Source organism: Populus nigra, chromosome 7, assembly GCF_951802175.1.
Source record: "Populus nigra chromosome 7, ddPopNigr1.1, whole genome shotgun sequence".
NCBI classification, from domain to species: domain Eukaryota; kingdom Viridiplantae; phylum Streptophyta; class Magnoliopsida; order Malpighiales; family Salicaceae; genus Populus; species Populus nigra.
Window position 1 is genome coordinate 18,745,304 of NC_084858.1, and position 55,329 is coordinate 18,800,632.

The 55,329-nt window shown below is 32.4% G+C and overlaps 4 protein-coding genes and 1 pseudogene across 4 annotated transcripts; 2 read left to right on the forward strand and 3 right to left on the reverse strand.

The window, feature by feature from the left end:
• The first annotated feature begins 7,415 nt into the window (after positions 1-7,415).
• Positions 7,416-9,086, forward strand: LOC133700141 (NAC domain-containing protein JA2L-like). The gene is made up of 3 exons (XM_062123692.1): positions 7,416-7,590; positions 7,808-8,094; positions 8,523-9,086. The coding sequence occupies exons 1-3, from the start codon at positions 7,416-7,418 to the stop codon at positions 9,084-9,086; spliced, it is 1,026 nt and encodes a 341-aa protein (XP_061979676.1).
• Positions 9,087-12,634: 3,548 nt separating this feature from the next.
• Positions 12,635-21,752, forward strand: LOC133699553 (uncharacterized; annotated as a pseudogene).
• Positions 21,753-23,560: 1,808 nt separating this feature from the next.
• Positions 23,561-26,382, reverse strand: LOC133698787 (NAC domain-containing protein 73). Its single transcript, XM_062121852.1, has 4 exons — positions 26,267-26,382; positions 25,768-25,999; positions 25,452-25,644; positions 23,561-24,605 (listed from the first exon to the last, which is right to left on the reverse strand). Exons 2-4 carry the CDS (start codon positions 25,918-25,920, stop codon positions 24,013-24,015), a joined length of 939 nt encoding a protein of 312 aa, XP_061977836.1. The 5' UTR covers positions 25,921-25,999; positions 26,267-26,382; the 3' UTR covers positions 23,561-24,012.
• Positions 26,383-36,896: 10,514 nt separating this feature from the next.
• On the reverse strand, positions 36,897-38,174 carry LOC133698378 (serine/threonine-protein kinase-like protein ACR4). The gene has a single exon (XM_062121278.1). It carries the CDS (start codon positions 37,972-37,974, stop codon positions 36,964-36,966), a length of 1,011 nt encoding a protein of 336 aa, XP_061977262.1. The 5' UTR covers positions 37,975-38,174; the 3' UTR covers positions 36,897-36,963.
• Positions 38,175-41,793: 3,619 nt separating this feature from the next.
• LOC133698803 (receptor-like protein kinase HSL1) lies at positions 41,794-45,720 on the reverse strand. The gene is made up of 2 exons (XM_062121877.1): positions 42,829-45,720; positions 41,794-42,459 (listed from the first exon to the last, which is right to left on the reverse strand). Exons 1-2 carry the CDS (start codon positions 45,413-45,415, stop codon positions 42,068-42,070), a joined length of 2,979 nt encoding a protein of 992 aa, XP_061977861.1. The 5' UTR covers positions 45,416-45,720; the 3' UTR covers positions 41,794-42,067.
• Between the last annotated feature and the right edge of the window lie 9,609 nt (positions 45,721-55,329).

Sequence of the window (55,329 nt, forward strand, 5' to 3'; positions counted from 1 at the left end):
TTAACTAGCGAGATTTAAGGATCGTCAATTGTCTTAAGAGCAGAGCAAGGGAGAAAAATTATAAAATGAAAATTTTTATAATATTTAAGAAATATTTTATTATTATTTTTTATGTATATCTAATAAGTGGGGTCTTGAGTAATTTTCATTTTATATTTAGGGTTTTTTTTGTTAAGTAAAAACAATTTTTATTTTATAAAGCATAATTAACAAATATACTTTGCTTATTTTTAGATTTTTTTTTTAATTAAGTAGAGATATTGAGTCATTTTACATTTGCTAATATGATCTGGCTGACTCTGCTTAAGAGAGGTATGCTATTCAAGTTTAATTTCAAGGCAGGGTTTTTGCGCTATTTTGGAGGTAGTGGCTGTAGCTTATTCAAGCAACCCAGATTTCTAATGGTCCCTAGCAAAGAAAGAAAAAAGTTAATTATGAACATAAATATATCTTCGGATGATGACAAATGAATGAAAGAATCATGCAAATCAATGCTTATATTGGATGGAGGTAATCAATGAAATCAATTATTGCAATATCATAATTAGAAATTAATCAAGGTTTAGAACTAGCTATTAATTGGGGATTATGAATTAGTTGCATGAAAATTGCTCGTCATATACATATTCTACAGGAACCCAAGAATAAGTTGAGTCATTTTATTGATAGAAATTTCAATTTCACATTGGTATTAGAGCAGACAATTCTCTTGTATTGATCGAGTTTTTCTAATATAGCTTTTGTTTTACTGATTGATGACACAATTAATTATCCGTCGCTCTAACCCTTTATTTCCTTTCTCCCTTTGTACGTGTAAAACAATTTCTGTCCATACCTGAACTTAAAATGAAATTATACTTATTTTAATTAGTTTTCACCCTCTCTAGTTTTCTCCAATATCCATGATCTTGTCCTACTGAAAGCCTGGTGTCCTGAATTTTCCTTGCATGTACCATCAGAATAACAGTATGTGTATATATATATATGGACCTATGGTCGCTTATTACGTGAAGAATTAGCTCTTTAAATAGACTCACATTACGTTAACTTGCATGGATAATTAATGACATTATCACATTCACATGTATGAAACTGACTAATAAGGAGGTGAGAAGAGGAAAAAGATAACAGATACGGAGAGGACTAATTAATTTAAGAGCTAAGTATGGACAATTAATGGGTTGCTTTCAAAATTTAAAAATCAACAGATCGTGTGTTAGCTTGAATTTTCTTCTACCTTGATTGCACTTTCGGACAGTACTACTTACTGGCACGATGTCATTGCATTGGTTATGGCGATATTTTCTACTTGATAATTTGTTTCTCGGCGTAAACTACAGAAAAAACAGGATGTAATTACGGTGGAATTGTGACTTTGATGTGTGAACACGTTGGTGGTTATGAGTTCAACCTTCAAATATAACTTCGAGCCCGGAAGCTAAAAATTGTAAACAAACATAGAATATAAAAGTTTAATGACGAAAATTATTATAGATGTGAATTTTAAAATTCACAACTTTTTTCCCTCTCAAAATAATACTCAAGAAGTTTTTTTTTCTTTTTAAGGTTTACAAAACCTTAATTAGATCGGAAACTCAACCTTAACTATAAAATAAAATAAAAATACAAAAATACAAAGGAAATAATAATGCATAAAACAAGAAAAATAATAAAATTAATCCAAACTGGAGGGCCTAGATTGAAATTTTTGATATCTCAAGATTTGAAGGTTTGCGTGATGTCAAATATTGAAAAGAAAATGACATCTGAAAATTTCTATAAAAATTTGAGCTTGATTCAATATATAGTCAGATCAAAAGTTGTGGTCTTTTTAGGCAATTATTCTGGCTTAGAGTGAACGTACTTTCTCTTGGATCTAGACCTATCCCACTAGTCTATAAATATATTTATTAATTCATCCATATAATCTATTTATAACAAACCCCCCCATCTAGTTATGGTAAATCTATACTTAACTACTTAAAATCACTTATATATTATCTCAAAGCCCTGCTACATCAAGGCTACAATAATTGAGGAGGATTGTTGTTTTCTCTTCTTAGTTTACCGAGTTCTCTCTCTTACCACTTAAGAATATTTATTTTTGTCGAAAAAATACAAGCTCTAAGTCTAAGTAATATGTGTATATATAGGTTGAGCAAGAGTTTTTAATTTAAGTGGTTTTAGATTCAAATTTTATCACCGAAGTTCTCTTTTCTAATTGAATAATTTCAAAACCAATTTAGTATTTCAAAACCAATTTTTTCACCTGAACTTTAGATACCCATTAAATGCTATATCTTATTTAAATTATATTGTTTCCGATTTGAAATTTTAAAATCGAAACGCAATTTTTTTTAAGAAAATATATTGATGAGTATTAATGTTTTATGATAAGATACTTAAAAACTTTATCAATGAGATATCTAGAGTGTTCTTTTGAAACATACCCAATTAATTGTCCACAATAATATTATTCTCAGTGCAGCAGTGTGCATGCTTCGGTAAAGTAGTGCAGAATATATCCAATATTTGTTTTTTCAATTAATGGTTAATAAACATTAAAATATAGCTATATTTGGAGGTTTGTTGTCCTTAACCTTGGTAATATAAACTGTCATTGCAATCAAATATACAAATGACTCCAAATTAGTTTCCAGTAAATTTTAGTTTGGTAATTGCATATGAATGTTGATCTGATAATAAATTGAGAAACTGATGTTCTCAATGTTTTGTTAGATAACAAGGTAACATTCTTGATAACATGCAGATTGAAATGCCTGAAGATCCCACATAATAATTTTTGTATTCTTCTCTTTTCAGCCTTTCTATGAATGCCGATAAGAGTGTTGACGATTTCATTACATGATGATAGATATCGATTGCTTCCCTACACACACACACACACACACACACACACACACACACACACACACACACACACACACACATGAGCGATAAATGATTATAAATGAGAATATTGCTTATCTATCATTCAAGATTGTAAACTTCTTAATCTCAACAATAGTATTAGTGTAAGAGAAAATCAGTTTAGTTTTCCCGTTCTAACATATAATAGGTGAGCATATGAACTCGGTAAAGCCTATGATTCCAAATTTCCAAAGATATTAATTAGCCAACTCCGAGGTAATATGTATCTAGTGCTAGCATGCATATCAAACCCAAGATATTTGGATTAAACAGTCTGTTAAGTTAAAGATAACGTGAGTCTGGCAAACACACCAGACCTATATCACTTGGATTAGACAATCTGTTAAATCTAAGATAAAATGGATTTGAAAAACATGTCAGATTTAAGGTATTTGAACTTGACAGTTAGTCAAGTCTAAGGTAATGACTATTCTTCGATGACTCTATCTTTTGCTACACTCACTAGCTCGATGCCCTAATTCTCCACAACTGCAACAACGAATCTTGAAAACTAAACCAGAACTCTAACTAATTATCTATTGATTTTGCTGAGCATGTATATGTTAGGGAGAGATTGGTCTCAAATTATCATTGGACCTTTCCCTATTATACTAATCTATCCAAAAAAAATTGTTTACAACCCTAGCAACTTGTTGTTTCTCCATTATCAAGGCCCTCTAATATGCCTTTGAAACTATACACAAAGATTATAGGCACAACACATCCTAGATGGACGATAACCCACACAAATATCTTACCACTAGCTACTCTTTCATTTTTGTCAAGTCATTTTCGACCACTAATTGATAAAATTCATCAATATAATTATTGACATATTTACCTCTATGTTTCAACAGGTGGAGCCTTTGGTACAAGGTCTCAATATAGCCAAATAGAAGGAAATGATTCGTCAAATTCTTCTTCATCTTTTTTTTCAATCATCGAATATCAGCTTCCCTTTCCTCTTTTGTGTCCTCTTCAGTTGTCCCCAATAGGTATAAGCTATACCCTTTAATCTAATTGCAATCAACTTTACTCGTATATGTTAGGGAATCTTTTTGTATCAAAAAATTCATTCCATTTCATTCATTTAATTTATGAACTCTTCTACTTATAAAGTTCATGTGAATTCATGTATTTTAATGCAAAATCCAAAATCTTTAGATCTAATATTTTTCTTATCAAGAGGTTGCCTCCTATAATTATGCATTTGGTTTTAAATATCGGTTAGGCATCCATGATCACTCTTCTAGTTTTGTTCCCTTTTCTTTTCTTTTCTTTTCTAACCTACAAATCAATTATATGATTTGCTGCCTCTACATATCCTTCATGAAGAGCTCCTAGACATTTCTCGCATGAAAATGAGCCTCCTCATCCCCCTTTGGTCACGCCCTACTTTGCAACCTCTTTCTACCATGGTTGTTAGTAACACACATCAAGCAAACAATTATCCATAAAACTGCAACACACATATATCAATATAAACCTGAAATCATTGGACTCTAATATCAATCGATGTAGGTGGAAGCACAACAAGACAACAACAAACATAGAAAGACCAAACGTATATGAAATAAGAGTGAAAACACAAAGAACCCTAAGACTTTATTTTATTAATGAAATATCAATCTAACCAAGTCTACCTCTTAAAGAGGTTAGCAATGCCTTTTATAGGCTAGAAAAGTTGACATAGATTAGGAAACAAAATCAGAATCATAACATATAAAATGAATTAACACCAAATTTGAAAATAAACAATAATGTCAAAAATATTTCTAGGAAAAATAACAAAATTGGGCCAAATAATAGTATCTGAGCCTGGTTCCTAATTCCATGAGGTCTATAGGTTTGATAAAGGACATATTTGCTTTCGATGGGAAAATTGTCTATAGAAACACTTGAATAAATTTGAATCTAATCCAACGGTTGGATCTCTTGTTTTCACCATTTAAAGTCACTATCCTAATCTGGCACGACTAGGCCTTCTCTTAGACCTAAACCTGTCTCACTAGTCCATGAAAATATCTACTAGGCCATCCACATAATCTGTTTGTGATAAATCCCTATATAATTAACTACTTAGAACCTTAAATCTCTACAAACCCAACTAAAGTTTCTATTCATCATAAAACTAGTTCGCAATTTTTTTTTTCTATTTTTACTTGTTTTTACATATAGTTCGCCTTGGTGTCCCACACGGCAAAATCAATAAAATTAAAAAATTAATAAAAAATATAAAATCTTAAAAATTAGAAACTTGCAAACTTTTTCAATGAAACAGTCATGGTTTATCTCTTCCAAGTACTTTTCATAACATCATTTAGAAATTTGTTTGCATCAACCTTGTTAATATAAACTATCATTGCGATTAACTATATTTATATGACTCCAAATTTTGCAGTAAATTGAATTGCAGGTAACATTGACCTGCTAATAAGTTAAGTAATTGATGTTCTCAATGCTGTGCTGTGTAACAATGAAACATGTTTGACAACAGAGTAACATGCTGTTTAACAAAGCGACATGCAGGAAACAATGCATAGAGTGGGGATGGGGCGTAGAGATCAGTAGAATGAAGGCTTAGCCCACATAAAAAGTTCTGTTTTTTTCCTTCTAGCCTTTATATCACTGCCGGTGAGAATCTTGACAGTTTCAATCCATATACTGCCGGTGATTATATCTTCTCAATTCTCAATTCTCAATCACTACTGCAAGTAGAAAGTTACTTTTCCCCTTGGAACATAATGTGAATAGCTATATTCCGTGCCGCCTATGGTTCCATTTTTCCAAAGACCTTGGCAAAATTATAGCATAATTCTCTGATTTGTCTCATATATATTTATGTGATGTGTTTCATTTTCTGTCTCTTCTGCTACTGTTTTCCTCACTAACTCCTATTCCAACATTATACACTCGCCGGTATGAGGAAGATGTACTATAAGACTACTACACCCAAAAATTTTCAGATTTAACAAAATTAGTCCTCATAAATATTCGATCCATCAACTAAAACTTGCTAGAAACCGTTGAAAGTATTAATTAATTTGAGAATTTTCGACAAGCTTTTTCGCAAAATTTAATGTAGTAGTAATGATTAGCCGAGCTTCATAGAAGGTCAAGGTAATTTACCATTTAGAGCTTACAGGATAACAAGGGAAAGGAGAAAACGAAAAGAACAATTGAGGCATGCCAGAGCAAAAAGAAATTGAAGCATATCAGTTCCTGCCGAAATCATTTTCAGCATAATTCCAGTTGCTGGTAGTTTGTGGTTCAAAATCATGATTTTTTTGTTCTCATCTCGAAGTTTCTGGGAAAGATGCCAACATAATCTGTTCTGAGAGACAATTTTATGAGTTCTATAATGCCCAGAAATGTTGAAAATGTCCACAAAGAAAGATAAAATCTGTAGAAGGTAACCATAACCGTTGCTGTACAAAAACAAAATCCAAAACAGCTTAAGTTTACTTGTAATCCATTAGACTTGCCGACCATCCAATCAAAACTAGTCTAGCCATTGTACACAAGCGAGAGCCTTTGATTGGACATAGCTCAGCCTGAGAGTTCTATGAATCTATATAATATTTTATCATTGACACATGTCACTCAATACTTCCACTCTCAATTTTCCATTCCTTGCCATTACCATGGCTGCTTGTATTTGCAATCACCCCTGAGGCTTCATGGGGTGCCATGAAAAGCATTGCTTTTGGAGTCCTAAGAGTTTTATATATATATATTACTTAAGCGTCCAAAAAACAGTCAATTCGATTAACGAAAACCAAAACGTATGCATAAAGTGCTTAAAGGAAATGTTGATGCTTAATTAGCTTATAATAGACTCTGATGTGATCATCATTTTGGGTCACTGCAACACTCAGGAGAGTAGGATTTATGAGAAAAAATAATAAATGAAAACAATGGAAGCAACAAAACCACTATATAATCTTCTGAATTTATATATCGCAAAATGGAGGTACCTGATCTCCATGCAGCCAATGAGCACGACTATACTAGGTTGTGATTACAAAATTTATCCAGAGGTTCTGTTTGGCAAATAATTAATTGTATATCGATGAAAACAAAGCTTGCCTTAACCTAACAGAAGAAGGAATAACTCATGCAAGAAAGGCACGTTATCGTGAAAGAAACTATTTGCATAGATACTTGCACAGTATTGAGATGATCAATTTCTCAAAAGGAATAGACAAAGAATGTTGACATGATGTACCTGTAGGAGAGGGGAGTAAGGAAATCTTGAATAGAAAAAGAAAATATTATTAAATTCTGTGATGCATCATAGAATTAATTACTAGTCGCAAAAATAGTTACAAAGTACATTACCAAACAGAAAATAACATATCCGACGACTTCAGAAACCAACAATCATATAACAACAATTGTTGTTGAGATGATGTCTCCAAGATAATCCATTACCATTATAAAAAAAGAGAGGAGAGCTTCGAAGTATCCTCTGCTATCTGGCAATGGAGAGAATGAACATGTCCAGTCCTGAGCTCCCTCCAGGATTCAGGTTTCATCCAACAGACCAGGAGCTTATCATCCATTATCTGAAGGAGAAGGTCTCATCTTCTTCATATCCGGAAGTTTCTATAATAGCAGACGTGGATATCTACAAGTTCAATCCATGGGACCTTCCAGGTGCTTAATTCATTCTTCTCAACTAATTTCTTACACAACAAAATATGCTTTTCTGTCACTCAAGCAGCACATATACGCTCTTAACTCGTCATAAAAGAGAGGGATTTTCTTGTTTTTTTATTTTTCAAAACAAAAAAAGGAAATGTTTCTTGCTTTTGTTTGAGATATCTTGAAGCATTATTCTCTTCACTCATTGTTGTTCTGTTTACCTGTGCAGGAAAAGCCTTGTTTGGGGAGAATGAGTGGTTTTTCTTTAGCCCTAGAGATAGGAAATATCCCAATGGTGTCCGTCCAAACAGAGCAGCAGGATCAGGTTACTGGAAAGCAACAGGAACCGATAAACCAATCCTCACCTCCAACGGATCACAGTGTCTTGGCGTGAAGAAAGCTCTAGTATTTTACAAGGGCCGGCCTCCAAAAGGCACGAAAACAAGTTGGTTGATGCTTGAGTACCGGCTTCTTGATGATACCCATCATCTGCATAGGCTCAGGGGGTCGATGCGAGTAAGTCTTGTAAGCTGTTCTTTAAGATAATACCTGTGAAAACAAAAAATTACGGGTATTGTTGGTTGTGAGAGTATGGAGTAGAAACAGTATCATACATAGGTACATGGAACTGTATAATATAACCGCTTCTACGTATGATGAAACTTCTTGTTTCATGAAGGAAACTTCTAAATTAAAGACAATAATAAATAGATATCAAAGAAGTGGAAATTGTTTTTCCTACGCTAACATTATGGCAACAAGATGACTTCTTATAATCAATACGTAGAAGCCTATGTACTAATCATTTTTACCTTCTGTAGTTCAGTTCATTGAAAAATGAATAGAATGATATATAACAGCTTCTATTTTCATCTTTTATTTTAAAATTATTCGTTTTTACCACAAAACTTTCACAGACTGACTCTTAGTGTCTTCTTCTCTAGTTGGATGATTGGGTTTTATGCCGAGTTCGCCAGAAAAGTAACACGCAACAAAATGGAGAGAGTCTTTGCAGCAGTTTTGGCAGCTTCTCTCCATTTATTAGCTTCGGGTGCTTACAAGGTCAAGAAATGTTCAAGAAGAGCGATACCCTTAAAGACTATTATTATGATCTTCAGCCCTGTCTTATGGCTCCTCCAGAAAGTAAAGAGGCAGATGAGCAAGAACTAGTTGAGTTCCAAGAAGTATCTCTAGGATACCCGATCTCAGGCGTGGATTCAAATTCTCAACCAACAATGGTCTCCACCGTCAAAGAGAGACTTGAATATATCAAGAAGATACTCTCCATCGGAGCTTTTGAAGAACTAGTGCCAGAAACTCCAAAGAAGAGGCTGCATGTATCCTCTTCGAATAAAGCAGAAAATGATTGCCTTTTCGAAGAGACACCTTCACCACCGAAAAAGAGGCTGCATATATCCTCTTCAAATAATGCAAAAAGTGAAAGCATTTTTGAAGTTTCTTCTCCTACTGTTTCAGCCTCATCTCAGCAGAGCTTTCAGAGCTCTTGAAATATATTTATCATCTAAAGCTCGTGGTCATGGTGATCAATATCTATAGATTATCTATCTATCTAGATCTATATATGAAAGGTGGAACCACTTGGATAATAAAAACTAGTATTGTTTGGAATTAGAATGCTACGTAGACAATTTACTAGCATGGTCTAATGCATGCAAAGAGGATCGTCTGTGTGCTTTCTTCCTTTCTTTTTCATTGTCAAGGATATTTTGACATGACAATTTTACTTACTGAAATTATGAAGAAAAGTCTCGAGACATTTTTCTCATTCAACATATAATACTCAGATCATAATTATATTTAAATTCTGATATATACGCTAACCCAGCTAAATTAAAGATTTCAAGGTTTTACACAGACACACTACACTGTCATTACGAGGGAATTGAGGTTGTGATAATTAATGGTAGGAAACTACTTATGAACTGTGCTAAACAAGATACCAGTGTGGACTTTATGCCATCCATTAACAAAAACCTTAGCGGAATCAAGGTTTTACACACAGACACACCACCCCATTGTGATTGAAATAGTGTAATTAAGTGTGGACTTTACGCCGGCTTTCTCTAACTTAACTTTGATCATTGATAATTGAAATTTAATTTTTTATTTAATATTTTTATGTAAATTATTTTGATTTTATAATTAGATTGTAAATTTAACATATAACTCAGGTTTAATTTCACGGCTGGACACTTAACTGCCACGTATAGCCAGTTAAGTATATCCACGAAGTAATTGTATATGATTGGTGAGCTTGATAATTAATTCAAGTTATTGTGTTGTCAAAACAGCATCAACGTCGAAAGACTCTACTATTTAAGGGGTAAATATGATTTTGGAAACTCAAAACTATTAAATAATTATAATCTTAATGCCCATGCATGTTAAGGATTTAGAGGAGTTAAGATCAATATTACACAAGTATTATTAGTTTAAAATTAAAAATTTTCTTTCTTTGATGAAAGTTTTTTTTATAATTTAATAATTAATCTCATAATTAATTTGGCCCATCCCCTTGCATATTGCAAACAAGAGAAAGGTTTGAACTTTATCATTCCTTTCTTTACTTTAATAACCTTACACTTCTTCTTTCGTATCCTTCCAAGCTTAATACCAATCAATCTGACCTAAACCTTTATTGCTGTCAAATTTGATTCAACCTATAATTATCAAAGTGTAAGGGAATAAGAGGTTGAATGAGAGACTTTGATGTGAATAAATTGTGTTCTTCCTCCATCAATGAGTTTGATGAGGAGTTCAAGGCAAATATACTTTCAGGATTCACTATAGTTTTACCAGAAAATACTCAATAACAATTTTAAGAACAAGGAATGTATTATTTTCTGGGTATGTAAACACTCTTGTTTGTAGTAGATTAATGACAAAATAAGTCCCTTAATTAACTGGAAATGGTTAATTACCCTACTGTCATCTAAGAGGTGAAAATATAAATATAAAGCGAAGGCATAAATTTTAACAAACTAAAATTTGACAACAGTAAAAGGTTTGAAATTTTTGCTATCAAGATATTCACTAAGAATAATTTATCATTTATTTTTAATTAATTTTTAAAATATATTAATATTTCATGTTAAAATACTTATATTGAATCACAAAATGCAATGTAGTTTTAACTTAAAATGTGAGTAAACCTCACATATAATTTAACTTTAATAGGATCATTATATATTTTATAAACCAATTCCAACAATATTAGCATTATATCTTAAAATTAATACATGTTTTTTCCTCCTCTATTAATATTTAACTAGTTTTAACTTAAAATGTGAGTAACCTCACATATAATTTGGTCTTCAAAGGACCATTACATATTTTATAAACTAATTCTAACTATATTAGCATCATATCTTAAAATATCTGTTTTTTTTCCTCTATTGATAATCAACTCAATTTTTTTAATATATATATATATGTATATATATAAAGAAGTAATTGCTAGAACATTTTTTTTCAATTGTTACATAATTTATTAGCAGCTTATATTAGATTGAAAAATATTTGTAAAAGCAGGACTGCATTTATCATCAACAAATTTTGAAGAAAAAAAAAATCCTACTGTCATATCACAAATCCACATAAAATACAAATATAAATACAAAAACTTGCAAAGAGTAAAGAAAAACCAAATAATTAAAAGAAAATCCAACAGGTATAGTTGATTTATTGTTCCTGCACTATCTATTAAGACACAATTTAACACTGCTTCTATTTTTTTGATTCTTTTAAAGTATTTTTATTTTGATCACTAAATAATTTTTTTTAATTTAATCCTTTTATATAGTGTTCATCAGAAATTAAGCTTAGTAATTTATTTTAATTTTATTTTTATAAGCTTACAAAGACAAAAAAAAAAAAAAAACCAACAACTATTTTGATACTAAGCTTGTTGTTTTATTTTGCAAAATAAAATTCAATTTAACTGGATTAAAAATATTAAGATTAAAAGTATCAAATTTAACAGTGAGCAACAAAGCATTGCTTTTTTTTTTACTGACACCATTTATTCCACGCTTTTTGTTAGTTTTAGCTTGTAAAATTTTATAATTTTTATTTTAGATCCTTATCGTTTCTAACTTTTATATTTTGATCCAAAACTTTATTTTTATTTCATTTCAATCACTTAATTTTATAGAAGAGAGTAACTTGTGAAGAAACTGTCATTATTCATGAAAAGAGTTTTATTAAAAAGTTTTTTTTATTGCTAAAAAAAAATAGATTAGGATTAAGAAAGATTTTTTTTTCGATTTGATTTTATATTTTTTAATTACTTTAGACGTGTTTTGAGTTGATAGATTAATTTGTTGAGACTATGAAAGTGTTTATTAAGTGTTTTTTTTAATTAAAATAGGGTGAAGATTATATTTTTAGATTAGAAAAATCCTGGTTTGATTTTTTGATTAGAAAATTAATGAAGCATTTAAATTGTTTTGTATTTTATAATATTTCAAAGAAATTATTATAATTTATTTATTTTATATTTAATATAAATTTATACTTTTTTAGTACTTTTTAATTGTTTTAATATATTAATATTAAAACTAAAAATATTTAAAAAATTATTTTAATATATTTTCAAATAAAAAATACAAAAAACAATTAACATTCCAACACCAACACCAAACACAATTTAATAGACGTTAAATGGGGAGAAACCCAAGGGGAATTGCCAATACAATTGAATTAATCTTTCTTTATATTTTGAATACAATTTTTTATCCAAGTTATATCATGATAATGAATAATTAACAGGAATGTAAATGACAAATGATCCAAATTCAATTCTCAAATTAAAAGAAAACTTAAATTCAAATTTAAACAATAATTATAAAAATAAAAATAAAAATCCTAACAATGTAAAAAATTCTATTAATAAACATTTCCATATGTTCCTAAAGATTCAATCTTATAAACAATGAGAAAAATAAAATAAAAAAAGGATTAAACAATAGCCAGGCCAAGCTGTTAGCTTTATTTCCACGCTGTCGTGCTGACCCTCGAAAGAACCGTGGAGGTGTTTGTCTCTCCACTCATCCACTCCTTTAAAAACCTCAAAGCCGCTTCTTTATGTCCCTTTCCCTCCCCCAATTTTGAACCACAAAGCAAGCAAGAAAGCAAGAAAATCAAAAGCAAAAAACCCATCGCTAACTAACTCACAGCAAAAGCGCACGAGATGTTCAAAATCTTTAGAGGAAGAGATACCACCGCCGACTCCTCACCGCAGTCATCCTACTCGCCTTCGTCTTCGTCCTCCTTGTCGCCGTCCCCGTCGTCTCCTCCTGTCACCGGACCGGCGAGGCCGATCCGACTTGTTTACTATGATGAGAAAGGGAAGTTCCGTATGGATTCAGAAGCGGTGGCTGCTCTCCAGCTTGTTAAGGAACCAATCGGTGTTGTTTCGGTTTGCGGTCGCTCTCGACAGGGAAAAAGCTTTATTTTGAATCAGGTTAGTGAACTATTTATGGTTTTTTGGTTGGTGAAAGTTTGGGGTTTTTAGGGTTTGTGACATTTTAGGGATTTAATTGGAATGGCGTTAGGATTTTGGTAGTGGAAAAGTTGAGAATTACGAAATGCAGTGTTTCTTCCGAGTTGAAGTGATTAAGTGCATGAATTGTTTCATTGAAAGGGTAGCTTGAAGATAAATAATGGAATGGAAGTGAAGAGGTAGTGATTTTTCACCTCCTTGAGTAAGTAAGTGCATGGAATGGAAATTTATATAGTATGGGTTCTAGTCTTTTATTATTCTTTTTGTGTTCCTTATAATTTGGGCTTTTTTCGAAAGCAAGATTTGTTGAAAGAGCTAAGTTACGCCTGCCTTGTTTTCTTTGTTCAGTTTTAGAGGCTTCAATTACATTTATGAGTTACACATTTTGTATCAGATGCCATGTATCATTCTTTTAACTAAAATGTAAATTAGCAGATTTATCACTCAATGTCTGCTTGAATTTTGTGTTGTAGCTTATTTTAGAGTTACAAGTTATGACATTCCATTTCTGCATCAGATCTCATGTATTGGTTATTTTAACTAAGAGGTGTACTTGGACTTTGTGTATTGTAGCTTCTTGGCAGGAGTAGTGGATTTCAAGTAGCTTCCACTCATCGGCCATGTACTAAAGGACTTTGGTTATGGAGTGCGCCTTTAAAGAGAACTGCTCTAGATGGAACTGAGTACAATCTTTTACTGTTAGATAGTGAAGGCATAGATGCCTTTGATCAAACGGTAAGCCCATTTACTTTATAAGGATCAACTGATAAAATTATCTTGTTGGTTGTGTTTGAGCAGTTCCAGAACTGATGGACTGGATTTTAATGAATTTCATTACTCATAGAATGTTGTAGTCTGTGATTCCTTCTTATTTATAATTAACACCATATCCTTTTTATTCTTCATTTCCACTCATCTGCTCTTTTGAATTACACAGTAATCGTTCAATTATTCCTGTTCTTGTATTTTGTCACCATGTGAACTCAATCTATAATTCCTCTTTGACAGGGGACATACAGCACTCAGATATTCTCCTTAGCTGTCCTACTATCCAGTATGTTCATTTACAATCAGGTAAGGGAAAGATCTTAGCCTTCCTGACTAAAATTTCTTGTTTGTGTTTAGTTGATTTCTGTTAAAGGTACCTTTTTTATCATGTTATAATGCATTTGGGGGATTCACAATTAATCTTTGCTGTTAATATTGTCTCATCTCTCTTTGCACTGGATTTTTTATTTGTTGGCCTGTTTATGTTCTATTTAGATGGGTGGTATAGATGAAGCAGCACTTGATCGACTCTCTCTTGTCACTCAAATGACCAAACATATTCGTGTCAGAGCTTCTGGAGGAAGGAGTTCAGCTTCTGAACTTGGACAGTTCTCCCCAATCTTTGTTTGGCTTCTAAGGGTATTATTTACTCATATTTAATTTCATATGGCATATTGATTCCTGTTTTGTTTTGAAATATTAACTTTTAATTTTACATAAAACCCTTAAAATGGTTTGCCTGATTCCTGTGCAGGATTTTTATCTAGATTTAGTAGAGGATAACAAGAGAATAACACCCCGTGACTATCTAGAGCTTGCTCTAAGACCAGTTCAGGGAAGTGGAAAAGATATAGCTGCTAAGAACGAGGTAAGTTCTAGTTCTTTCTAACTGCATTTTTTTTTCTTAGTAGCATGGACTCCTTTGCAAAGGATCCTCTACTTTGTCAGATATTTGGACAGGATTTTTTAGATATCCTTTTTCTAGGCTTATCTTACCTGAGTTGTGCTGGTCTATGGAGCACTGGAGTTTCTTTTGTTATTTTTTCATGTTCGAGGTTAACTAATTATGCATTGATAATGGTCATAGATTCGGGACTCTATTAGAGCTCTATTTCCAGACAGAGAATGCTTCCCCCTTGTGCGGCCTTTGAACAATGAAAATGATCTCCAGCGTATGGATCAAATATCGGTTAGTACCTTATGCTATGTGTGCTTCTCCTTCTCTCTTTCATACACATGCACATTCTTATCTTCTCTTACTGGTGCACCATGTGTATTGAAGCCCTTTTTTCATATGCAGTTAGATAAACTAAGGCCTGAATTTAGAGCCGGGCTGGATGCATTGACCAAATTTGTTTTTGAGAGAACAAGGCCCAAGCAAGTTGGCGCTACTGTAATGACAGGCCCAATCCTTGTTGGTATTACAGAATCTTACCTGGAGGCTCTCAATAATGGTGCTGTCCCAACAATATCTTCTTCATGGCAGGTATGCATCCTGATTTGAATATTTTTTTTCAAATCATGAAAAGTTAATATAGCAGATGCCGTAGTCCACATGTAACCCTCAAATATTCATTAAATTTCTTTAATCCATACACTACATTGTTGGGTATCTGTATCAAGGTGGATGAATTGTTTTCCCCTGGAAAATGAAATTAGATTGTATTTCCTGCTCTACATGCCTGAAACTCAAATCGGATGAATCTGTTTACTCATGAATGGACCTATATTATTTGAAAACAAAAGTGTATAACTTATTTTGTTAGCTCAATCAATACATATGATCTTGGATTATTAGTTATTATCTGAAAGCCTAAATTATTATTATGCTTCCTTGTGTTTTCTGACTAAATCTAAGGCTGTCAAGTTTCCTGTACTGAACATTGTCGCAAGGTTATAAATGAGTTTAAGCAAATGTTTATAGGTAAATTAAATCCTGTGTCCTAAAAATGAATATTTAACTGATGAAAACAGTTATCCAAACCAGCTTATAGTCTCTCTTGAAGCTTGGCTAGTTGACATGGAGTGGACAAAACATGACAGAACATTGGCATAAACCAAATGGTTTATGTGATAGCATATGTGAAGATGTTTTAAATTATTCCATCATTAAGCTGGTGTGAAGAAATTGTTAATCTGCAGTTGAATTTGGAGCAATATATAAGCATTTGACCTAAAGCCAACTGATTTTGCAAAGAATCCAAAATCCCATCTCTTTCTGTGCTCCTTGCTGTTTATAATCAGCTATTATTTTCTTTTAATATCTCATGTCATGGAAAGCAGATGCAAAAGTGACAGCTAAGTTTTGGCAATGTGTGTAAGTATCAACATGTAATTTTCTTAAGAGTAGGAGTCACATGGTTATTATTATTTACCGATACAGCAACAATATCTTTATGGGTAAATCGGTCTAAGAACTTAAAAATTCAATAATACAAGCCTGTATATGCTTAAGTCTCCTGCTTCTTCTTTGTTGTCATCTTCAGGCAGGAGGTGTAAATTGGAAAAGGAGAAGGAAAAGGTCATAGGTTTTTCATCAAACATGATCAGAATATGACAAGTCATAGATTCAATATATGTTTTGAATTTGTGAAAGTACAATGTTAATCAAACAATTGGAAAGAAAGTGATATTAATTTCTATTTTATTGATCACCAAATTGTATGAGCAAATAGATGCTGGATCCACACTCAGAATCCTTATCACACTTTGAATGTGGAGATTCACCCCCTTTGGTTGATTCTGTGATCTTGTTTTTTCTACTTCTCTGTTTTAATCATGTGGTACATAAATATGCATGATTCAAAGTGCTTTTACAAACTAATATAGAATTTACAAACGGGATAAAAACTTCTAATGTCAAAAAGTTCTTGAAAGAAGTTTCAATAAAGCAGCAGATCCTATTATAATTTTCTTTTTCATTTTTCTTCATCTCTAATATGTTGTTTTTCAGAGTGTTGAAGAAGCTGAGTGTAGGCGAGCATATGACACTGCTACAGAAATTTATATGTCGAGTTTTGACCGTTCGAAGCCACCTGAGGAAGTAAGTGATGCTCACCTCGTACTTATTTGAAGGTATCCATCATTTTCTAAGTTTTGCAACTGTAGGTTTTTTTGAGAGAATCACATGATGAAGCGGTTCAAAAATCACTGGCTGCATTTAATGCTGCCGCTGTGGGGATTGGTTCAGCAAGGAAGAAGTACGAAGGGCTTCTCCAGAAATTCTTCAGAAGAGCATTAGAGGTAACAAATATTTAGGGTACTATGCCTTGCATGATGGGTTATTGTATTTGGCCCTTAGGTTTTAAAGTTACTCTAGTGCTTGTAAGCTATAAAGTGTAGAGAAGACAAACAAAAAAAAATACTTAAAAAGTTTTGCAAAATGACATGGAAAGGACATAGAAACCAATTGATTTGCATGGGCATCAACTTGGGCTGCATGTTGGATTACTCAAAGGCATGAGCTGTGGCCTGGAGATGTGAGTTTTGAATCAGTCCAATAATTTTTTCCAGTTTCTGAGATTTAACTGGTCAAACCTAATCTAGTTGGAAGATTTACATCATATGAGGCAACATGTGCTACTAGAAATATTTACCGATTGCATGATAACTTTTAATTAGGTTTTGTTGTTTTTGTCTGTTCTAATCATCTATAATGTATGTCATTGCAAAAAGTATTTTACATAATCTATTAGTGTGTCCTGATTGATTATTCATTTATGTTATATGGATGCTTATGTGTTACCATCCATCGAACATCCATGTTATAGTTTATACGTCAACTATCAGTGTTCTTATATCTTGCCACCAGGTAGGTATAACCTTCACTGTAGTGTTGATATTTATGTGTCTGGGTGGTTGGTGGTTTCTTTTACCACCACACAAACATTGAGGTGGCTTATAAGGTGTTTGTATGTGCATAGCAAATTTTGTTACCTTGTTTAGGTCTTTGGAGGCAATACACACGCACATCTGTTCTGTCAAAAACATGAAGCAAACCAACAAATATTAGGTGTCTGTACAGATGCCTACCTGGCCACACGCAAAAACAGGGCCATGCTGTAAGGGGAACCAGCTTTAGCATTCCTATGAGACACTAAGCTTCTCTTTGTGTGCTGATTTTGCTAGCAAGTGCACTTCCTGTACAATGCTCTATCTAAATTAGTGACATAGAAGTGTGATAGCTTTGCATAGAGAATTCTGAATCATAATGATGAGTGAGAGACCTAACAAGCTCCAGGGTCCAGCATTGCTTCAGGGTCCCACACAACAAAGAGACCTAACAAGCCAAAACATTCATCATAGCAATCAAAACTTTTTCTCCTTTGCATATTAGCTAGGGTTAGAACAGTTCCTGGGTTTATCTAATTGATGGCTGGAAAAATTGTTAAAATTATGCAGACCATGGAGTGTGGTTGCCAAGTTACTAGAAGTTGTGATATAACTTTTGTTTCTGTTAAAGCAGCAGGTGGTTTCTTTTCCATAAAAAGGGAGGTAGATTTTGTATAGGATTACTAGTTTGGTACATATATATATTGATTGAAAATGGCTTCTGATGCAGGATTACAAGAGGAATGCTTTTATGGAGGCAGACTTGAGATGTTCAAATGCTATACAAAACATGGAAAAGAGACTGAGGGCAGCCTGTCACGCTTCTGATGCCAACGTAGATAACATTGTGAAAGTAAGCATTTTCTTAGTTGTCTTATTGATTCTGCATGAAGTGAGGGGCCTCAAAGTTTAGTTACTTGGAATTCTATGCCTCTCTGTCTCTCATTGTAGGCTACTGGTAATATGTTTGAGTTTGTTAGATGCCTCAAGGTTTTTTTTTTTTGAGATAATTTGTAAAATTAGACAGTAAAACTGCGTTCAATAGGTTTTGATGGGTCAATGCAAGGTCTGGGTTAGCACATGAAGCCTCTTCATTTGTTCTTTCCTCCTTCAACTTCCCCAGACATGCTATCCAGATGTCATTAAGATCTTAGGCCTGCAGACGTGATTATTTGTCTATGTCATGAACTGGTTTCATTGAATTATACTTTCTGATTTATTAAGATGTTGCTGAAAGAGCTGTTGATTTGGAGTAGCTGGAGGAAAAATTAAGGAATTCTGGCATATGCTCTTACATATTACTGTGATATTAAATGATAAATCTGCTGATGAAGCCAAACTAGATGAGCTGTGATCAACTCGTGCTTGAGCTGTCAAATGCACATGTAAATGTCTGTCATTGATGAAAAGCTATTTAGTTATATTAGTGTCCCAGTTATGTATGGATAACATGAATATTGCATCAGAGATGAGGCAAGCTGTATCTCCCTTGCCTGGGGGGCTTAGTTAGTAATGCACTTAAAATGACGTTCCAGACTTGTTATGTGGTTTATGGCAGTGTATTGAACTGGTTTGTGAGTGTCATGCAGGTCCTTGATGGTCTTCTATCTGAATATGAGACATCTTGTCATGGCCCAGGGAAATGGCAGAAATTAGCAATGTTCCTACAACAAAGGTCTGGATCTCACTCTCCCTTGCGGTTGTTTTAAGGTTTTCATTTTCTATTTTTTCCATCTTTTTATAACAAAAACTATTTCAATCCCCAGTTTGGAAGGTTCAATACTTGACCTTGCAAAGCGGCTTAATGATAAAATTGGATCCGAGAAGAGTTCTCTTATGCTGAGATGTCACTCAATGGAGGATAAAATGGCATTACTTCACAAGCAGCTAGAAGCTAGTGAGAAAGATAAGTCTGAATATATGAAGCGCTATGATGAAGCTATTAATGAAAAGAAGAAGCTTGCTGATGACTATATGAGGCGCATAAATGATTTACAAAGTAATCGCGGCTCATTGGATGAGAGGTGTTCTAGCTTAGTGAAAGCATTGGAATCTGCCAAGCAAGAAACATCGAATTGGAAAAGAAAACATGATCAAGTGTTATCAAAGCAGAAAGCTGATGAAGAGCAGGCAGCTTCAGAGATTGCAATACTCAAGTCACGGAGCAGTGCTTCTGAAGCAAGGTTGGCTGCAGCTCATGAACAAACAAGGTCAGCTGAAGAAGATGCAGCAGAGTGGAAACGGAAGTATGACATTGCTGTAAGAGAGACAAAAGCTGCTCTAGAGAAGGCGGCAAATGTGCAAGAAAGAACTAATAAAGAAACACAACTGAGGGAAGATGCACTGCGGGAAGAATTTTCTAGCTGTTTGGCTGTTAAGGTAATTGTTTCTGACACAGGCACTTGTGCTTGTGTACGGAGCAGAAATTTATAATTGTTGTTTCTTTATACAACCAGAAATTTATGATTTCTATATCAATGGATATGCAGGAAGATGAAATAAAGGAAAAGAACAGGAGAATTGAGTATGCGGAGCAGTGTTTGACTGCTTTAAATTTGGAGCTAAAGGTATGCTTCTTGGAGCCCGTGACTGGGCACTAACCATTATATCCCCCCCTCCCCCACCACCACCAAATATGCATGCACCTTGGGTGAAAAACCTTATGGTGGTCACAATTTGTCCATTGGCGCTTGCGGCAATTTAACTGTAACAAGTCCTTTGCAGGCTGCTGAGTCAAAAATGAAGAGTTATGGCACTGAAATATCATCCCTGAAGCTTGAAATTAAAGAGTTGGTTGAGAAGCTAGAGACTGCAAATACGAAGGCCCAATCTTATGACAAAGAAGCTAGGATTCTGGAACAGGAGAAGATCCATCTGGAGCAAAGGTATCAATCTGAGTTTGAGAGGTTTGCAGAAGTCCAGGAAAGGTGTAATCATGCTGAAAAAGAATGTAAGAGGGCTACGGAATTAGCTGATAAAGCAAGAGCTGATGCAGTATCTGCTCAAAAGGAAAAAAATGAGTTTCAGAAATTGGCAATGGAAAGATTAGCCCAAATTGAGAGGGCTCAGAGGCATATTGAAAGTTTGGACAGACAGAAAAATAATTTGGCTGGTGAACTTGAAAGAGTTCGTGTGTCGGAGTTGGATGCTGTCTCGAAAGTTTCATTACTGAAGCTAGAGTAGAAGAAAGGGAGAAAGAAATAGAGTCACTTTTGAAATCAAACAATGAGGAGAGGGCTAGCACAGTTAAAGCACTTCAAGATCTTCTGGAAGATGAACGTAAAGCCCACAGTGTTGCAAATAAGAGAGCCGAAGACTTCTCTCTTCAGTTGGAAGTGGCACGGGCTAAACTCGATGCCCTTCAACAGGAGTTTACTTCAGTTCGTCTGAATGAATCAGCATTGGATAATAAGCTTAAGGCTGCTTCCCATGGCAAACGATTTAGAAATGATAATGTTGAAATGGGTGGAGGATCTGTTCAAGACGCTGTCACAAATGACAGGAGAGTAAATAAGAGGTCTAGGAGTACAACCAGCCCTGTAATGTTTACACAGCCAGAAGATGGTGGTTCAGTGTTTAAGGGGGATGATGATGATAATCAGAGTCAGCAAACTGACCAGGAAGATTATAAAAAGTTTACTGCTCAGAAGCTAAGGCAGGAACTCACAAAACACAATTTTGGTGCCGAGCTCCTTCAGTTGCGAAACAACAACAAGAAAGACGTCCTTGCTTTATATGAGAAATGTGTTCTTCGGAAGTCATGAGAGTTTCATTATCGACATGTACAGGGGTGGTTTGTGTAGTTTAATAGGAGTGTTAGCGAATAGAATAGAGGTGTTTTATGCTCTAAATCGGTTGATTATCTGTAGATTCTCCTAGTTTTGGTACTAAATACCAAGTTAGAAAAAATATTTTCCTGGAACGAACAGGGCTTGTTCTTGCCGCATTGAGGGTGAGGGTTATGGTTTTTTTTTTTGTTTTTTTTTTCTTGGTCTTTTGAATCTAAAACCCCGTAAGATATATTTATTTGAGTTTGCTTACGGTGGGCCAACCTGATCCGTAGTTGGGGTTCCTGGAGTCTGGACAGCTTGCATGTAACCGCTGTCGCCCTGTCAGCTCTAGGATAGAAGATGGTTTCAGTCTTATTTTGATGTTCTTAAGTTTACATGTGTGCATAATTCTCTGTTCCAAAGCGAGGTGTGTGTCAATAGTCTTGTTGCAAATGAGTTTACATTCTCTCTTTCCTTTTCTTTTTCGAGAGAATGAATATTGGAATGGGTTTTAAGGAGATACGCTTGTTTCTTGAAAAAAATCCAAAAGGCTAATCTGATCACTGCTGTTGGTTGACACAAGCCTCTAAAATAAAGCTGACTCGTAAAAATCTCCTTGTAATTAACTTGTGTTTGGTCTTTTAGGAATCGCTGATCATGTGTCCGTCTTCGAAGCGTGTTCCTGTCCACACTGAACTGATGAGGACTTTCCATAGAATAGAAACTCTATTGCTCTTCGAGGTGAAGGAAAGACGGTGTTGTGTTGCTGAGAATCCACTGGGGTTCGCCCCCAATGGATGCCTGGTTAAAATTAGCAGCGATTTATTAGCATTCTTAGCTAACAGTTTAGAATTCTTGGTGTTCATTGTTATAGTGCCAGCTCGATAGAGTGGTCTTGAATATTTGATGGTCGGGAAAACAGGCCATGAGTGCCGATCGCAAGGAGAGAATGGGGAAGGTGAAAAGAGAAGCAGTCGCTAGTTGCAACTTCAAAGAAACTCTTGTATAGTTTCCCATAAGACGTGTCGGTGTCTTTTCCGTGGAATGTCTCCTTTTTCCTCTCTTTTTTAATTATTATATTGTCTTCCCTATACAAATTTCCTTTTGGCTTCTTGAAATCTCAAACTCCAAAGCTGAGAACGATGTAAATGACGATGCACTACGGTTCTTCGAGGAAGAGAAAAAAGGGGGGAAATTTGACATGCCAACTTTCACAATTGACTTTCCTATGAACCCTCCCTCCGATTGGCTGCATGAATCTCATCATTGACTTTTTTTATCTACCTGGTCTGCTTGGTGGTTAGGATAGTTCTCCAGAACATTCTAATATGGACGGAGGCTCCTGCCTCGTCAAATGGCATTTGGACACAGCGCTCGCCTTGGACTTTGTATTGATAAATTCGTATTTTAGAAAGAGAGAAGAGCCCTCCCTCAATCACGACAGTTTCTGCTAGCCAGGTTGGTATTATTTTCAAATCACCATTGATTATTCCTTGACATCTTTTGCCGCTCTTCTTTTTTGTGTTAAAATCTATCCTTTTGTTGGTACATGCATGAGATTAATAAGAGTGTAATATTACGTGAGCGCAAGTCTTTCAGCTTGGGGATTTTCCACCTAGGCAAAGCCAGATTCTACATTTCTTTGGCCAAATATTGTTTGTGGCTACATTTGGCAATACCCAATAGAACGTTAATGTCCAAATGGACCAGCTGTCATCGAATCAATTTTATATGCCGACACTATTTCTATACAACAATATATACCGACAAATAATTACGCGACCCATGAAATAAGATTTACCCAAACTCCATGCATGCAATTGAACCATTAACAAGCTCATTGAAGAATCTATACAACTTACATGACTGGTGGGCAATAGTTACTAACAGTAAATGAACCAAAAATGGCATATATACCAAGAAGGGGAGAAAACATAGGCGACAGCACTACTAAGATACCGAGTCAGATGTTAACACAAATGACCAACAGAAGAAAGGTGGCCGGAATAAATCCTTCTCAAACCTCTCCACTTTTCTTCCCTTTTTTCATCTTTGGTGAAAAAAATGAGATTCTGAGATTTTGACAGTATACAAAAAGATTTTAGTAAATTTATATTTAATAAACATTAAGCATAAGCTTCTGAAAGAAGAAAGTATATTTGTAAACAATAATCGATGAAGCTCAAGCTAAACCCTAAATATCAAACTACCTATATAAGCTAATAGAGTTCTCTTTCTTTGCACTTTCTACAAACAATAACCTCAGTACCCTTACATGGGTATAAAAATATCACCTTCAGTACCTTCCTACTCCAAACCTACGTAAAAGAGCATCACGGCAAAGCTTCCAAAGAACTTGGCTTCATTATCTTTTTTACTAAAGAAGCCATTCACCTTTCTTCTTTTTCTCACTAAAATCTCCGTCTAATAATAATAATAATAATAATTTATATGAGGGTTACACCACAAAAGAAGCAACAACCATGCACTCGGGATGAGTCTTTGTCATTTCTGCTCTACCAAATGCTCTTTCTGATCACATCACTGCTTTCTCTGAAGCTTTCCTTTGCTTGTCTCTGCAGCTAACCTAATATAGGAAGACCCGTCACCCTGAACAACCAAATTGGGGAGAAATTGAGGTGGGATTTCACTGCTATGACTCCCATTATCATAAGAAATATAAGCTCGATTATACAACTGATCAAGGAGGCCTGTACTGTTCTTGGCTAGGGGGTGAATATTATCAATATCACCACTTTGATTTGTCGATTTATTGTCAATTGAATCCTTAATGCTTGAACTACATTGTCTAGGCTGAGTTTGATAGAAAACTTTTGAAACCACTAACTCTCCATCTTTCTCTTCTTCGTTGTTTCCAAGATGGTATTGGTGCATTACCCAGTTTGTCTTTTCAGGTTTCCTTTGCCTACCATAATTGGTGTAAAGCACCAGAATTTTTTTGAATCCCTTCACTGTCCCGCCAGCAAAAACTGGCCTGGTCTTGCCTGTTTTGTGCCATCTGGTTTCACTTCCATCTTCATCAGTGTGCACCTTTCTGCGTTTTCTAGTTCCGGTTGTGTATGCCTTTGATGGTCGATGAAAGAAGTGGCGGATTTGGCCATCATTGCTTACTCCTGCATTGATAAGAACGACCAGAAGACAGGAAATCATAAAATAATATTACATGGGTGAAGCAGTTTTCTTGCTCATATAAAAATGATAAATTGGTACTAGAATAACCAAATCATTGGCATTAATTTTTATTTGACATGATATGGAAGATCACACGTACAAACTGTAAGAAATACGTCACATTTTGTGTTCTGAGTAGAAAAAATGCTTCCATAGAATCCTTAAATAGCCTCAATGATACGTTGATGCTAATTATTAATGGCTTGATTAGAAGTGAAGGATTCAAATAATGGAATGATAAGAAATGACCAGTTATATAGAGAGGAAATTACCAACATAAAATTAATTTTTATAGCCTACTTAACTGTAAAATACTCAGTTGAATTGGTCGAGTAAGAAAAGTAATTAATTAAGAAAAACCATGCATATGCTGCTTTTACATGTTTCTTTCTTTCTTTCTTTCTTTCTTTCTTTCGATATGCATAACATGGAAGCATTGTTTAAAACCCAAAACCCATCAAATAAAGATATATATAAAAAAATCAGCCTTTATAGCCCCTCAAACAAAAAAGTGTCGACCTTTTGAGTAAGAAAGAGCTACCAGCAAGAGAAAAAACACCTTAATTTTGGAGTTGCTTCCATACCCACCAATTTTCTTATTAAATGAAACTGAGAAAGCAAGCTAATCAACCATCATGTAAACAAGCCCTAGGCATCGTAATCTTTATTCAAAGGTTTGTTTCTGCTAAACCCTTCTAATAGCGGCTTAGCAAGTGTCCCATGTTAAGAAAACCCCAAATCAAAAGCTAGGAAAAGACTGGAAAAGGAGAAAAACAAGTACCGTTTACCTGGTAGCTTCTCAGGATGAGAGTAGCAAATTCCATTCTCCCCCTCTATTGTTGGGATAAATTCATCAATTAGAGGATGAAGTTTACGCTTATCTGATAACACCTTTGCTTCTAAATGTTCAATTATTTCTTGGTCCGTCGGATCAAACTTCACTCCCGCTGGTAGTCCCGGCAAATCATGAATTATACCACCCTAGACACACACACACACACACACACACACACATATAAATTAAAAACGAAAACAAAAGATAAAATAAAATCACAACAAGAAGGAAACAGTACTAAGTTCCACACAGCACAGCGTATAGTATACCTGATCTTGAATTTCAAAATTATGGCCACATGAAGGGCAAGTTATCCTTCGAATTTCTTCTGTTTTTGCAGCGGCAAAAGTATCTTCTTTCGGGTTACTTGTGACTAATTGAATGACTCTTTCATCTTCTGAGTTATTATTGCACCATGTCATCTCTATATTTTTTATCTTATTCCCATCCCACAAAGGAATTTTCCCTCTCGTCTCCTCCACTTCCAAGCTTGCTTATCCCCTCCAAAACAAGAAAAGGAAAAGGAAAAAGAAATAAGAAAAAAGCTAACAAGAAAAGAAGAGGAAGTATATATGATCTACATAGAGTATACAGTTAGCGAAAGCAAAGAAAATTTGTCTTCTACTAAAGCACGTTTTTTGAGCATGTTACTCGAATATTGCCCACTTATTGAATCTTGATCTATATACGTTAGGCAAAGGAATTTAATTCTTCTACACCTTTTCTTGCTTCTTTGATTATTTTTTTGTGCACTGAATAAACATATACCTGTAACTAGCTAGCGATTCTTGCACGGAGAGAGATAGAGAATTTGATAAAGGCCACCTATAAAAGAAAGCCAAAAGAGAGAGAGACCGCAGAGAGAGACTGGAATTTGTTGAAATACAAAAGGTTACTTGGACGTCAAGTTTGCTGTGCTCTTGTATATGCGTCTGTATCAAAGAATAAATGCAGTCTTCTTTGCTTTTAGGGCATGTCTACGAACTAGGTTTAATTAATTTAATATTAATGTATTAACAATTAATATTTTTAGGAAAGTTAATTAGTAACAAACCTAATCTAAATTAGAGGGGTCTTAATTTTGAGTGGGAATAGGGCAACCCGAATATTCCATTTTAATTATTCTAGGACATTTCACCTCTTTGAGAGATATAATAATAATAATAATAATAATAATAAATGATATTTTAGCTCCAATGTCAACCTAGAGTCTGCTTAAAGCTATGTAAGAATTAATTTGTGAAGCTGTATTTTTCCCAACAAATATGAAAATAACAGCGAGCTAGCTGTTTGTGTGGGTGTGTGTGTTACACCTACTTTGTGTACGTATATGTGTGTATATATACTAATTCTTTTCTTTACGTACACTTCACATATGTGAATTGATGTTTTAATTCATATCTTTTAGGTAATTAATTAATTGTATTTTGATATCTTGTATTTCAAGTTTCAGATATTATTTTATTTTTTAATTTCTTATCCCTGCATATAGCAGCCTACGGATGACTAATTGATCCATTCTTAAGTGTTAATCTGTATTTAACAAAAAAAAAATTAATTAAAAAGTGAATTCATCATTCCATTTGGGTTTATGTGTTGCATCTAAATTTACTTTAGATATTAATTTGGTTTGATTAAAAAAATAATAATTTAACTTGAGTTAATTAATTTTTTAAAAAATATATTTATATTCAAACGTGTAAATTGATTAGTCATTTTATCAAATCATCATTAACATCTTTTTTATTTAAATTGAAATTTAATCCTCATCTAAATTATAAATTTTTTTATAAATCAAATTGAATTTAATAATTATAGAATTATAATAGGCGTGATGGTAAAATCCAGAAACCGATCAAGTAAGGGTGTATTTGAAAGTGTAGTGATGATTATTTTTCAAAGTATTTTTCATTTTAAAACACATTAAAATAATATTTTTTTATTTTAAAAAATTATTTTTAACATTAGTACATCAAAAAAATCTAAAAATTTAAAAAAAAAATTTAAAAAAAAAATTTAAAAAAACATATGCCAAATACACGGTCGATTTATTTTCTTGGTGCTGGTCGTTTCAACCGTACATGTGGAAGCTAAACATAATAAGGATGTGATTGGTGACAGGCTGGCGAGCGTATTGAAATTAAAAAAGCATAGGATTATTATTTTGCAGGAAGTGATAGCCGACATCATGTCATGGATAATACTAAAATGTTAGAAGAGCTTCTCAAAGAAGCTACGCAACAGAAGCTTATGCGTTAAGTTTTTGAAGCATTAACTTTAACGTATGGGTTATACAATTATTATTTTTATGAGAATTTAAACACGTGTTAAATATTGTTTTTTAAAATATTTTTATTTAAAAATATATTAAAAAAATTATTTTTTATATTAATATATTAAAACTATTTAAAAACATGAAAAATAATAATTTAAAACTAAAACAAATCCAAAAACACACGGCTGGTTTCCTCTATTAAGTATTAACATATGACGTACAGAGGGGTTCTTCCCTAACCGTCCTCTCCTTGTGCTTTGGCTTCTTCATCACTCTTCTCGGGTGTGCCCATACATATTTACACACGTGTAAAGTGTATCTTCATATACATCTTGAAAATCATAGCTTAATTAATATTTTAAAAATATATTTAAATACAAAAAATTTAATTATTCGATAAAATTTTAAAAAAGAATTGTATATTAAGTGTAATATTAATAATGTTAAATAAATTTGCTTCTCAAGTTCAAATCTTAGAGGAGATTTAGAAAAACAAACATAGAAAGGAGGTTAATCCTTAAATTAAACCTCATTAAAAATAATATTTTAAACTCCATAAAATTAATCGACCCCAAAAATATATACCACAATAATTATATTAAAAAAAACTAATAATCATAAATTCACATGCACGTACAATGGCATGTATCGACATATTTATTACAAAGTTATGTGTAAATTATTCTTCTATGATTTAATTGATTGGATTGAAATAATCATTGAATATAATATTATTTTTATTGATTAAATGTTTATTTTCTTTAATTAAAATTAAATTTTTTTTAGGGTATTTAGATGTCAAATAATCATTTTAATTTAAAAATTTAAAATTTTAAGTTGAGATGGTTCTTTAACATAATATCATAACTTTAATAACCAATTGATTTCAAGTTCGAATTTTATCATTCTTATTTATTTAATAAAAGACACAAGATAACATATATCTGTACAAGTTTTAAATTTAAATAATTTTTATTTAAGGAGATATATTAAAAAATAATATAAATTATTTTTAAAATTTTCATTTAATAACTTAAATTTTTAAATTAAAATAATTTTTTAACATTAGATTCATTCGTTGAAGATAATATTCAACTGTCATTTACATTTTGTTTCCAAGGAACTGGAAGCAAGTTCGAGAGACTGTGACGAATAAGATTGCAAAGGAAGCTTTTTTATTTTTATTTTTTTAGTAACGGTCAGGTGGAATCCTACGATGAAGGCTTTGGAAATATATAAGAATTGAGATTGTGGTTTCCTGGTCTTAATTAAAGATTAGAGATAACAAATAATATTATAAATTAATTCGTTGACGATTAGAGATATCATTATCGAGTCGAGTCAATTAATAATCGATAGCTTCTCTGCGAAGTCGTCGAATATGGGAAAATTATATGTGAACGGCAAATTAAATTAATTAATTAATTATTTAAGCGTTTACACATGTGGGTTCCGAGATGCATATATTAGATACACTTGTTCATTCATGTTTATGAATAATTTTTAAAATATTTTTTATTTAAAAATATATTAAAATAATATTTTTTATTTTTTAAAAAATTAATTTTAATATTATTATATCAAAATAATCTAAAAACATAAAAAAAAATATTAATTTTAAACAACAATAAAAAAAATTCTAATTTTTTTAAAATTATTTTTGAAACACAAAAACAAACAGTATCTAATATATAAAATGAAACGAGTTTGAATAGTAACGATTCAGGATTACTATAGCTTTTATTTTTAGAGTTTTTTTAAAAGTATATTAATCTTGAAAATAAATTAATTTTTTTAATATTTTTTAATTATTTTAATGTGTTAATATCAGTAATTTAAGAGAATATATAAAAAATATTATTTTAATATATTTTTAAATAAGAAATATTTTACACCATAATGACTTGCATTATGTCTGCCAATCATTTTTTATATAGCAGTGGAATGCCAAATATGATTCACTGTAATTAATGAAATACGTAATTGAAAATTATAGAAAATCATCATATAAATAAATGTGGCGGTTACATTTTTTGTTTTTTATGGAAATTCATGAAATCCATATTTTGTCACTTATATATTTATTGACATATCAATTCTTATGGGAATTTAGTTTAAAAAGAATTTGTTCGTATGGTTCAAAATAAGGGAGGAAAGAAATTAAAATTAAAATTAATTTCATTAGTTTTCCTCTCAAAAAAGGAGAGATTGGCAAGCGTACCTCTATGAAAAGTCTCTCTCAATTTTTCTCTCTTTCCCATTTCCCATCTGCTTTACCAACAAATTTCTTATATTGCGGTTTGTGTTTTTCTCTATCACACTTTCCAGTACTCTTTCACATATATATATATATATATTACTGTTTTTAGTTCCACAAAGACGGGAAAATGTTCTTATATATACACCCTTTCTTCCTCAAAATCCTAAAAGATTCCTAAAGTTCCCATCACATCCAACATACAAATTATGTGATAATGAAATATTTTAATATAATTGAGAATTACTTTCTAGTCTTTCAATTTCCGACTTAGGCTTGTTTGTTTATTTTTGTGGTGGCAAAGTATTTTTGCATAACATTGAAAATTCTTTTTTTCTTTAAATTAAATTGTTTTAAATGTTTTTAGATCGTTTTGATATACTGCTATTAAAATTAAATTAAAAAAAAACAATTATTTCGATATAAATTCAAACGAAAAGCACTTTGAAATGCAACTGCTACCATCCTATCATAATTCCAAACAAACTCTTATCTCTTTTAAATTATGATTGATTTAAAATGAAATCTATTAATTTGTAATGAATTTCATCTATAAATTGAAGGATTTTGCATAAGAAAACATTAATTTTTATTTGATGTAGGTGACACCTCCATGTTAGATAGAAAAAAAAAAAAAGGTATTGCCCTTATGAGGATGCTAAAAGAGATACTTGAAAACCACGAAAGAAATCGGAACACTTGTATATATTTAATGGCTGCAAGGCACATAGAACCACTTGTTCCTTACAAAATCATGGTAGAAATGATGGATGAGTCAACTTTTAATTCTAACAACGTGTATGGAGTTATAGATGGAAATAGTAATCCTTATAGCAATATGGCTATAGATGCGATGAAAATAAATCAGGGTTATGCAGGTGAATGTTCAATCATAGATGAAGAACCAAATACAGACGCAACCAGATTTTTTGATCTTTTGAAAGAGTTTGACAAACTATTATGGTATTGGTGCACAAATCACAGTAAATTATCAGTCCTTTCACAGGTGTTCACCATCAAGTCAGATCTTAGACTCGGTAAATTCAGTTACTACAAAATTATCGAATGGGCGAGAAGCACTTTATCTTAATAGGCTGAAAAAAAAACTTCTAAGCTGCTAAATTCATGATGAAACTCCTCGACCCAGGATTCCAGAAAATTAACATGTTTCCAAACTTTTACATGTTGCACTACCTTAAAAATACAGATTTGATCGAGTGTAGAACATGCAGGAATGCTCATTATAAACTCAAAACTAGCAAGGAAAGAACTCTTGTCGCACATAGTAAACTTATATACTTTTCAATCACTCCTGAGCTGCAAATGTTATTCATGTCTCCAAAAATCATTGAACACATGACATGACACCATTCACATGATGCAGTTGATGGAGTCATGGTGCACTATTTTGATGGTGAAGCTTGGAAACATTTTAATAGGGTGCATCCTCAGTTTTCAATGGAATCAAGAAATGTACGTCTTAGGTTATGTACAGACATATTCAATAAAAAATATTAATATTAAATATATTAAAATTAATATGTTTAATATTAAGATGTTGTTGTCATGAGAGTTTGAGAAAATCACAACGTAACTAGGTAAGATTGAATTCAAAATGTTATATTTTTATTTAAATGTTAAATTTTTTATTATTATTATCTTAACTGATAACTCATTTCTACCATATAAGTTGTGTGATTTTTGGTATAAGATGTAAAAAAGAAAAAAAATGCTAAAGAAAGAGGTCTTTTAGACCCGAGGCAGTTTGGAGAGATTTCAAACCACCACATGTCTCGGAGACTATATGGGAAGATTATATCCAGCATGTGCCATCCGATCATTTTGTACGGCGGTCACAACCTAGTGTGGAGAACCAGAACAACGAGATTCACAGTTCAATTACAATGCACACCAATATATTGTAAGATTCTTTTTTTTTTTACATCTGTTTTTTATTAAAAAAAAATGTTGTTTTATATGAAAATATTTAACTAACAACAATTTTCTTTTGTAGGCTAAGACTCTTGAACACGAACCAAGACCAATTGAGTTTTTTTTAGAAACTCATATACAAAATGATGACCATTGAAAATGGGTGTATCAACTTTTAGATAGTCAAGCTCAAAAGTTCATGGTAAGTTGGATTTCAATAGTTTTTTTCTTAAGATATTATTTAATTTTCTAAATTAGTTGGTTGGTTTTTTTTCCCAGGAAACATATACCACTCAATTGCAGGACAGATACAAGTACAATCTTTCAACCCATCCAAAACTTGATCCGGATTTGTGGTTGGAGATTGGATCATCTGGTGGACGGGATATAAATTAAGTTTATGGTAACTCAAACACTACGACCAAGAATTTATGGATGTCTCGTAGTTCCTCAACCATTGAATGCTCACAATCGGTTTCAAGCACTCAACCTTTAGAGTTCTAGGTGATTCTACAACAAGTTGAAACTTAGACGGTTTGACTTATTGCTAAGACAAAATGATTTAGTGCTGAGACGACTGAACTTAGGTGATTGTACAACAACAAGTTGAAACTTAAAAGGTTTGGCTTATTGCTGAGACAAAACGATTTAGTGCTGAGACGACTGAACTTAGGTGATTGTACATGGAGCAAAAATAAACATAGGTGGTATATATAGTCCACCTCATCACCCCATGGTCCTAGTAAAGACCAGCCCTCTCCTCTTCCTCCTTCAGCCCCTCTCATCTAGATTAATTGTATTCAAACTGATAATTTTTTAAATTTGTAATAAATATTCGATTTTTTTATTAGAATTTTTAAAATTAAAAATTAAAAAAATTATTGACTTAATTACCGATGGACCAACTCCGTCGGAAATTTCCAAAGAGTTGATAAACAATTACATGAAATGCCACTCATAATTTCAGATGGAATCATCAACGGAAGAAATCCCTTAGAGAGTTTGAAAAAAATTATAGGAAATTCCATCAACAATATGTACTCATCAATGAGTTAATTATATCGGTAATATAAAAATCAATCACTAATAGAATTACAAACAATATTTTTTGTCAGTGATATGTTATACACACCGATATTATTTTTTTGATATGTTTTTCCCGTCTGTAATTCTATCGATGATTATATTACTGATGGAATAAATGACATAATATAAATCATTGACAATACATTTCATGGCAAATAGTAGTTGTTCGTAATTCCATCGATAAAAATATTTCCAATAAAGTAAGTGTCTAAAATCAAAGGAATAATCCGTCAGTAATATGCAAAATTATGGTAGTGAAACTCTACAGTGCTTTAAAATAGGTCAATAAAAACCAATAATAAAAATGTAAAAAATAATAAAAATTTATCAAATATTAAATTAGATCTTTGTTCATGTATGTGGATGTGATCCTTTATTATTGTTTTGTTTTACCATTTACTCTTTTAGAAGAAGGAATTCCTAATTAAAATATGTGTTATTCCTTTTTATATCGCTACTTATATTAAAAGAAGACTTCTTTAAACAAAATAACCCATAATCTTTTTATTCACGAGTATATTTTTAATTTTTATGTATATCACACATAATTAAAATAAAATTTATAAAATTATACTAAAATTTAATAATTTTTTAAATTGGATATGTGTTATTTTTTATAGGGTAGTCTTGATGATTATTTCTTATATTATATTTGACTCATTTAGAGAAAATGATATATCTCGTCAAACCCTGATAATATTTAAAAGAATTTCTCAGCTAAAATATAAAATAAAAGTTTTATTTGTGTCTATATTTCTAATATTTACCTCACATCTATTAAAAATGAAAGTGAAGTCTTTAAAACAAAACAATTTCTAAAAACTATAATGCTACTGTAATCATGTTAAAATTTTGTGGAGTCTTGATTGAAATCTTTATTCAATTTTTGCCTTATATATTCTTTTATATATATAAGGTTTTATTCAAATGTTTTATTCCTATATAGTATTTTATAAAAAGATTATTTTCTTACAATTAATTTTAATATTTTTATAGAAACTTTTATTGATACAATTGAAGTGAAAGGATACAAGTATGTATAAAGGAATAGCATCATAAATGGTATAATCACACATCACAAAACTTTTATTCATATATGTTGTTAAATTATTCATTGCTCTTTTGTAGAGATGACAATAGGCATCTATAAATTATGTTTCTTTATATTCATACTCTACTATTTACTTATAAGATAAAAAAAATTTAGATATTCATATAATATTCATCGAATTTTGAATATCCATTGTACAACTATTATTTATTACTCAACAAAAAATAAAATAATAATATATATACATTAAATGATAAGATTATAAATATTATACACAAATACTATATATATTATGTCAATATTGAAATATGTATATATATATATATATATATCGAGTTTAATTTGGGTCATGTTTGATAATACCCATATTATATTCATTATTTATCGAGTAAGGTAATTATATGTAAAAAAATAAAAACTCAACCATTCAGTCCTGTTCAAGTTGATATTTATCATGTTTAGATTAAATTATCATCCTTACTCTTCTAATTAAGTTTGAAATCTCAAAATCTTAGAGTTCAATAAAATCTTATTCTCTTATAACAAGATACACATGTTTTTATCTAAAGGAAAATACAGGTTGGCTAAGAGAGAGGGAGTCAGTGTATAACATTCTAAACGAAAAAAAAAAAATTCCAGTTTTATAATTATATAACGTAAAAATATGGCAACAACGAACGGGTGGTCAATGATCACCCAATCGAAAATGGTGGCTGTTTCCTTCTTAAAGATGGCCATCATGATTTAATAATTAAATAGCATGAGGTCGGGTTAATTATTTCTTGTTAATAGTAAATTAAATTAATATATTTTGTTAATCATCTGGTTAATAACTTCATATCGTAACTTAGTTGGTTAACACACATAACTTAGTTAAGATTAATATTTGATAATAAAATTGGTTTCATTTTATATACTCTATATATTTTTATATTTTTTTTAAAAGAGAGTGGATAATTTGGTCTAAGCTCACACATCTGGGTTTTTTTATACAATTCTTTTAGGTTTTTTGATCCTTATTTATGATCTTTTGATTTTTTTTTTCTAATTCTATCTTTTAATATGAGGTTTTTTTTTAGTTTTATAATTCAATCTTTTTTGTTATTTTTTATTTTTATTTTTTTTAATTTTATCCTTTAATATGATTTTTTTATTTTGTTTTATCATTTAGTATTGGATTGATAATAAATTTATTTTTTTTATTTTTTATCATATAATTATATAAAATAAAAATTAATTTGATCCACTAGAGTCAATAACTAGGGTTATAGGTTTGGCGGGTTAACCAAGACTAACCTGACTTCTTTTTTTTCCTTTGATTTTCTTTCTTTGTACATGCTTAATCGACAACATCATGACAACATCATGTTGAGATAACTTCTAAATGATTTAATATAAAACCAAAGCTAAGTAAAAAGTAGAGTTTTCAAATTTGAATCATTATAATAATATAAAGATAATATTGAAAAGTTTTTTTATGGTATAAATATTATTTTTTTATGTTTCAGAAAATTTTTGTAAAACCTGCACCGGAAAATAAACTAGTATTTTTATTGAACAAATGATGGGATAAAAGAAGAAGAAGAAGAAATAGAAGGAAGAAACAAATCCCCTTCAAAAATATCTCCATTCAACACGGAAATTAACAAATTAATGAAACTCACCGCCCGATACTCACGTCACCGGCCCACCTTACCGCCCTAGACTCAACGTCACCGGCCCACCTTCCTCCTCAACGGTCTCCCACTCGATATGTCCGAGTCCCACTTGAAGAATTTGAGTTCTTCTAATCCAAGTTAAACATCCCCACAGTTCCAAGTTTCTAATTCAGTTGGCCCTTGTCACAATCTCCTAGAGAAAGCAAACTTTTCTAGACCGTCTTAGTTGGCACATTAGGGTAGGCAGGTTGTTTTTGTTCCAATTTACCAATCAATTTTACAAAATTGTTTCGAGCAGTCGGAACCAGAAACATCCCTTGTTTCAAAGAGAGAAAAACGGATTATTCACATTTTATTTGATGGTCAGAAGCAAATTGAAAGCTAAGCAATAGTAATTTTAAAGAGGAAAAAATAGAAATGTCTTCTCTGTTACTTCTAATACGTGGAAGTATCGATATAATTTCATTGAGTCATTCGATCTGAATGCTACATAAAAAACATAAACCAGATAAAGAAACGGGAAAATATAGGATATAGAAGAGCATAACATGAGTGATTTGGCGGATTTGGATTCCTATATATCCACTAAAAGAAAAAAATCTCTCAAGTTGTTCATACTTGGTTAATATTTGTAGATATAAAAAAAACTTATTAATTTAAAAAAAAAATTAAATCAAATGTTTCAGTGTTATTTTAATTACTAGAATCAAAGAGATATCTTATAGATACGAATATCTTTTTAAATTTTATATATAAAAAAAAAAAAGAATCGTTTTTTTTCCTTTAACATGGGTTATACTTTTATATATAAATTTTTTAAAAAAAGATACTTTCTTTAATAATTATGTGAAGCAATTACAACTGTTTCATAACTCTTTTAAATTATTGGGCCACACTTAATTATCATAAATAGTTTAACCTAAAAAATCAACAATATTAAAAGAGAAACATCATAACATACATTTCTTCCGAACTTGGTTTCGAACTTGGTTAATATTGAAAGAGAAATTTAGTAACAAAGTCGTCCAATTTGAATTATGCATTCAGCACTTCAGTTTTTATATAATAAATATAGAATTATATTGGATACTTGATTTCATGTGACAAAAAAAGAGTCAAAAGTCATAATTGGTGCCACATCAAAATTTGACATTTTCTTCTTCTGTTCCAAGTAAAGAATTTTGTTCACTTTGTAGAAGCTAGAAATCAAACACCTAACTCAATCTCCAAGTTACTTAAAATTGTAGCTACTTGAAACATGGTAGGCCTGCTCTTCCTAGAATTGTTAACACAAGCTGAGGCAACCTTAGCCAATCTAATAATTGCCCTCGTATCAGAAGGCTTCGCAAGTCTAAGATCCAATAGCTCACTAAGCCTCATTTCTTTAATCAAAGGCAATGCCCATCTTACTAGTAACCCTTCCTCAGCTCTTCTTCCAGTCAAAAGCTCCAACAAAACCACACCAAACCCATAAACATCACTTTCCTTGCAAGCTTCTCCCCTTCCATTGCTCCAAAACTCATCATCCACATACCCCACAAGTCCCCTCTTTTCATTTGCTACCAAAGAAGATAACCCATAACCACTAACTCTAGCACACAACTTGTCATCTAATAAAACATTTGATGCCTTAAAACATCCATGAACAATGTTTGGTGCCATCCCTCCATGCAAGTATTCAAGTCCTCTAGCCGCCCCGGCCGCGATCCTTAAACGCCGGCTCCAATCCAATACTGATGACGCCCCATCAGAGTTTTCATGCAAATAATAATCCAAACTCACCGCACTAACAAATTCCATCACGATGATTCTCTCGCCAGGAGCCTGTGAAAATCCTAATATAGGGACTACGTTAGGATGCTGAGCCAAAGAGAGTGTTTTGAGCATTGAAGAGAACCCAAGACAAGCATTGCTCAGAACAAGGGAAGGGTGTATTCTCTTAACAGCAACTGGCTTCTGATCACTTGGTAATACAGCTGCATACACAGTACCTAAACGACCGGTACCAACAATTCTCCGATGATTAAACCCGTCTGTGGCAGCGTCGATATCTGTTGATGGATACCACTGTGCAGAAATCCTGGCAGCTGGAAGGCTTTCTTCAGATTCTACAGGTTTCTTTCTACAAAAAAATATGAGGACTAAACAAAGAATAACAACAAATGCTGCAAGAAGAGACAATATAAAATAATAAGCAATTTCCTGGCTGGGTTTCATATTTTGTGATCTAGACTATGGTTTTGATTGATAATTACTATGATCTCTATAGAGGCAAAGAAGGTTTGCACAAATTAACTGCTGCGTGAAGAAATCATCATTTTGTATATGGGGATTGAATTAATGCATGTTTGTGAGGGCAAATTTAGAAAGTGAAACAGAGAGAGAGGGAAGTATCTATCTAATTTGTGTGTGCTTTGAAAATTGAGTTGTTTTGGTAAGAAAGTTGGATATCTATCCCATTAGTTTAGTTGCGTTGCTTCACGGTTGACTGCCTTCTTCTCATGCACTTCACATATTAAAAAAAAAAAAAAAAGTTATAGAGTAGAGTACGTTTGTTTATTTGTTTAAATAGTGTTTTTGAAAAAAATTTATATTATTATTTTAAATATTTTTTATGATTTTAGATTATTAAATTAACCCAAACATGATTTGTCAAGTTTTTAATCTCACTGTTTATTTTTCTTTTTATATTAAGTTGATTGTACCTTAATATGTGTAATTAAAAAGCATAATTTATATCTTTTTTTTTTATCTTACAGTTAAATTTTTATATGGAAAAAATAACCTTGACATTCATTTAAACAAATCAAAACAAAAACCCCTATTTCTATACCTTAAAATAATCATATTTTCCTCACTTTGTGGAAAAAACAAAACAACATTGTTATTATGATCATTATCATTGACGATACCTTGAAACATTATGATCCCGTGAAGGATGGTTTAAAAAATATATATATACATGACTATAAGATTTTTACTGAGTGTGAGGACTATTTATTTAAAAACATTATTTTAATTATTTTTTGTGTTTTTGGATTGTTTTAATGTGCTAATATTAAAAATTCATTTTAAAAGATAAAAAAATATATTTTATTTTGATATAATTCCAAAAAAAATATTTTAAAAAATAATTTTTATCATAATATCAAAAAATAGAATTAAAAATTAAATATCTTAATTAGAAAAGTATAATAAAAAAATTTGGATATGGAATATCGATTAATTACATTCTTAATAAGAAAAATTAAACATGACAATCCTTTTTAGAGTATAATTTAATGATTTAAATTAGAATAGAAAAAACTTTAAAAGGAAGGTTTAATGGTCAATGAGATATATTCGTTCCAATATTTTTAAAAAAATTTATGAATCAAACTATATTTTTACTGATTATTCAGATTATTTTTAGACCTATCAAGTTAATTAAATTATATCATATTAACATCTATAAAGTTTAAAAGTTTTCTCCTACTAGAAAAATATTAAAAATAACTGAAATTTTTTTTGCATATTCAAAAAAAAATTGATACAAACCAGCAACGTGAGGGAAGTATCTAATTATTTCTAAAATTTCTAGTTGAATGTGATGTAGAGCTTCTTTTTTGGGTCAAAATGGAAGATGGGCTCGAGTTTCAGGCGTAAGTAGTCCACAATGACTTGGGCTAAAGTTCAAAACTTGGGCCGTTGTATGATTTATGTTAGTCGCTCGTCATCATTTTTTTCTGCGGCAAAAAACCAGGAATGGAGAACAAAATCTACTTTCCTAGGTTTCATGGTCAGAGTATCGTCTTTTATTCCCTTGACACAAAAAAAATATATATTTGATAACAACAGTTATGAGATAGACTTCTGCAGCACAAGAGAACAACTACGTACATTGTGGGCGGATCAAACCTCGCCGGCGATGACCCTAGATTTCTGAAGACATTGCAAATTGATGGTAGACAGGAGAGGCAGCAAGTGTGCGACACTGGTTCATCCATTGCCATGTCTGTTTGGCTCTCTCTGTGTGTGCTATGCTACATTTTGCTTTGCTTGTTGTTTTAAGTTGTGTTTGGAATGAAGCATTTGACAATGAACTAATTAATGTATTGTTGTACATGCTATTTGATTTATCATGACTATAACGTTGTTGTAAGATTTTTATTCATAAAGAAGAAGAAGAAGAAGAAGAAGAAGAAGAAAGTTTTTGCAAGATTTTTAGTATCTAAGTTAACAAATAAAAATTAAAACATTAAAATTATATATTTAAAGTTAAATTATTTATTAATTCGATATATATGATTTTGTACTTTTACTTATTTTTTTTATAGTTTTTTTAGTTTAACATGGGTGTCCGAGCTAGCTTGCGTGCACCTCGACTAATCTCACGGGCCCTGAAGTTAACAACCATGTAAAGTGATTATCATATGAGCAACCACAGAGCTCGAATTTAAGACCACAAAGGGAGCAAATCTCTTAATATCAAACTCTTATCATTGGACTACCACCTACATGTTACTTTTATTTATTTTAATTTATAATCTTATAAGTAAATTACATACGTATTTCATAATAGAGATTTAATTTTGGTACTTGGCTACTCGTAGATGCATGGAGTTAATGAAGAAGGGATTTTTTAAAAAATTAAAAATTAATGTGATTGTAAGAATATTATAAAACTCATCTTGTTTTATTGTTGTAATGGAGACTTAATGCTCATTTATGCACCAATTTAATGTTTGAGTCTTATTTTATTATCATAAAATTCATCTAACAATATTATATAAAATATTTAGTTAAGAAAATTGACTATGCCCACAGCTACTCGGCTATTAAAGAAATATTTCACGGCCTGTACAGGAACATATCCTATGCCAAATGTCTAGTTTGTTTTTTTGTTTATTCTGTTGGAAAATAATTATTGTTTTTTAAAATATTTTTTGCTTGTAAATATATTAAAATATTTTTTTATTTTTTAAAATTTATTTTTGATACCAACACATTAAAATAATAAAAAAAAACTAAAAAAAATTCAAAAAAATAGTTAACCCGGAATGCAAAACACCACATTGACTTGCCATACATTTGATAACCTAAACATAAATTGAGGGTCATCAACAAAGCCAGTGTTGATTAATCTCTGGGCCGCACTCTTTGCTTGAATTTGATATGAGGCCTATCAATGAATGATATCATCATTTAAGCTCACACAAGCTAGCATATCAGTTGTTGGCAACTCCCTTTCGGAGAGTGGGGGTTGCCGTCTAAGGACTCAGCGTGGGTTACTGTGTAAGTGCGAGCTGATTCGAATATATATATCTTGGTGAGGATCAATGATGATTAAATGCCATTTTTTCTTGAGAAAACAAAGGTTGCTTCTGAAGGTCAGCTGAAAAATCTCCCATCAAATTCATCACAAGCCACAGCAATCGTTTTCACTTGATGAACCAACGCCTCCTTTCAAATGCAGATGCGGGTGTATTTTCAAGGAATACTGTTCGATTCTAGTGTCGGTGGATTGTGAATGATCTTTGGAGAGTGTCTCTGTATGCTTTCAAATATTGCTTCCTTTCAGAGTCCTGGATATGTTTCAACTCCTTGGAAATTTACAACCACAACACCCTTCAGCAGTTTTAAGGCCACTCCACAATTATCTGCGGTGTCGGGCGTCATTTTCCGAGAAGATGATAGGAAGTACTCAACAGGGTCCAGCGAACACAGCTCCAAAAGGAGCTAGCCAGAGCCCCTCTCTTAAATAGGAAGGGCCCATGAAGGACCAACCCTGTCTGCCAGCTACATTATATGCTTTATAGCCCGCCCCTCTCTATGGGTATTCGTTAGCAGCAGGCAGAAACCAGTAATGAAGTTACAGATCCAAAATCGGGGTCCTAGCATTTAACCTTCCAGGGCAGAGATGAAGATTTCGCAGTTTTTCCATGGTAACATAAAAGAAGTAGAATTTACCAAATGAGAGAGAAATCACCAAATGATAAACAGTGTTAGTAGGCATCACAATCAACAAATGAACATTAATGAAGGCAGTCAATCGAATTTGGTAGAAGGGGATTTTCATTGCATTTAAGGACTCTTTACAGTGTACAATACCATTACCAACATCCTTGGTTACCTTAACACCACTTTTCTTTTACCCTTCTCCTTCTCTCTATAAATTAACCTTTCAACTATCTTTCTTCCTCCTTTAGCAAGGAGAAAACCGAAGTGGAGGTAAAAACTGGGAATTTAGCCCAACAAACAAGAAAACTGGAGCTTATAATTATGTGCTCCTTCCATATCCATGTTGGCAGCAAAACTTTTGACTGTTTACTCAAGCTACACTCCCATGATCTGAGGTATCTTCATAGTAATAAGGCGTCAACTTGCCATCCTTTTTAACAATCTTGGACAGATTCTCTGCCCCAATTTCTTGCAGCATTTTTACCACCCTCCTCATCGATGGGCGGTTAATGGGAAGGGGACTGGTGCAGAGGATGCCGATGTTGAGGACTTTGCATATCTCTTCCTTGAAACAAGAATCAAGTTTTGGGTCAATAACATGGTCCACTCCTTTCTGATCTAAAGTGGTGCATACCCACTTGACTAAGTCCTTTTCTCCGTACTCTGGATCAACAGGGCGTTTGCCAGTTACCAACTCGAGAATAACCACACCAAAGCTGTAGATGTCACTCTTCTCGTTCACTCGAAGGGTGTATGCATACTCTGCATCAAGTGTATCAAAAGAAGTTAGTTCCAATGTAGTAGAAGTTGTTGGAATTGGATGGCAGGCCATTAATATATTTGTCAGGAGCAACAAAAGTGATTGATATGAGAAAATCTCCCAAAATGCTGATCTAACTTTCCAACTAAGGTTTATCCGAGAGCTTATAAATTAAGAGAATACCAGTCTTTATGAATTGGCAATCAAATCCTAAAAAACATCCATATAATTATTGCTGTACTATAAACACAAGAAAACCAGTGCAGGCTATAAGGGACTTGATTAAAAAAATAGAATTTCAGTACAGATCATTTTCAAACACATCAAATCTGAAGTTCCAGAACCAGTTAGGAAGAAGGTTAATCACTAACCTGGAGCAATGTAACCACAGGACCCTGCAATGACTGACATGGATTTAGGCTTTCCGGTTGAATCAACCACCTTGGCTACACCAAAATCAGCTACCCGAGCTCCAAAATCACCATCCAGTAATATATTGTTGGACTTCACATCTCTATGAACAATGGGAGGAACACAATCATGATGCAAATAAGAAAGTCCCTCAGCTGCATCAACAACAATCTTGTACCTTGTTGGCCAATCCAACAAACCTCCCTTGCTACTATGCAACAAGTCACCCAAGCTACCATTAGGCATGTATTCATACACCAAAAGCTTGTAGTCTTTATTGGTACAGCAACACCATAGCTTAACAATGTTCTTGTGCCTAATCTTACCCAAAGTAGCAACCTCTGCATCAAAACCATCATCTTGAATCGCCTGACCTTTCTCAACATCAACATCATCGCTCTGCTTTTTCACTCCTCCCCAGATCTTCTTCACTGCGACAGCCTCGCCATTGCTAAGCACAACCTTGTAAACTTTCCCCGACAATCCACTCCCTATAACATTATCCTCATCGAGACAATCCAAGATCTCATACTCACTAAAACCCAGTTTATGAAACGAGATCAACGTCCATTTTGACTTCTCAACAGCTCTTGCTTTCTTGAAATTTCTGTACTTGAAATAAAACCAAACCACGCCAACAATCAGAACCAACACAGCTAGTACGAAAATAGACCTCATCAACCAAGCATAACCTCTACCTCTCCCACCACCCCTCCCATCACACAATCCCTCAATATCACCACACAAACCAGGATTCCCAATAAAACTACTCTTGTACATCTCCTTTGCAAATAAGGGTGGAATCTCTCCTGACAACCGATTATTTGATAAATTAAGCTGATTTAATTTCAGATTCTGCAAACCAATTGGAATTTTCCCCGAAAACCTATTATTCGACAAATCAAGATAATTAAGCACAGACATTCCTCCAATTCCATCCGGAATCTTCCCAGAAAGAGCATTATTAGCCAAATTTAGCTCATTCATTTTCTTCCATGAATTAACCCCATCTGGTAGCTCACCCGATAGGGCATTCCCATGAAGATCCAAACTTCCTAGCTCTTTCAAATTCACTATACTCCCAGGCAACGATCCACTAAACCTATTTTCACTACCCGAAAACTCAGAGAGATTAGCCAAAAACCCGATTTCCTCCGGTAAGTTCCCATCAAAGTTATTCCTGTCAATAATCAACATAGACAAATTTGCAGCACCTGCAATTGTTTTCGAAATCGGACCCGATAAAGAATTATTAACAAGATCAAACAACGAAACATGAGGCAACCCCCAAAGCCCAGTTGGCACCTCGCCGGATAACCGGTTATAGCCAAGCCGGACCCGGGTCAGACTCCGGCATTGACTCAAACTTTCCGGTATTTGACCTGAAAACGAGTTATATATCATCAAAATCTCCTCTAACTCGCCATTTTCACATAAACTTCCCGGGATTTGACCGGAAAAGTGGTTGTTGGACACGTCTAGCCATATCAATGCCGAATTTTTGCCAAGATTTTGAGGCAACTCTCCAGTGAGTCCGTTTCGAAACAGCCTGAGTTCGTATAAGTTCGGTGAGTCAGCTATGCTTGGAGGCAAACTCCCTGTAAAGCCATTCTCGTAGAGATTGAGACTCTCTAACGGTAAACGACACAGCTCGTCTGGAATCGACCCGGTCAACTGGTTCATCGACGCGTCGAGTCGCTTTAAATCAGTAAGCTTCCCCATCCCCCGAGGCAACTCACCAGTCAACGAGTTGTTGTAGAGCTCGATTTGGACTATGCTGGTCAGCTCAGTGAGTGAGCTTGGGATGGAACCGACAAGGCTGTTGAATGCAAGGTCTAAATCGGTGAGTTTCTTGAGTCGAGACAGTGAGTCAGGGATTTCGCCAATTAAATTACACGCAGTGAGCCACAAAATCTCCAGGTTTGTCAAGTTACCCAATTCGGGAGGGATCCGACCCGGTGTGAACGGGTTGTACGATAAATTGAGCACTTTGAGGGTGCTAATGTTGCCTAAAAAAGGTGGTATTATACCGTCGAAGAGATTATAAACGAGAGAAATGACCTCGAGTTTTTGAAAACGAGCGAAAGTATCGGGAATGTCTCCTGAGAAGTTGTTTCCGGTAAGGTCAAGGTATCTGAGGTTAGGGAGGTCAGCTAAGGTGTGGGGGAGGGTACCCGTAAGTAGATTTTGAGAAAGATCAAGGTGTTGGAGATTCCGACACGTGGAGATATCTGAAGGGAGAGTGGCGTTGATGTAGTTGTTGAAGAAGGAAAGGAAAGTCAGGTTTTGGAGACGGCAAAGGAGGGAAGGGAAAGGACCAGCTATGTTGGTGTTGGATAAGTCTATGGAAGTCACAGAGTTTGTTGTCGGGTCACATTGGATGCCGAACCATGAGCAAGGGGTGGTGTCTCGGCCTGACCATGAAGAGAGAGCTGAGTCTGGGTCTGAAAGAGAGAGCTTGATTTGTTGGAGGTAAAGGCCTTCCTGGTTTAGAGAAAGGGAAGGGGAGGGAAAGAAGACGAGGGAAAGGACAAGGAAAAGAAGCATGGTGCTTGCTCCTTGTTGTGGACTGAGGAGATGGCTGTGGTGGCGGTGGTGGTGGTGGGATTATAGAAAGGGAGGAGTTGAGGAGCTGGGAGTGCGTTCTGGTGTGAGATATAAGAGGGGGATCAACCTTGAAAAGGAGAGGACGATAGAGAGAGGAATTGAGAGTGTTTTTTCTGTGAAAGGGAGTAATAGCACGAGAGTGGGCTATATTGTGGTGAGCTGCTGTAGTGCTCTAGTGTGTTGTTGTGTGTTGTTAAGACATTGCATGACTGTGAATGATGGCCTTTCCAGGACAAATTTTGCATGAGTTTTTGAATGTGAATCATTCGTTTCAAATGATTTTGTTCCGAAACACCAAGTTCATCCAAGTCAAATCTATGCTTCGATTTTAAGGCATTTTTTTTTTCTTTTTGGAGAAACAACAAATGCTTTAATCTCATCAATTCAGATAGCTGCAATTGTCCCAACAAACAATTACTTGGTTAGGTTAAATTTCTGAGATGAGGTCGTTGGAGTTTGGTGAAAGAAAAAGACCACATTTTATGGTTTAAAATTTACAGTGTATTGATACTGTAACGGTTTTTTTTTTTTTAAGTATTCTTTCATTGAGAAATATATTTTTTTATTTTTTTAAAATTATTTTTACTTAATTTAAGATTAATTAAAAAAACACCCGCAAACAAACAGTGTTGGTCTAAGAGTTAAATGAAGCTTGCTTTCTTTGTTAGGTTAAGATCTTAGAATAAACATTCACAAAACTAATTAATTTTTTTAAAATATTTCAAGTCGATGTTAAGAATACGTTATTAAAGTTATATATATATATATATATATATATATATATATATATATATATAAGGAAGTGTTTGTACTTAAAATGGTGGTGCACGGGATTAAGGACAGCCCCAACTAAAATCAAAGAGACAAGGGAGGTGGCAAAGATGGCTGATTTCATTATTGGTCTCCCATTCTTCATCATGTGGCTGTGAAATTTGGCGAAGGATGTCGAGGATATTTCAAGGGTAAATAACACTTGGAAGTAATTAATTTATTACCATTAATAAAAAAACATAAGCAGGTTGGTTTAGCAGCGAGCAGAGTAAAGAAGCACACAGAATGACATTATGGCTTTGTTGAAGAGTCATCTGAGTCACGTGAGTGGCTGAGCGCAGAGAAGAAGAGACAGTAACCGAAGGTGAAATACTGAATAAGTGACAGTGACAGGACCTTGCGACAGAAAGGTAAAGGGATGAGAACGACACCGTTTTGTGTGATGTAGATTTGGGTAGACTGGAGACTAAATTATTGCCCCTGTCTTTGTGTTATTTACTCTTTTAGGCAGGTGGCGACATGCTTGGAAATATTTACAGACCAAACCATATTATAGTGAGAAATATTCATGGCATTGTAATGATATATTAATGGAAAGGTGGTCTCCAAAACGAGAAGACAACACTGAACATCGATACATGCGTGTTTCGGGTTAGATTATCAAGATTCAAGAAGTGGAGTTGTCAAAACTAAAGATGCTTGTTTTTAACGAGGATTAAAGCCTTTGGATATTACCAAAAAGAGTAATTGTTTGGAATTGTTAAAAATAATATCTATTTGATATTACCGAAAACAATCAGCAAGAAAAATAATTCATTTCACTCAACTCAACTTCATCTTCAATATCAACAGGAAAAACAACAAAACGTGTTGCTTTCATTCATCAATTAGCATATCTTTTATTATTATTATTATTATTATTTATGGGAAATAACTTCACATATCCTTCTTTTAGTCTATTCTTGTATGTTTTACTATACCCAGTATTTTATTATTGTGTCTCGAACCTATCATTTCATTAGATTTTTATCGTCAAAATTAACCAAAGTAAATCACATGACTAACACGTATCAAATTTAGACTTTATGTATTCAACATACCCCTCATTAAAGAATCTTTTTTTTTAAAAAAGGAAATGCTAGAAATTCTTTTTTTGTCAAAGCATACCAAGCTTGGAATAACTTACAAGTGCAATTTATCAAAACTAATTATTAAATCTATTTTTATCAAGCTCTAGATAGAATCTCATATCTTATATTTTTTTAAAGGTAGGATATAGATTTTTAATATACATATCCGCAACATGATAGGTCTACTGTTAGATATTATCTCATATGACTTTTAGTATATTTTATCTCTTAAAACGTGTCTCGTAATGAAAAAGATATCTTTGATGCTATATAAGTAACCAAGATTCTCGTTTCCTAGTTAATATGGGATTTAATTCTTAACTTGATAATCACGTGCAAATTATAAGGTGTATTTTGGTTAATTTTTACACCATAAAAATCTGATGGATTGGATGTAATTAAATATATGAAGATCGATTGGACACAACCACTAAATTATATGGATACATGGGATCTTAAGATGAGAGCAATCCATGAAATGAGAGTGCCATACTTTCTAGCTTTTTTAAAAACAAGGATGTTCTGGATTTTTCAAGGATTTTAGATGAGAAATTACTCAACAATATATATATTGCCTTTTATTTTCTTTTGAATAATAAATATTTTGAATGGTGCACAATATATTGAGTATAGATAATTTTTTTTGGAAATAGGTGTGAATATAAAAACCTTAATTCAATACATGTATGCTCGTTGCCATCTAACTTATAATCCCTGAAAAAGGAGGGGGCAAACGTCAAATTCACCACCCGATTATTGGAGTAATCTCAAACTGTACATGCAAGTTATTTTCTATAGCAAGTGTATCATAAAATAATTTTATTTCTCAATTAAAACTATAATCAATAAAATTAATTGTTAGCGTAATGCTATTGTCCGAAAGATTTAGGATTTTATTTTGATGTCACGTGAAGCACGTGACTTGCCTCATTAAATAGTCAGAGAAATTTCTCTCTTATTTCTTCCTTTATTGGGATAATGTGAGGAGCACACGAGCACTTCCAAGCTGTTTAGAACGAAATCAACTAATTATCTACTGCAATTGAAGGAAGAAGTACACGGGTATTTATAAGTTGGTTGGAACTAATTATCTACTATAATTAAATTAAATTATAATTATAATTTAATATGAATTCAAGTAATAAATAAATTGAATATATATATATATATATAATTTAATTCCTTTTGTCTCCTATGTTACTTTCATATTTATCGTCTTCATCTAATTCTTTCAAATACTTATTTTTTAAAAAAATATAGGTAAACAAGTATTTAGAAGAAGTTAGTTTTAACCTTTTTTTCTCATTTTTAATGTAGTGAATAAAAAAGATTGACCTCTAGTTTATTTTTGTACTATTTTCAGATATTAAATTTTATTTTTTTAATTAAGTTTAGAGAGTTTAAAATATGCTATTAATGATTCCATTAACTATATTTAATAAAATGGTCTAATTTAGAAATATTATAATTATTATGAGAAATAATTTAGGTGTACAATTGAGACTACCATGAAAGCTGTGTGGTAAATTTGAGATTTGGCTATAAAAAAATAAAACACCACAGCTTACCTTACAAAAAGATAAGTGCGAAATTATAAAAAAATATAACTCAACTGATCATGTTCTGAGTTTATTTTATAAAAATTATCAATTCAAGTTCTATAAATTTCAGGATTATTAAAGACTTATATAGTTATTAACTTTATAATTCATAAAATTAGTCAAAATATACATTTTATTAGTTTGAACATTCATATTAATTAAAAAAAAAAAAAACCGGTGGGACTAGACATGCAGGTTCTCTTGGACCGTGTACGTGGCAGATTTGGCACTATGGTCAAGTCTTTGGTACATTTGGCTGCAACGTGAAGAGCGTATTTGGATTTCAAAATAGTTTTTTATTTAAAATTGTATTAGAATAATTTTTTTATTTTTAATATAAATATATTAAATTTATAAAAAATAGTAAAAAATATCAATGCAGTATATTTTTAAAATTAAAACACTTTTATGCTTTCGCAACAAGTTTTAAAACCTGGCCCGATTTGGTGGGTCGATCCGGAACTGAAACCAAGCTGGGTTAAAAAAAAACTCAGTATGACCCGATTGACCCAATGACCCGGTCAAAAACTCATATGTAACCCGATCAAAAACCTCACTGCAACTTGTTAATTTTTAATTTTTTACTAAAACGATGTCGTTTTGATTTTTTTAAAAAAAAATTAACACGAATAACCTGGTCAAAACCTGTAACCCGTGCCTTGGATTTTAAAAAAAAATTAACCTAGAAGATCCGGTTAAAATCCAAAACCTGTGATTTAAATCGGGTCAACCACTTTGCCAGATCTAAAAACCATGCCCAAAACAACCCCCTCCACGGCTCCACCTGGAAATCTAACGAGTTTTTGCTTTCAATCTCCTCGTTCTTGGGAACCTGCACAATTTGTCCACAAGTTTGAATTTTGGATTTCACAGCAACATTACTTGGAATAGAGGGAATTTCAAAATTTTATACTTCAAAGTGGTCAAATTTACAAAGTGATCCCTAATTTTGGGAAATGGTTTTACTTTTACCACAAGTTTTCTTCTATCATCCTGTTTGGTGCAGTGATTGAACCACTGTTTCAACAGTTTTTATTTTTTTTAATTTAATTTAATTTTTTTATTTTTTGATATATTAATATCAAAAATAAATTTTAAAAAATAAAATTAAATTATTTTAATATATTTCTAAGCAAAAAAAATACTTTGAAAAATAACTTTTACCACTGATGCAAACATACCCTTTGAAATTAGTAGTGATTACATTATATAAAATTATAAATTATACTTGGTTTAATTTGGATTCTGATGCTTAATGTATTGATAGTACTTGATAGCCACGTAAAATAATATGAAACACTATTACAATGGTCAGGTAACTAGCACTTACATAGTGTTTATATTGTGATAGAGGTCAGGTAACTAGCACTTACATAGTGTTTATATTGTGACAGTAGTGATTTTAAAGTATTTTTTATTTAAAAATATATAAAATAATAATTATTTTAAAATTAATTTTTACATTAATACAATAAAAAGACCTAAAAATAGTTTAAAGCAAAAAGAAATTAGAAAATCATGAAACATGGTTTTTATTGCAAAAATAAATAGCTCCTTCATTAAAATGCATGCACGACTACCAAGATAGTGTTTGTTTATGTGATTAAGCATGTTTTTAAAAATGTTTTTTTAAAATATTTTTTTTATTTGAAAATGTATTAAATTGATGTTTTTATATATTTTTTTATTGTTTTAATATATTGATATTAAAAATTAAAAAAATCTAAAAAAATTAATTTAATTTATTTTTAATTAAAAAAATATTTGTAAAAGCACCACTAAACATACCTTAACTAGAAGAATATATCGAGGTTTTATACCATAAAATCTGGAATGCTCTTAGATTTGCGGGCTAAAATAATAATTATATCTTATCAAAATTGTAATTATAATTTTAAAATGCTTGATAGATATTAACTAATTTAAGTGGAAAAATCCTAACTTTGTATAACATTAAAAACTGAATCTATTAAGAATATAAAAAACCCCAATATAAAAATGTACGAAGGAAATATGCAATCCATCCAAGTCCAATTAAAAAAAATCATTTTAAACATGGAAATATGCTTATATTTACGAAGGAAAACCCCAATATAAAAATGTGTTCAGATGAAATTAAAGATTTTGCCTCCTTTTCATACTTTTTTTTTCCATACGTAATGAGCTAAAATAATCAAATGAAAAACTTTTTTTTAACACACGTTCAATCATTTTTTTGTATATATATAAAATAATGATATTTATACTTATTAAATTACCAAATTTACCCTAAATGAAACAGATTATATGTATATATGTATATAAAAAACATTAATAACTTTAATGACTAGTTACATGGTATTTTTTTTTCAGATAACAAAATGATTATTTTATTGTTCCACTAAAAAATGAATCAGTGAGGTCTTTTATTTTATTTTGTTATCATAAGAAATTGGTCGGCGTCTCCACCTCATGGTTGGAGGACGCACTCGTATGCTTGATTGCCTCAGCCACAGTGAAAAGCAGAAAGCGAAGGAGAAGACGACGAACGAGGACGAGACGACGGGGGATCTAATATCTATTATGAACAGCCATAGTTCTGCATGGTGAGCAGAGAGGTCAAAGAATAGCAGTAAAGCTTGTCGCTTGCTATTCAAAAAAATCATAAATTAATCTGTCACGTTCATCCAAGATTTTCCTTTTCTAATTTCCCAAACAGTAGCTCAGTTGAAATATAACGTCACGAGGTTCTATATTCTCTGAGTTATTTTCACCCACAAGTAGAGTGTTTTTTTACCAGAAAACACCATACATCCTGACATAGGTCATGGCCTTTCTTACCACTTACCAGGCTTTTGTTTTCCTTGGTGTCGTGGATTTTCTGTGCGTTTTGTAAACTTGAGCACGTTGTCGCCCTTGCTTGCACCAAAAAATACAAACAAACAAACATAGTGTGACCCTTTGTGGCTGCCGCGGCGCCACCTCTATTTTATGGCAGCACCGCTACTCACCACATTAATAGTTTTTATTAAGATTTAAATTTTGAATATTGTCGAATAGTCTGGTTTAACCTTCTGGGTCCAGATCTTGGATCAAAACTAATTTGTCTTTTTTCTTTTATTAAAATCCTTCTAAATATCATTGAATTCGAGATAGAAAGCCTGTATTAAGCTAGAAGCAATTGAAACATGAATTGCTTAGTGGGATTTAGAAAAATTGAAGATAAGAGAATTCAATTAGCCTATAAAAGAATAATTTATTAACTCCCAAAGTAGAAAGATTTAACAAGGATCATCAGTATATATTTATTGCAGTAAAAAGAAGATTCATATTTTTAAATTGGGGTGGGGCCAGCTGTGCATCCGCACGAATGAATTTTAACAAATATAGGAGAGTGTATTTATACCATCAATTATGGATATATCAACTTAGAGTTGTGCATTCACTTTCATTTCAAAATATATATAGTTGCCTCACGTCCACGGTTCAAGGTGGCCATGCGAACTTAAATGAGTCCATTGTTGGTAAGGTTTTTAAGATCTGCACAAGATTTATAGCTGAGATTCCTTATGAGTCCCACCAACTCAAATTCTTAGATCCAACATTATTGGTTGCGTCTTTATAATCATACATCAAAATCCATGTACAATGGAATGGTTGGTGGACTAAGTTAAAGGTGTTCGAAGAAAACATTATGATCCCTTCTTGCACATAAAGTTTTCTAATTCAGCAAGATTTATAATTTGTTTGGTTTTATCGGTGGCTTTTGTTTTTTGATTTTTTTAAAATGTGTTTGTCTTAAGAGATATTAAATTCATGTTTTTTTTATATTTTTCAATGATTTTGATGTGCTAATCTTAAAAAAAACATAAAAAACAATTTATTTTGAAAAATTTTCAAATAAAAAATATTTTTAAAATATATATCACACTGTAATATCAAAAACACATTAAAATACCATACTGTATATATAATGGGAATACATTTATAGGTTTCCTTCTTTTCTTTAGAAATAATCTTTGTCATATCTAAACAAAGGTAAATATATTCCTAATTCAATAATCAATCTTCAATCAAAAGGTCTAAAACTTGAATGCATAGAACAAATTCAATCTAAAAAGAAGCTATACTTGCTGTTATCTCCGTCAATGGGGATTTAAGGCGATAAAGGGAGCTATACTTGTCGTTAAGACAGCATTTGAAGCATCCAAAATTAAACATCAACATCATCAAAGGAAAGCGAAGTTGAAAAGGGGAGGTCCAAAAGATCCAAACTAGGAGTCAGCAGCATCCCAGCTCAGCTTACACGGCTACTTCACAGGCCTAGCAATTAGAAGATTCTCCCTCTCACTCACTCCTCGGTCATTACAAATATGAAATTCCTTCAAGGATAAGTGAAACCCCACCTAAGGTTAGCTTTGAGCTTAATCTATGACTTATGGCAGACTGGTCCAAGAAATTTATCGAACCACATGGCTGACTAGGGCTCCTTCTTTTCCAACTTGGCGGCGGCTGTCTTGACCATACAGCGTGTAGTTGAGTTAGCTTAACTATGGACTTTTTTTTATAAATAAAATTACTTGATGAAAATAATTTACAAACTAGTATAATTAAAAAATATCATTGTTTAATTGATTGTGTTATTGGAGATAGCAATTAAAATAGGTCGTGCCACTCTTACTAGTGCAGTTCTTATATATATATATATTACGCAAAACTAATTAAAATCTTGGGATTTTAATGCATTTTTTAAAAAAAGATTTCTCCTGACATGTACTATTTGAAAAGGAAAAAAAACTCTTACTTATCCCAGTGAGGATTTAGGACCATTGCCAGTTGAGCATTAGGATAAAATGTTTCCTTTTCTTTTAAATGGTCAACATGTTTCATAACATAATTTAGATTTTTTTTCTTGTTTTTTTTTGGATTTTAACTTTATTAATTTTATAATCGATTATTTCCTAGGTTATTTATGAATATTCAAGGTATTTAAACTTATTTTTTCAAATTTTATGAGACTTTGACTGAATAAAACTACATACTTTTACAATTTTAATTACATTTTTATCTTGTTTTAAGGTTTAACACCGTATTAAACTCAAACTTATAATTTTTAATACATCAAAACTATTAAAAAATTATTAATTTAATATTTTCAAGTGAAATATCTTTTCGAAACACGCCAAAAACAGAAAGTACTGCCATCGTAAACACTCAATTAGTAATGAACTAATTTCAGTGAATGTATTATGGTTCAATTGGTGTCAGTTTTTCTCCCAAAAAAAAAAAAGGTGTCTTGATTTCAAATATCTCCTTTGTAATAAAAACAAAACCAACTACTCTGGTCCGGTTCCACAATTAAGATGAGCTGTCAGTGTTCGTGAATAAGGAACACTCCCGCCCAGTTCCTATAAGTGGCAATAAACTCATCAACCATCCAAGGAAAATTAATTACTTGAACCAACGGCCAAGAATTCATCGTCGTTCTACAATTAAGATGAGCGGTCAGTGTTCCAATTGGTAATTAACACTCCCACCCAATTCCTTTAAGTGGCAATAAACTCCTCAACCATCCACAGTGTTAGTCAAGCAAAATTAAGTAATTGAACCAACGACCGAGAATTCATCGTCTTCAGTAAATTAAATCCAGCATAAATATTCAACAGTCCAAGCTGAATCAACACTGACCAGTAACCAGAGTTTTTTTTTTCAGCACGGAAAAAAAAAAACATAATTAAAGAACTCACACTACTTCACACCACTACACTTAATTTATGTCGTGATAAAATCAAGAGAGGTGTAACTCAATTAGTCAGATTTTAAATTTGTTTTTCAGAAGTCATCAAATTAAGTCTTATAAATATCAAGAACATTGAAGGTTTATATGGTCGTTAACTTTAGAGCATGTGAGATTAGATGAAATGTGCGCAAGTTAGTTCGGACACTCGTGTTAATCTAAAAAAAATTATGTCGTGACGAACTTCAAGAGATTGAAAAAGTTGACTATCTTTAAATAACATTAGCGGAAGATAAGATTGTTTATCGTGGGAGTATTGGGGATGTTGGTTTGTCCATGAGATATTAAGCCTGTCTACAAGCATCTCATGTTCGTCCACGACTGATCCAGGTCCATCTACGAGCTGAGATAATATTGGTTATTATCACAACTACATAGATATTATAGACCCATTCTCGAATTGGACGAGCTGGGATGATGTTTCAAACTCGTACACGAGCTCTCCATACCCACTCAAGGGTGCTTTAGGCCCCTTTATGAGCTGAGACGATTATTAGATATAGTTATATGTTATTATTATATTGTGAGAATTATGAATAAATATATAATTAATTTAATTTTTAATAAAATATTATG

Excerpts from the sequence above, each read along its gene's own strand:
- LOC133700141 (XM_062123692.1), top strand. The coding sequence starts at position 7,416 with ATGGAGAGAATGAACATGTCCAGTCCTGAGCTCCCTCCAGGATTCAGG. Across the intron at positions 7,591-7,807 it reads CAATCCATGGGACCTTCCAG|GAAAAGCCTTGTTTGGGGAG; the intron begins GTGCTTAATTCA and ends TTACCTGTGCAG. Across the intron at positions 8,095-8,522 it reads GGCTCAGGGGGTCGATGCGA|TTGGATGATTGGGTTTTATG; the intron begins GTAAGTCTTGTA and ends CTTCTTCTCTAG.
- LOC133698378 (XM_062121278.1), bottom strand. The coding sequence starts at position 37,974 with ATGAAACCCAGCCAGGAAATTGCTTATTATTTTATATTGTCTCTTCTT.
- LOC133698803 (XM_062121877.1), bottom strand. The coding sequence starts at position 45,415 with ATGCTTCTTTTCCTTGTCCTTTCCCTCGTCTTCTTTCCCTCCCCTTCC. Across the intron at positions 42,460-42,828 it reads CTGTGGTTACATTGCTCCAG|AGTATGCATACACCCTTCGA; the intron begins GTTAGTGATTAA and ends CACTTGATGCAG.
- LOC133698787 (XM_062121852.1), bottom strand. The coding sequence starts at position 25,920 with ATGACATGGTGCAATAATAACTCAGAAGATGAAAGAGTCATTCAATTA. Across the intron at positions 25,645-25,767 it reads ATTTTGAAATTCAAGATCAG|GGTGGTATAATTCATGATTT; the intron begins GTATACTATACG and ends GTGTGTGTCTAG. Across the intron at positions 24,606-25,451 it reads TCATCCTGAGAAGCTACCAG|GAGTAAGCAATGATGGCCAA; the intron begins GTAAACGGTACT and ends TTATCAATGCAG.